General features: G+C 45.7%; 1 long non-coding RNA gene across 1 annotated transcript; it reads right to left on the bottom strand.

Annotated features, from left to right (window-relative positions):
• Nucleotides 1-33080: 33080 nt before the first annotated feature.
• Nucleotides 33081-45451, bottom strand: LOC137300879 (uncharacterized). Its single transcript, XR_010958174.1, has 4 exons — nucleotides 45421-45451; nucleotides 40646-40714; nucleotides 36045-36127; nucleotides 33081-33704 (listed from the first exon to the last, which is right to left on the bottom strand). It is a non-coding gene; the product is annotated as an uncharacterized lncRNA (long non-coding RNA).
• Nucleotides 45452-72089: the final 26638 nt, after the last annotated feature.

Below are 72089 nucleotides of genomic sequence, written 5' to 3'. Positions count from 1 at the left end.
CCAGCTGTGTCTTTGCGGCTCATGCTTCACGGGGAAGGCAGTTATGGAACGTTGCCATCTTCTGCAGCAGGACATCCCGTATGGCTGGAGCAATTCGGCTCATGGTGCTGAAAGTCACAAACTTTTATGTCATTGGCTCCTTTCAGGTTGCCACAAGGTCATGTGCTGGATCAGCCAATATGCAGTGCACCATGGCATTCAGTAGTGGATTGAGGCATTGCTTGCCAGAGCCAACCACTTCATAACATCTCCTTAGGATGAGGAAGATCAACAGGAGGGGGCTTCTCCATTCAGGGTGCTTGAAGTGCCTGACCTCATTGCCGCACAATGAACATTTAGGGATTCTATTCCATTCCAGGTTGTACGTGACCATCGGAACTGTATCATGCAGATAGATGCCAGGTATCCTGGAAGCTGCCACGGTGCGTTTATTGCACACAAGTCTACACTCCAACCCTTATTTCAAGGTCGTTTGGCCCTCGGTGGATGGATCCTGGGAGACCATGGATGCCCACTGGAGTCATGGCTGGTGACAACAGTGCGGAATCACAGAACTGCAGCAGTTGGATAGTCCCAATCCATCTGCTGCTGAAATCCTTATCCATGTATTTGTTACTTCTAGACTCGACTGTTCCAAAGTTCTCCTGGCCGTCCTCCCATCTTGCACTCTCTGTAAACTTGATACATGCCTCTATCAGGAGCCAAGTAGAACACAGGACTGGACTGCTCAAAAATGTCACTGATAGAGTAATGGTTATGTTACTGGTCTGCTAATCCAGAGAATGTTAGTTGACATCCCACCATGGCAGTTTGAGAATTTGAATTCTGTTTAAAAATCTGGAAATAAAAAATGCTGTCGGATTGTTGGAAAAACCCAACTGGTTCACTAAGGTCCTTTAGGGAAGGAAACCTGCTGTCCTCACCCAGCCTGACCTATATCACACCAATGTGGTTGATTTTAACTGTCCTGTGAAGTGGCCCAGCAAGACACTTAGGGATGGGCAATAAATACCAACTATTTGACCCTGAGCTGAGCTTTCGACCCCATATCCTCTCCGTCACCAAGGCCGCCTACTTCCACCTCTGTAATATCGCCCGTCTCAGCCCCTGCCTTAATCCATCTGCTGCTGAAATCCTCAGTCATGTATTTGTGATTTCTAGACTCGACTGTTCCAAAACTCTCCTGGCCGGCCTCCCACCTTGTACTCTTCATAAACTTGAGCTCATCCAAAAGTTTGCTGCCCGTATCCTAACTCGCACCAAGTTCCACCCGTCCATCACCCTTGTGCTCGCTGACCTTTATTGCTTTGATTTTAAAATTCTCATCATTGTTTTCAAATCCCTCCATGGCCTTGCCCCTCCCTATCTCTGTAAAATCTTCTAGCCCTACAACCCTCCGAGATTGCTGCGCTTCTGCAATTCTGGCCTCTTGCACATCCCTGATTTTCATCACTGCACCCTTGAAGGCCGTGGCTTCAGCTGCCTAGGCCCTAAGCTCTGGAATTCCCTTCCTAAACTTCTCCTTCTCTCTACCTTTCTCGCCTCCTTTAAGATGTTCCTTAAAACCTACCTCTTTGACCAAACATTTGGTCATCTATCTTAATATCTCCTTATGTGGCTCGGTGTCAAATTTTGTTTGAAAATCACTCCTGTGAAGTGCCTTGAGATGTTTTACTATGTTAAAGGTGCTATATAAATGCACATTGTTGTTATTTTTGTAGAGGGAGAGGAAAAGTGAGATGGTAGCCTACAGGGTTTCCCCAAGGATTTCCTGGGATGGGGGTAGCTCCTTAGCTTCTTCCCGTAACTACAGGCACCTCTTGAGCTTCTCTGGTGGTTGCCTGGACCGGAGTTCCTTCTGGCTGTGCGTGAACCCTCTGAGTGGGGCAGCTGGGTGGCATGGGCAATGAGTCATCCTGAAAGGTGCCCCCCACATCCTCCTGCCATGCCCATGCTGCCAGGCTCTCCCTCAGCAGCAGAGCCACTGTGAGGTCATGGAAGTCCTGCCTCAACGTTCTGTCCAAACAATGTCCCAGCTCGGAAAATCAGATAAGAACCAGTTCATGGAGATCGGAGCCCAGGGCCTCTATACCATCAGTTATGGTGCGTCAGAGTGAGCCAACAGCTGTGTTTAGGACCTGTGTTGGTGCGGGTCTCCCCTGCAGATGTTCCAGAGTTTCAACGCACTCACCTGTGGGATGCTTGTGGGTGAATTTAGAGTGTGAATTAAAAGTAACTGGTGACAGTATTATCTTCAGGCTGAGGAGACACAGAGTACTTGACTGAATTTTTCAAGGAGGTTACAAGGAGGATCGATGAGGGTAGTGCAATTGATGTAGTCTACATGGATTTCAGCAAGGCTTTTGACAAGGTCCCACACGGCAGATTGGTCAAAAAAGTAAACGCCCATGGGATCCAAGGGAATGTGGCAAATTGGATCCAAAATTGGCTCAGTGGCAGGAAGTAAAGGGTAATGGTCAATCGGAGGATACTGAGAGGCGTGGAGGAAGTGAGGGACCTTGGAGTGCATGTCCACAGATCCCTGAAGGTAGCAGGACAGGTAGATAAGGTGGTTAAGAAGGCATATGGAATGCTTTCTTTTATTAGCCGAGGCATAGGATATAAAAGCAAGGATGTTATGCTGGAACTATGTAAAACATTAGTTAGGCCACAGCTTGAGTACTGTGTACAGTTCTGGTCACCACATTACAGGAAGGGTGTAATTGCACTAGAGAGGGTGCAGGGGAGATTTACGAGGATGTTGCCAGGACTGGAGAATTTTAGCTATGATGACAGATTGGATAGGCTGGGGTTGTTTTCCTTGGAACAGCGGAGGCTGAGGGGTGATTTGATTGAGGTGTACAAAATTATGAGGGGCCTAGATAGAGTGGATAGGAAGGACCTATTTCCCTTAGCGGAGGGGTCAATAACCAGGGGGCATAAATTTAAAGTAATTGGTGGAAGGATTAGAGCAGAAATTAGGAAAACATTTTTCACCCAGAGGGTAGTGGGGGCCTGGAACTCACTGCCTGAGAGGGTGGTAGAGGCAGAAACCCTCAACTCATTTAAAAAATATCTGGATGTGCACCTGAAGAGCCGTGACCTGCAGGGCTACGGACCAAATGCGGCAAAGTGGGATTAGGCTGGGTGGCTCATTTCTCAGCCGGTGCGGACATGAATGGCCTCCTTCTGTGCGGTAAATGTTCTAATTCTTTGATTCTATGACTACATTAAATAGCTTCCCTATTAAAATAGTGGATTGTAATGACCTGGAATTCATTGCCTGAAAGGGCGGTGAAAGCAGATTCAATAATAACTTACAAAAGGGAATTGGATAAATACTTAAAATGGAAAAAGGGCTATTGGGAAAGAGCAGGAGAGTGGGACTAATTGAATAGCTCTTTCAGAGAGCCGGCACAGGCAAGATAGGCCGAATGGCCTCCTTCTGTGCTGTACGATTCTATGATTCAATGGTTCCATTAAATGCAACATAACGATTCAAACCCAGCATCAAAATATGTTCTCAGTACTTTTCCATCAATACGTGGAATTGTTATTCAATTTAGGGACAAGTGCCAACACTCGGGATTGTTAATTAATGCTGAATACAAATAGCTGGAGCTTTTGATTGTTATTGATTTTCGTTTAGATTGAAGCAATAAAGGACAATTACAGGCAAAACACTAGAAGCCAATTATCTAGTCAGAGTAAGGTATGTGCTGGGAGCTGGTACTGTTTTATAACCAGGGATTATAACGTTTTGTCAGAGGACCTTGAATTAGCAATGTGGATGCTCAGAGGGTATATTCAGGGATCCCACGTTCCCAGTGAGGAGCTGTGCAGACGGGACAATGGGCTGAGGAATTGGTGTCACTGTGTGGTCACCCAGTCTCTGTCACATGCTCCATTCGAACACCGCTCTCACTGGGAGTGTGGAACTATTAAATTTATATTAAAAGCTAGAACGGGTAAAGGTGGCCATCACTTCCTTACTCTCCAACTATAAGCTGTTTTAGTTATATTTTTTTGATTGTGCTCGCCCTGATTGGATCTCCATTCCATGCTTTTGGTGTTTTCCCTCAACAGAAGAACCACTCGTTTTGGATTTAACTAGTTACAGCCTATACAAGCAGAATAATAAGTGAACTAACCACAGATAAATGTCCATAATCAATTGAAATAACAACATCGTAAACAGAACTTTGAGAAAGTTGAGTTTTCTGTAGAATCATCGAAGGTTTCAGTACTATCAAACTTGCAAAAATGGAAGGAAAACAAATAAAAGGTTTTGGAGGAAAAGAGAGAGGAAAAGATAAACAACAGCTTATATTTATGTCATGCCTTGCACATAGAAAAATATTTCAAAGGGCTACACATAGGTGTAATCAAAAATTAGAAACTGATATTTGGAGGGGTGAACAAAAGATTGGTGAAAGTGGTGGGTTTTAAAGAGGAACTTAAAGAAGAAGAGGGAGGCAGAAAGACGAGTAATTTAGGGAGGGAATTCCAGAGCATAGGGCCTAGATGGTTGAATGTACATTCAGCAATGGTGAAGAGAAGGGGTGGGGGATGCGCAAGAGGCCAGAGTCAGAGGAACAGAAAGTTCAGGGAGGTTGTAAAAAGGAAATAAAGACTTGCATTTATATAGTGTCTTTCACAACCTCAGGATGTCCCAAAGCGCTTTACTGCCAATGAAGTACTTTTTGAAATGTAGTCACTGTTGTAATGTAGGAAACTTTGTAATGTAATTGTAGGGCTGAAAATTTCAAATTGGATGCGTTGGAGGACTGGGAGCCAATGTAGGTCAATGAGGGCAGGAGCAATGGGTGAACAGGTATTGGTGTGGGATAAGCTATGGATGTGCTGAAGTTTATGGAGGATGGAAGGCTGAGCAGGAGAGCATTGGAATAGTCAAGTCTGGAGTTTACAAAGGCATGGGATGGAGCAGCAGGTGAACAGAGGTAGGTGCGGAGGTGGGCGATGTTACAGAACTGGAGTTCGGTGATCTTTGTGATGAAGAGGATATGGAGTCAGAAGCTCAGCTTGGAGCCATTCCAATGTAAGTGCTCTGCCTTTAAGAGCTATGTTGTCACCCAGGGGTATTTCATCACTTGCCTGGTTTGATTTTGCAATGTTTGGGGACTGGGGGGTCTTTTGGAAGAACTGTAGAGAAGGAAAAGGGCTGATACAAATTGGCAGTACACAATGGTTTGTTAGAGGAGCACGTAATTGTGGCAACCTCAGCTATACTATCAGAGGAAAGGTGCAAGTGGAGATTAAGGAAGGAGGAACAGGCAAAAAGGAGAAGCATGCTGATACACCTTCTCAAAGCCGGGTCGGCAGTGATGTAAGCAAAGGCCTGAGACAGGTGTCCTGTCAATCAGAACAGTGCATGTTTGAGAGAGAGAAATCAACTCAGGAGGCATGAATATGAATGAATGAATGATTTTGTATTTATATAGCGCCTTTCACGATCTCAGGACATCTCAAAACACTTTACAGCCAATTAATATGTTAATAAAAATAAGATTGGGAGAGCGAGTCAGGAATGAAAACAAGATGCATGTTTGTATTTACAAAGGCAAATCAATGTGGGATGAGAGCAGAGACTGAGGGGTTCGGAGGTCCAAAAGGGAGGAATAGAAAGATACCAGAGGAGAAAAGGATGCACGAAAGAAAAATGAGCAGAAAAAGACATGTCAGAACAAAGGATTTATTATTCATTTTTAATTTAAATTCTAAATTATTCTGAATGATTCTGGGTGTTGTAATTTGATAGAATCCAAGCTGTGATCCCTGGTGATGATTTGATGTGTCAGTGTGATGAAATAATGGGATTTGATTAATCTGCATGTTCTGAATTCAGTTTTTAATAGGATCTAATTAGATCATTTTAAGTCACATTTAATTGTTTTAACATGAGACTGTTGTGCATCTTACTCCTGTAACATGAGGCTAAAGCTCAATTGGATTTAACTGGGATATTTGATTAAACTTACCATATAGGAAAGGTCCCACTGTACATAGCTACAGAGAATTGAGCATTGAAAGCAATTCCTGGAGAGGATCACTGGGAATGCTCAAGCCCTGGAGAGATCGAAAGATTGCTTATAGTTCTGGGATAAGCAGCTTTTCATAGCTGGAGAGAATAAATCAACCTATGACAGCTTAGCCTGAGTTGCCCTTTACAGTTCAAGGTCGCCCTCCTTGTTGCCATTAGCAACTAACATGCTTCCCTAGTCAAGACGCAATCTGATCGTCCCAATGGCTGCTTTGGTCAATACACCACCAGGCATTGTGCTGAGGCCGGCAGACCGAGAAGCTGGCTCTCTGGACCAGCCATGCCTAAACTGCCATGGGTCACATATGGTTCCTGGTGTCTTTGGGCCAGGAAAGCCTGATTGCCTGGGTTCAGGGGTCACGTGCAGCCTACGACAGTTAGGTCAGCCCTGCTCTTCAGAGCCAATTCACAAAAGCATGACGTGCCAATCAGAGTGTACAGGTCACATCCCTTCACTTTTCCCAACAAATTCCCAGAACATGCAGGAAGAAGAACTTGGTGCATTTTTCAGAGATAAGGTGCACTTGTCTGGACGTGTAATGTTGGTTCAACCAGGTGTGCACGGACATAAATACAGAAATTCTTGTTCTACTGTGGGCCTTGTTTTTGCAGCATGTTCTCTCTCTCTAATTGTGAGATGAGCGTACTAATGAAAGTAGTCAAAGGCCATTTTGAGTGCAGGGACTATTGAACCATTATCTCGTAGCACTGTGGCCAATGTACCATTCTATGGTGAGGATGATGCTGAGGATTATGTCTCCATTCCTGAAACACCAATGTGTGTGAAATTTATAAATATATAGTGTCATAATTCCCCGACCTTGCTGTTCTTGCTACATGATTACATTTCGAGATACACATTTCTAACTGGGATTTTGCATTGACTAAAGGAGCATTATCATCACTATCGCATTCTTGGAACTTTGCTCCCGGTGGAGTAGACATTAAGGCCGGGATTATACCCTTCGAAGTGGAGTTCTGAGGGCAGTACTTCTATCCCCAGAAATCCCTGGTCGGGATTCATCAAATATGCACAGTTGGTTCCCAGAGGGATTCCGAGCACTAAGAGGGAGCCGGCCATTGGCCCTGAGGGAATGCCGGCAGTGCTATAGTGAGACCACCGTTGGAGCGTCGGAAGAGACAAGGATGGAGAGCCGAACGTTCTTCACACTGATGGTGCTGCAACCTTGTAGGCCTCGGCAGAGACCTAGACATTTATAGGTGAGTCATTGGGGTCCAGGTTGGAGAGATTGGAGGCCATCACAAGGTCCTCTCCCTCCATTGGAGAAACTCAGGGCATAGATCGCCACTTCCTAGGGCCTACCATCACCTTCCACATAGCAGCCCTGGGAAGAGATGGTAAGTGGAGAGGGTGAGAGGGAAATCCTCTGGAGACCGGGGTCCTGCTCCTCAATCACTTGTAGCAGGCGGAAAGTAGTAGCGAACGGCAGTCCCGGCGGGATCAGGGGTAGGGGATTCCAGTAGGGGCAATGAGGCGATGGTAGGCCTCACTGGCCGCCTTTTGGGTGGGATCAAGGAGGAGAATCCTGGCCTCAGTTTTTAAAATCAGGGATTTCTTGTGGATATTCAAATGTACGACTTATGCAAGTGAATGTAACATCATTTAACTTTTACATTTACAATCCTCTGGGAATGTAACTATGGTGCATTTTCCCTTCTCATCCTCCTTGACCTCTCTCCTACCTTTGATACAGTTGACCACACTACCCTTCTCCAACGCCTCTCCTTCATTGCCCAGCTCAATGGGACTGCCATCACCTGGCTGCACTTCTGCCCATCTGATCATAGCCAGGCTATCTCAAGCAATGGCTTCTCTTCTCACCCCACACCGTTACCTCTGGAGTCCCCCAAGGATCAATCCTTGCCCCCCTTCCCATTCCTCATCTACATGCTGCCCCTCGGCGACACCATGGTAGACACAGGATCAACTTTCACCTGTACACTGCCGACACCGAGCTCTAATTCTCCATCATCTCTCTCAGCCCCTCCACTGCCCCTGTGTTGTCAGGCTGCTTGTCTAACATCCAGTCTTGAATGAATTGCAATTAAATATTGGGAAGACCAAAGCTTTCATCATTGTCTTTAGCCCCTGCCACGAATTCTATACCCTCTCCGCTGACTTCATGCCCCTTTCTGGCCGCTGTGTAATGCTGAACCGGACATTCGCCACCTCAGTGTCCTATTCAATCCTTAGCTAAGCTTCTGACCCTATATCCTCTCCGTTACCAAGACTTCCACCTCGGTAACATCACCCGTCTCCGCCCCACCTCACTCTGTCTGCTGCTGAAACCCTCATCCATGCCTTTGTCACCTCCACCAGACTGGACTATTCTAATGCTCTCCTGGCCGGCCTCCCATCCATCTCGCTCAGTAAATTTCAGCTCATCAAAACTCTGCTGCCTGTGTCCGAACTCACACCAAGTCCCACTCACCCATCACCTGAGTGTCGCTGACCTACATTAACCTCCTCTAGCTCTACAACTCCCCAAGCTCTGAGTTATCCCACTTCAGCCCCCCACCCTCACCCCACCATTGGCAGCCGTACCTTCATTTGCCTAAGACCTCACTCTCTGGGCTTCCCTCCCTAAACCTGTCGGTCTCCCCACCTCCCTCACCTCTCTTAATACCCTCCTTAAATCTACCTTTTGGACCAAGCTCTCTTAACATCTCCTTCTATGGCTCAGCATCCATTTTGTTCTGAGTACACTTCTGTGAAGCACCTTGGAACATTTCTCTACATTAAAAGTGTGATAAAGATGCAAGCTTTTGTTGCTGCTGCTTCTATAGTCTGGTAGGGAGAAGACGAGTGGCAAAGAGTTCACATTCCAGCTGCATATATTTATTCTGCATTTAATATTTTCTGTTAACCCAGATCAGACGTTTTAAGATTGCAAATCAGCTGAACTTTAATAAACTGGAAAACAATTTGGATCGCACCTTCCAACATGACAAAATGGGGCCTCACTGCTTCAGTCGGAGAGTCCAACACAGTCTTCATCAGTGCCCAAGAATTAATCTTTTGGATTTGGTAGATTGGACCTGGCTTATCACGCTGACAGCACCGGGCAGTCTGCACAGCCAGAACCGAATTCCAATCTTACCCCCAACAGATTTTGCCTCTGTTCTTTGAGCCAGATTTAATCCCAGGCCTCCTGAGCTTAAGGGCAGTGAGTGAGAGTAATGGTTTAGCCACTCCACCACTAAGCTATCATTACTCATACTAAGGAGCTGAAATCCCCATTAAACAGAAATATTGAGTATGGAGGTGAAATAATGGCTCTTGAAGATATTACATTTCCCATTAATTTATCATCAGCTGACCTCCAGCTGTATGTTCTAATTCAAAGTTGTTTGAGCTGAATATAATAACTTTAACTTACTGCTCCTCAGCACCCCAGAGGAGACTAGTCACCTGACTGTACAGTGAGATAAATTTCCTATGGATCCCAGTGACTGAAAGATTTCATTGGAACTATAATGCCTATTCACAGTGGAGTCATTAATGGCCTGTCTATCAAACAGTGGTGTGCAATTGAAGGCTGGCTGTGGCAACAGGTTTGCTCATATCAGATTGGTTTCATGGGGTGATGATTGGTGTCACAGCCAAACTCCAAGGGTTTTACATGTAATGGGCTTGTGTAGGTTTCAAATATATTTAGGACAGGCAAATTAAAATGACACAAATCTGCGATAGCTACTGCAATTAACACAAACCATTAAGCATTTGATAGTTCAAATGAATGCTGTTCTCTGTTCATATTTGATTGCAATATTTATTATTAAAACCAAAATAAAACAGTAACTGCTCCATAGGGCATTTGCTTCCTGATATGAATTGCCAAGTAAGCAGGTAGATGATGGTTTAAATGCTGTTGACAGATGGTAGTTGGCAATTGACATGGGTCCCAAATAACTTAATGCATCAAGTAACATAAAGAAAAACTGCAAGGCCTGAGTCTCTCATCTCCTGTGGACATTTACAGTCATAAAAGAATTGCTGATCTTTCTAGGCCTAGACTTAAGCAGTTTCTGATGCTTCCATTTTCAGTGCACATTAGGTGATTTACAAAATTAACAAGATTTTAAAAACATTTTTTCTTGGGTGTGGGCGACGCTGGCAAGGCCGACATTTATTGCCCATCCCTCGCTTCCCGGGAAAGGTGGTGGTGAGCCTTCTCCTTGAATTCCATCCGATTTTCTTTCTCTCACCAAGAGAAATTGTTGGACTATAACCTGGTGTTGTAAGATTCCTTACAAGATCTGTAGCGATTGTTTATGACTGGGTGGTTTGCTAGGCCACTTCAAAGAACATTAAGAGTCAACCATGTAGAGTGGGACTGGAGTCACATGAAGGCCAGGCAAGGCACAGAGGGCAGGCTCCCCTCCCTGAAGGACATTAGTGAGCCCGTTTGGTTTTTACAACAATTTCATGGTCAATTTTTCTGGTGCCAGCCTATATTGGGCTGGATTTTGCTCTGAAAATAACGGTGAGGCTAACAGGACTCACTCTTATTTCAGTGCATCTGGTACAGCAAATTCCAGCGACCGCACAGGTGCAATCCAACGCGGACACCCATGGTTGTTGTACTAGATGCCCTGGTCCTCCATAAGCTTTGTGAGAACTGCAAATCGCAGGCTGGCTCCCCGTTGAAATGATCGCAACACCTTGAAGTTCCTCTACTGACCTGATAGAACAAATTAATCTCACCAAAAAAGGTACGTCAAGTTTTTTAAGTCCAAGCAAACTATTAACGGCGTGGTAAGTCTTAATGACAACCAAACAACCTCTCGGGCACTGAAAATTAACTTTTACAAGTATGGAGTCTCATCCCTTCAGATTTTAATTGATGTTGCTCATTTAAAATAAAACAATTTTAAATGTTTTTACATTTTCTTTCTGTGCCTTTTATCTCTGTCTTTTAATTCAATATTTCTGCCCCTTTCTTTATTTCTCTTTCTGTAACTGATTTTACATTGAATTCACTATTCCAACGCACACTTCCTGGTTCTGTGTCTGCATGGCTTATTAACATGCTTCAATCTGATTGGTTAAGGGGATAAATAGGAACATAAGAACAGGAGTAGGCCATTTCGCCTCTCGAGCCTGTTCCGCCATTAAATGAGGTCGTGGCTAATCTGTGACCTAACTCCACACATGGCCCATAGCCCCATATCCCTTAATACCTTTGATTAACAAAAATCTATCAATCTCAGATTTAAAATTAACAATTGAGCTAGCATCAACTGCCTTTCACAGAAGAGAGTTCCAAATTCTCCCACCCTTTGCGTATAGATGTGTTTCCTAACTTCACTCCTGAAAGTCCTGACTCTAATTTTTAGGCTATGTCCCCTAGTCCTAGACTCCCCAACCAGCGGAAATAGTTTCTTTCTATCTATCCTATCAGGTCCCCTTAATATCTTCAAAACTTCGATGAAATCACCCCTTAACCTTCTAAATTCTAGGGAATACAACCCTAGTTTGTGTAATCTTGCCTCGTAATTTAACCCTTGGAGTCCAGGTATCATTCTAGTAAATCTACGCTGCACTTCCTCCATGGCCAATATATCCTTCCTAAGGTGCGGTGCCCAGAACTGAACACAGTACTCCAGGTGTGGTCTAACCAGGGCTTTGTATAGCTGTAGCATAACATCTACCCCTTTGTATTCTAGTCCTCCAGATATAAAGGCCAGCATTCCATTAGCCTTTTTGATTATTTTCTGTACCTGCCCATGACATTTTAATGATCTATGTACAAGGACCCCTAAGTCTCTTTGGACCTCCACAGTTTCAAGTTTTTCACCATTTAGAAAGTACTCTGATCCATCCTTTTTAGGTCCAAAGTGGATGACCTCACACTTGCCTACATTGAAATCCATTTGCCACAGTTTTGCCCATTCATTTAATCTATTAATATCTCTATGTAATTTTATGCTTCCCTCTACACTTCTTTGTGTCATCGGCAAACTTGCACATGTGGCTCTCTATCCCGTCATCTGAGTCTTTAATAAATAACTGAATAGTTGAGGCCCTAATACAGATCCCTGTGGGACTCCACTAGTCATATCCTGCCAGTTTGAATACCTGCCCATTATCCCTACTCTCTGTCTCCTGCCTCTCAGCCAGTTTCCTAACCAGGTCAATAATTTGCCCTCAATTCCATGAGGTTTAACTTTAGCTAACAGCTGCTTGCTCCATTCACACAGGCCCCAGATGCCCTGGATTGAGGGCCTGATGAGAGGAAGTTGTAGTAAAAAGTCCATGAACAGTCTATGGGCAAGTCCAAGTCTAATGAGCAGCAGGTCCCGTTCATTCGTCGCTCAGAGCAAAATCTGGCCAAAAGTTTTTTTGATTTTTCCGAAATCAGTATGCCTGAGAAGATCGTAAAATAAATTTCTAGTTAATGCAGAAAAGTGTCTTATGACCTATCTTATTGCAGATTTTTACCAATATTATGACTTGAAGTCATGTGAGGAATCAAAAAAATCAAGAAAAAGTCAAAAAGACATCATAAGACAAGGAGGAGCATTGAGAGTAAGTCAGTTAGTTCAGTTCAGTGATTAAGTGCTTTTAGTGGTTATTGTTTTCAATGGTTAGTGTCTTTAGTGGTTGGTTAGTGTTTTTAGTGGCTAGTGTGTTAGTGTTAACTCAAAGTAAATTGTCTTAAAGCTAAGCAAACAGTTTAAATAACTGTTAGCTAACATGGCATGACAGCTGGGGCCCATTGCATGCACATCCTGTGCCATGTGGGACTCCAGAACACTTTGTGTGTCCTGGAAAACCACATGTACAGAAAGTGCTGCCAACTGCTCGAGCTCGAGTTCAGAGTTTCTGTGCTTGAATCACAGAATCATAGAATCATAAAATGGTTACAGCACAGAAGGAGAACATTCAGCCTGTCGAGCCCATGCCGGCTCTCTGCAAGAGCAATCCAGCTAGTCCCACTCCCCCGCCCTTTCCCTGTAGCCCTGCGAATTTTTTTCTTTCGAGCACTTATCCAATTCCTTTTGAAAGTCACGATTGAATCTGCCTCCACCATCCTTTCAGGCAGTGCTTTCCAGATCACAACAACTCGCTGCATAAAAAAGTTTTCCCTCATGTCATCTTTGCCAATCACCTTAAATCTATGTCCTCTGGTTCGCGACCCTTCCGCCAATGGGAACAGTTTCTCTCTATCTACTCTATCTGGACACTTCATGATTTTGAATACCTCTATCAAATCTTCTCCCAACCTTTACTGCTCTAAGGAGAACAACCCCAGCTTCTCCAATCTATCCACGTAACTGAAGTCCCTCATCCCTGGAACCATTCTAGTAAATCTTTTCAGCACCCTCTTTAAGGCCTTCACATCCTTCCTAGATTTTGGACACAATACTCCAGTTGTGGCCCAACCAGTGTTTTGTAAAGGTTCATTATAACTTCCTTACTTTTATACTCTATGCCTCTATTTATTAAGCCCAGGATCCCGTATGCTTTTTTAAACGCTTTCTCAACCTGCCCTGCCACCTTCAAAGATTTGTGCACGTATACCCCCAGATCTCACTGTTCCTGCACCCCCGTTAGAATTGTACCATTTAGTTTTTATTGCCTCGCCTCGTTCTTCCTACCAAAATGTATCACTTTGCACTTCTCTGTGTTAAATTTCATTTGCCACGTGTCCGCCCATTCCACTAGCCTGTCTATGTCCTCTTAAAGTCTACCACTATCCTCCTCACTGTTCACTATACTTCCAAGTTTTGTGTCAAGTGCAAATTTTGAAATTGTGCCCTGTACACCAAAGTCCATATCATTAATATATATCAAAATTAGCAGTGGTCCTAGTACCGACCCCTGGGGAACACCACTGTACACCTTCCTCCAGTCCGAAAAACAACCATTCACCACTACTCTGTTTCCTGTCACATAGCCAATTTCATATCTATGCTGCCATGGGCTTCAACTTTGCAGACAAGCCTATTTAGTGGCATTTTATCAAAAGCCTTTTGGAAGTCCATAAACACCACATCAACCGCATTGCCCTCATTAACCCTCTCTGTTACCTCATCAAAAAACTCTATCAAGTTCGCTAAACACGATTTGCCTTCAACAAATCCATGCTGACTTTCCTTAATTAATTCACACTTGTCCAAGTGACTGTTAATTTTGTTTCGGATTATTGTTTCTAAAAGTTTCCCCACCACTGAGGTTAAACTGACTGGCCTGTAGTTGCTGGGTTTATCCTTACCCCATTTTTTGAACAAGGGTGTAACATTTGCAATTCTCCAGTCCTCTGGCACCACCCCCGTTTCTAAGGATGATTGGAAGATTATGGCCAGTACCTCCACAATTTCCACCCTTCCTTCAGCAGCCTTGGATGCATCCCATCTGGATCTGGCGACTTATCTACTTTAAGTACAGCCAGCCTTTCTAGTGCCTTCTCTTTTTTAAATTTTTAGCCCATCCAGTATCTCAACTACCTCCTCTTTTACTGAGACTCTGGCAGCATCTTCTTCCTTGGTAAAGACAGATTCAAAGTACTCATTTAGTACCTCAGCCATCCCCTCTCCCTCCATGAGTAGATCTCCTTTATGGTCCATAATCGGCCCCACCCTCCTCTTACTAACCGTTCACTATTTATATGCCTATAGAAGACCAGTGTTTTGTAAAAGGATTCCCTTTTATGTTAGTTGCCAGTTTATTCTCGTACCCTCTCTTTTCCCCTCTTATTTCCTTTTTCAGTTACCCTCTGAACTTTCTATATTCAGCCTGGTTCTCACTTGTATTATCAACTTGACATCTGTCATACGCCCCCTTTTTCTGCTTCATCTTACTCTCTATCTCTTTCACCATCCAGGGAGCTCTGGCTTTAGTTACCCTACCTTTCCCCCTCGTGGGAATGTGCCCAGACTGTACCCAAACCATCTCCTCTTTAAAGCCCATCCATTGTTCGATTACAGTTTGCCTGCCAATCTTTGATTCCAATTTACCCGGTCAGATCCGTTCTCAAACGAAATTGCTCCGTGTCCTTTTCCATAACTAATCTAAACCTTATGATACTATGATCACTGTTCTCTAAATGTTCCCCCACTGACACTTGCTCCACTTGGCCCACCTCATTTCCCAGAACCAGATCCAGCAATCCCTCCTTCCTCACTGGGCCAGAAACGTATTGGTCAAGAAAGTTCTCCTGAACACACTTCAAAAATTCTTCTCCCTCTTTGCCCCTTACACTGTTACTATCCCAGTCTGTATTAGGATAATTGAAGTCCTCCATTATCACTACTATATGGATCTTCCACCTCTCTGTCATTTCCCTGCAAATTTGCTTCTCTATATCCTTCCCACTAGTTGGTGGCCTATAGAATACACCCAGTAGTGTAATGGCACCTCTATTGTTTCTTAACTCTAACTAAATAAATTCTGTCCTTGACCCCTCCAGGACATCATCTCTCTCCAGCACTGCAATATTCTCTTTAATCAATACTGCCACCTCACCCCACCCCCACCAACTCCTTTCTTTCCTTCCCTATCTTTCCTGAACATTTTGTATCCAGGAATATTTAGTACCCAATCCTGCCCTTTTTTGAGCCAGGTCTCCGTTATCACCATGACATCATATTCCCATGTGGCTATTTGCACCTGCAGCTCACCAACCTTGTTTACCAGGCTTCATGTGTTTACACACATGCACCGCAAACCAGTCTTAGACATTCTTGTATTCTCTCTTAGTCTGATCCAACTTAATACTGTATTATTTCTTATTCTAGTGTTATCTGTCTCCTGTTTCTCCTTTCCTATGCTACATCTTGGTGCCCATCCCCCTGCCAAATTAGTTTAAACCCTCCCCCATGTACTCGTGAACCTCCCTGCGAGGACATTGGTCCCAGCTCCATTGAGGTGCAACTCCTTCAGTCTATACAGGTCCCACCTCCCCCAGAACTGGTCCCAATGCCCCAGAAATCTAAAGCCCTCCCTCCTGCACCATCTCTCCAGCCACGCATTCATCTGCTCTATCCTCCTGTTTCTATACTCACTAGCACGTGGCACTGGGAGTAATCTGGTAATTACTACCTTTGAGGTCCTGCTTATAAATCTGTTTCCTAGCTCCCTAATATCTGCCTGCAGGACCTCATCCCTCTTTCTACCTGTGTCGTTGGTACCGATATGGACCACGACCTCTGGCTGTTCACCCTCCCCCCTTCAGAACATTCTGCAGCCGCTAAGTGACAACCTGGTCCCTGGCACCAGGGAGGCAACTTCCATCCTGGACTCACATCTGTGGCTCCAGAAATGCCTGTCTGTTCCCCTAACTATCGAATCCCCTATCACTATTGCTTTCCCGATCATCCTCCTCCCACTCTGTACAGCTGAGCTGCCCTTGGTGCTGTGGACTTGACTCTGGCTGTATTCCCCAGTGGAACCATTACCAGTATTGGAATACCGGTTAGAGAGTGAGATGCCCTCAGGAGACTCCTGCACTATCTGCCTGGTCCTCCTTGTCTGTCTGGCGGTCACCCAGTCCCTCTCTGCCTGCACTCTCTTAAGCTGTGGTGTGACCACCTCCTGAAACGTGCTACCCACGTAGCTCTCAGCCTCGCGGATGCACTGCAGTGACGTCAGCTGCTGCTCAAACTCCGAAACCCGGAGCTCGAGCTCCTCCAGCTGATGACACTTCCTGCACCTATGGTCGTCCAGGACGCGGGAAGCATCTTGGAGTTCCTACATGGCACAGGATGTGCATTTGATGGGACTGAGCTGCCCTGCCTTGTCTCGATTTATTAGATTATTAACTAAACATAACAGGAATAAACTGAAGACTTAAAAAAAAACACTCACCAACTACTCACCAATCAGCTCCTTGCCTTCTGCTGCTCCGCCCCCAAACTCCAGCCAATCACTTACCTGTTGTCCTGTAATGTCACTCCTTGGTTTCTTCGATCCCACTGAATATCTCTCTGGTTCTCCATTAGGTTGTCTCCCGCCGCCTCCGCTGCTCCAGGTGAAGGACGGCTGGCATCAATACAGTGCATACAGGAAGCTGAGAGTTTTGTGGATAGCACGTTTCAGGAGGTGGTCACCCCGCATCTACAGAGAGTTCAGGAGGAGAGGGAATGGGTGACCACCAGACAGACGAGGAGGAACAGGCAGGCAGTGCAGGGGTCCCCTGGGAGTGTGGCACTCACTAACCAATGTTCAGTGTTGAATATCAGAGAGGGTATTAACACCTCGGGGCAGTGCATTCAGGAGCACGGCACCGTGGGAGACTCGGCCACACAGGGGGGCACAATAAATGCAGTAGTTATAGGGGATTTGAAAGTTGGAGGATAGACAGGCGTTTTTGAAACTGCAGACAGGGGTCCCACATGGTGTGTTGCCTCCCTGGTGCCAGGGTAAAGGACATCATTGAGAGCATGCAGAACATTTTGAGGGAGGAAGGGGAACAGATCGAATTCATGGTCCATGTGGGAACCAATGAGATAAGAAGGAAAAGGGCTGAGGTCCTGCAGTCAGAGTTTCAGGAGCTAGGGAAGATGTTTAAAAAGGTCATAATCTCTGGATTACTCCCAGTGCCACATGCTAGTGAGTATAGGAATAGTCGGATAAGACAGGTTAATGCATGGCTGCAGCAATGGCGCAGGAGGGAGGGCTTCAGATTCCTGGGGCATTGGGACCAGTTCTGGGGCAGGAGGGATCTGTTCAAGATGGACGGGTTGCACCTCAACAGAGCTGGGACCAATGTCCTCACAGGGAAGTTAGCCAGTGCTGTGGAGGAGGGTTTAAATTAATTTGGCAGGGAGATGGGCACCAGGATGAAACATTAGAGAGGAGAAACAATGCGCACAGAGGATTAGGAGGGACAGAGTAAACAAGATAGAACTAGAGTAAACAATAGTTCAGAAATAGGAAAGATCAGACAGGGGATAAATGCAAGGAAATCTAAGATGCGATTGAAGTGCATGTGCATAAATGCATGTAGTGTGGTAAATAAGGTTGGTGAGCTGCAGGCTGAAGTTGCCACATGGGGCTATGATATAGTGGCAATAACAGAGAGTTGGCTCAAAGAAGGGGAGGATTGGGTACTTAATATTCCTGGTTACAAGGTATTCAGGGAAGATAGGGAAGGAAAGAAATGAGTGGGTGGCAGTATAGATCAAATAAACTATTACTACACTGGAAAGGGATGATGTAGTTGAGGTGTCAATGACAGAATCTATTTGGTTAGAACAATAGAGGAGCTATTACACTACTGGTGTATACTATAGGCCACCAAATAGTGGGAAAGAGATAGAGGAGCAAATTTGCAGGCAAATTACAGAGAGATGCAAAAACTATAGAGTAGTGATAATGGGGGACTTCAATTATCCCAATATAGATTGGAATATATTTCAGTGGGGGAGCATTTGGGGAACAGTGATCATAATATCATTAGGTTTAGAATAGTTATGGAAAAGGACAAGGAACAATGAAAGGTAAAAATACTTGACTGGAGGAGGGCTAATTTCAGTGAGTTAAAAAGGGACCCTGCCCTGGTGGATTGGAATCAAAAATTGGTAGGCAAAACAGGAATTGATCAATGGGAGGCCTTCAAGGATGTGATGGGTTGGGTACAGAGTAAACACATTCTCAAGAGGGGAAAAGGAAGGGCATCCAAAGCTAGAACTCCCTGGATGTCTAAAGATATCGAGATTAAAATGAAACAGAAAAAAGAGGCTTATGTAAGGTTCATAATACAATAGAGAACCGGGTTGAATACGAAAAGTATAGAGGAGATAAAAAAGTAAATAAGAGGGGCAAAGAGAGAGTATGAGAATAGACTAGCGGCCAACATTAAAGGGAACCCAGAGGTCTTTTATAAACATATACATAGTAAAAGGGTAGTCAAAGGAAGGGTGAGATTGATTAAGGACAAAAGAGGAGATCTTCTTGTGGAGGCAGAGGACATGACTGAGTTACTAAATGAATACTTCACATCTGCCTTCACTAGAGAAAAGGATGCTGCCATGGAGCAGTAAAGGAAGAGGTACATAAGAACATACGAACATACGAATTAAGAGCAGGAGTAGGCCATTCGGCCGCTCGAGCCTGCTCTGCCATTTGATAAGATCATGGCTGATCTGATTGTGACCTGAGCCCTACTTTCCCATCTACCTACTATGACCTTTGACTCCCTTGTTAATCAGGAATCTATCTAACTCAGCCTTAAAAATATTCAATGACCCTGCCTCCACCGCTCTCTGGGGAAGGGAGTTCCACAGACTCACGACCCTCTGAGAGAAAAATTTTCTTCTCATCTCCGTCCTAAATGGGAGACCCCTTATTTTTAAACTGTGTTCCCTAGTTCTAGTCTCTCCCACAAGGGGAAACATCCTCTCAGCATCTACCCCTTACAGTCCCCTCAAGATCTCATAGGTTTCAATAAGATCACCTCTCATTCTTCTAAACTCCAGTATATACAGGCTCAACTTTTCCAAACTTTTCTCATAAGATAACCCCCTCATCCCAGGAATCAGTCGTGTGAACCTTCTCTAAACCGCCTCTAAAGCAATTATATCCTTTCTTAAATAAGGAGACTAAAACTGCACACAGTATTCTAGATGTGGTCTCACCAATACCCTGTACAACTGTAGCAAAACATCTCTACTTTTATATTCCATTCCCCTTGCAATAAATGACAACATTCCATTTGCCTTCCTAATCACTTGCTGTCCCTGCATACTAACTTTTTGTAATTCATGTACCAGGACACCCAGATCCCTCTGCACCTCAGATTTCTGCAATCTCTCTCCATTTAAACAATATACTGCTTTTCTATTCCTCCTGTCAAAGTGGACAAGTTCACATTTTCCCACATTATACTCCATCTGCCAAATTTTTGCCCACTCATTTAACCTATCTATATCCCTTTGCAGACTCCTTATGTCCTCTTCACAACTTACTTTCCTACCTACATTTGTGTCATCAGCAAATTTAGCAACAATACATTCGGTCCCTTCATCCAAGTCATTGATATCGATTGTAAATAGTTGAGGCCCCAGCACTGATCCCTGTGGCACTCCACTCGTTACATCTTGCCAACCTGAAAATGACCCATTTATGCCGACTCTCTGTTTCCTGTTAGCTAACCAATCCTTTATCCATGCTAATATATTACCTCCTACACCATGAGCTCTTATTTTGTGTAGTAGCCTTTGATGTGGCACCTTGTCAAAAGCCTTCTGGAAATCCAAGTACACCACATCCACAGGATCCCCTTTATCCACATTGCTTGTTACTTCCTCAAAGAACTCTAATAAATTAGTCAAACACGATTTCCCTTTCACAAAACCACGTTGACTCTGCCTGATTGCATTGAGATTTTCTAAGTGCCCTGCGATAACCTCTTTAATAATAGATTCTAGCATTTTCCCTATGGAAGATGTTAAGCTAACTGGCCTGTAGTTTCCTGCTTTCTGTCTCCCTCCTTTCTTGACTAGAGGAGTTACATTTGCTATTTTCCAATCTGATGGCACCCTTCCAGAATCTAGGGAATTTTGGAAAATTAGTACCAATGCATCTACTATCTCTGCAGCCATTTCTTTTAAGACCCTAGGATGAAGTCCATCAGGACCTGTGGACTTGTCAGCTTTTAGTTCTAATAAATTTTTCAGAACCCTTTCCCTGGTGATTGTAAATGTTTTAAGTTCCTCCCTCCCTTTCACCTCTTGATTCACAATTATTTCTGGCATGTTATTTGTATCCTCTACAGTGAAGACGGACACAAAATATCTGTTCAATTCATCAACCATTTCCTTATTCTCCATTATTAATTCCCCAAACTCACTCTCTAGAGGACCAACGCTCACTTTACTTACTCTTTTCCTTTTTAAATACCTGGAGAAACTCTTACCATACTCTTATCATCTGGCTAACTTTCTCTCGTACTCTAATTTCTCCCTCCTTATCATTCTTTTAGCCTGTTTTTTATATTCTGACCAATTTTCTGACCTGCCACTAATCTTCGCGGAATTGTATGCTTTTTCTTTCAATTTGATACTATCTTTAACTTCCTTTGTTAGCCATAGATCGTAATAGCGATATTGGATAGGATAAAAATAGATAAATCGGAGGTACGTAAAAGATTAGCAGCACTCAAACAAGAAAAGTCACCCGGTCCAGATGAGATGCATCCTCGGTTACTGAGGGAAGTAAGGGTGGAAATTACGGAGGCTCTGGGCACAATCTTCCAATCCTCCTTAGATGTGGGGATGGTGCCAGAGGACTGGAGGATTGTAAATATTACACCCCTGTTAAAAAAGGGGAAAGTGATAAACCTGTCAATTATAGGCCAGTCAGCCTAACACCGGTGGTGGGGAAACTTTTAGCGACAAGAATAAATTGGCACTTGGATAAGTATGGGCTAATAAATGTAAGTCAGCATGGACTTGCTAAAGGAAAATCGTGTTTGACTAATTTGATTGAGTTCTTTGATGAAGTAACGGGGAGGGTTGATGAGGGTAGTGCGGTTGATGTTGTGTATATGGACTTGCAAAAAGCATTTGATAAAGTACCACATAATAGAATTGTTAGCTAAATTAAAGCCCATGGGATGAAAGGGACAGTGGCAGCGTGGATACAAAGGGACATGATTAAGGGACATGAAATAAAGTGTGATGATAAACGGTTGTTTTTCACATTGGAGGGAAGTATACAGTGGTGTTCCCCAGGGGTCAGTATTAGGACCACTGCTCTTTTTGATATATATTAATGAGCTGGACTTGGGTATACAGGGTATAATTTCAAAGTTTGCAGATGACACGAAATTAAGAAATGTAGTAAACAATGTGCAGGATAGTAACAGACTTCAGGGGGGCATGGACAGACTGGTGAAATGGGCAGACATGTGGCAGATGAAATTTAACGCAGAGGAGTGTGAAGTGTTACATTTTGGTAGGAAGAATGAGGAGGCAATATAAACTAAATGGTACAATTTTAAAGGGGGTGCAGGAACAGAGAGACCTGGGGGTTTATGAACACAAATCTTTGAATGTGGCAGGATAAGTTGAGAAGGCTGTTAAACAAGCATATGGGATCCTGGGCTTTATTAATAGAGCAAAAGAGTACAAAAGCAAGGAAATTATGCTAAACCTTTATAAAAAACTGGTTAGGCCTCAGCTGGAGTATTGTGTTCAATTCTGGGCACCTCACTTTAGGGAGGATGACAAGGCTTTAGAGGGGGTACCAGGGATGAGGGACTTCAGTTATGTGGAGAGACTGGAGGATCTGGGATTGTTCTCCTTAGAGCAAAGAAGGTTAAGAGGAGATTTGATAGAGGTGGTCAAAATAATGAAGGGTTTTGATAGAGTAAATAAGGAGAAACTGTTTCCAATGGCAGAAGAGTCGGTAACCAGAGGACACAGATTTAAGGTAATCGGCAAAAGAGCCAGAGTTGACATGAGTAAACATTTTTCTAATGCAGCGAGTTGTGATGATCTGGAATGCACTGTCTGAAAGGGCGGTGGAAACAGATTCAATCGTAACTTTCAAAATGGAATTGGATAAATACTTGAAGGGAAAAAAATGAAAGGGGTATAGGGAAAGAGCAGGGAATGGAACTGGTTGGATAACTCTTTCAAAGAGCCGGCACAGGCATGATGGGCCGATTGGCCTCCTTCTGTGCTTTACCTACTATGATACTATGATACTTGCATAGCCACCATTATTTGGTATTTAGCCTCCACAAATGGTCATAAGTAAGAATTCGTGTGAATCAAGTTAGAAGAATGATCTGTTCTGAAAATAGATTGTGCCAACATTCAGGTTTTACTTTTCAAGTCCAACTTGTATTATTTTAATATGAAATCTTCTGACAGATTTTGAGAGTGATTTGAACATGGTTAAGGACCACTGGGGCTGTCTGCAGACTCTGGAGAGCTGTAGTGCAGCAAAGTAATTGGATTTCCAATAACAATGACAACTTGCATTTAAATAGCGCCTTTAATGGTGTAAAACATCCCAAGGTCCCAGGAGCGTAATCAGACAAAAATTGACACCAAGCCAAAGAAGGAGATATTAGGACAGGTGATCAAAAGCTGGGTCAAAGAAATAGGTTTTAAGGAACGTCTTAAAGGAGGAGAGAGAGGTAGAGAGTTTTAGGGAGGGATTTACAGTGTTTAGGACCTAGATGACTGAAGGCATGGCCCCCATTGGTGGAACAAAGGAAATCAGGAACGACAAAAGGCCAGAGTTGGAGGAATGCAGAGATCTTGGAGCGTTGTACGGCTGGAGAAGGTTCCAGAGTTAGGGAGGGGCGAGACTATGGAGAGATTTTAACACGAGGATGAGAATTTTAAAATGGAGGCATCCAGTAACCAAAGTAGGTCGGCGAGTACAGGAGTGATGGGAGAACGGGACTTCTTGTGAGTTAGGATATGGACCACAGAGCTTTTTTGGATGAGCTCAATTTAACTTACGGAGTGGAAGGTGAGAGGCCAGCCAGAAAAGCATTGGAATAGTCGAGTTTGGAGGTATCAATACCTTAGGTGAGCATTTCAGCAGCAAATGAGCTGAAGCAGTGGTGGAGAAGGGTGATATTATGGAGGTGGTAGTTTGCGGTCTTGGTGATAGAGAGGATAAGTGGTTGGAAGCTCAGCTCAGGGTCAAATTTCCCAGCATCACAAAATGTGCCGTCACTCAAACACTCACGTAAGAAGCAACTCGATGTTTTTACTAAAATGTCCAAAAATTCTGCTGAGATATTTATTTTCTTCTATAAAATGGGGGAGTAATTTGCCCAGACTATCCTTCCGCTTTAAATATTCTAGGGTGGGATTTGCACTGGAGTTCCCCAGACCACCTGGTGTAACTTTTGTGTAAGATCAGCAAAAACCTTAGAGAAATGGCGTGTATGTCCCATCTTCCACCAAAAGGAGTAGATGGGGACAAGCCTTATGGAAATTCCAGGCATTATTATCAGGAGCTAAGTTATAAAACTGGAATTGTGTGTACAATACAAACTGCTACATTTTTCTCTTTGTATTGAACTGTAATGAGGTCACTTCTACAAAGGAGCAATATAATCCTACAGAGCAGGAGAAATACTTATATTTTGCCTCTTAGCCTGTAACCTGTGCATGGGCTGTTGAATGCTTGGCAAATGACCAGAGGAGGTAAAAACATTTGCATTTTCATTTCAACTTTCAAAGCATTGTGACACTGTACAACATTGTTGTCTTAATGTTTGTGATTATTCTCTGAAAGCTGTTTGTTGGAATAGGCAGTGCTGAAATATTCATTAAAGTGTCATCTATAAAGAATTAAAGGCCGGGAATTTCCTTGGAGCTGTTCCAATTCCACTGGAGTGGGGAAGGAGGGAGAATCCATTTACATGTGGAAATGGGGTTCCAGCTTGGCATCCATGAAGTTTTATGGCAGGTGCAACTCCCAGGAAATTCCTGGCCCCAAAACTTTATTTGCTTTAAAAAGATGTATAGATGCAGATTCTCTTCGTCTCCTTATCTTCCAGTTGATTTTTTCATACAGAAATTAGCCACCAGTCAAACCCTTTTGTGTTTCTGGTGGAATTTTTACCTTTTAGGTAAATCATTCGCATTTCATTGAACCACGATTATTATATGTGCTGTAACTGGCCGACAGAACCTTTCATCATAAAGTGATGAGTTAGCTCCTTCAGAGTGTGAAAGGGTCATTACTACAAGAGAGTCATGATGTCCGGTTTTCTCTCAATAGTATTAACAGAATCATATTGCACTAAATTACCTGTTTCACATGATTTTGTTTGAGAACTATTTTTCCATTTTTTGTTATAAGATAAAAATATGGCTCCTAATAGTTAATGGATAAAATTAACCTACTGAGTTGGAATTAGCATAAGCAGAGGGACAGAGTACAAATCATAGAGTTTATGTTGTTGCTGAATAAGAAAGAAAGAAAGAACTTGTATTTATACAGCACCTTTCACGGCCTCAGGACATCCCATTGTGCTCCACAGCCAATGAAGTGCTTTTGAAGTGTACTCACTGTTATAATGTAAGAAATGCAGCAGCCTAAAGGTCCCACTAACAGCAATGAAATAAATGACCAGATAATCTTTTTTAGATATTGGTTTAAGGATAAGTATTGGCCAGGACGCCAGGAGAACTCCCTGCTCTTCTTCAAATATTGCTGTGAGATCCTTTACATCCACATAAGAGGGCAAATGGTTTGCTGTCTTATCCCAAAGACACTGTAATGCTCCCTCAGTATTGTAGTGAAGTTTCAGCCTATTTTGTGCTCAAGTCCCTGGAGTGGGGCTTAAACCCACAACCTTCTAACTCAGGTGAGAGTGTTATTCATTGAGCCAAGACTGATACGATCAAAGAGATCAAACATTGTCTACAGTTGCAATCACAGAATCATGGGATACCCACAAGAGAGTAGAGAAACAATCGACAGATAACTCTGGGCATCAGGAATTTAATTTTTGAGTTAAAATTTAAGAAAGCTGGTCTTGCTTTCTTTGGAAAAGGGAAGAATATGAGGGAATCTAATGAAGTTTTCAACATTATAAAGGAATTGACAAAATTGACACTGTGGTGAGAGGTCAGATAGCAGCAAGTTAAAATATGAGCTAGGAGTGGGAAGATGTCATGCAGGATTGTATCACTTTATCAGGGACAGCCACTGGCTTGGGATTTCTAATCAGATTTAAGAGACAATGAAATAAATTTTCATCTTCATTGAATGGGCTGTAATTTGGTAGAATGGATCACCCACCCATTGTAGAACTTGCCCGGTGTAGAACACTCCCATTGTAGAACCCGCCCAATGTAGAACACTCCCGGTGTAGAACACTCCTGGTGTAGAACACTCCCGGTGTAGAACACTCCCATTGTAGAACACTCCCATTGTAGAACCCGCCCATTGTAGAACACTCCCGGTGTAGAACACTCCCGGTGTAGAACACTCCCATTGTAGAACACTCCCAATGTAGAACAGTCCCATTGCAGAACACTCCCATTGTAGAACACTCCCATTGTAGAACACTCCCGGTGTAGAACACTCCCATTGTAGAACACTCCCATTGTAGAACACTCCCGGTGTAGAACACTCCCATTGTAGAACACTCCCGGTGTAGAACACTCCCATTGTAGAACACTCACATTGTAGAACCCGCCCGGTGTAGAACACTCCCGGTGTAGAACACTCCCATTGTAGAACCCGCCCGGTATAGAACACTCCCGGTGTAGAACACTCCCATTGTAGAACACTCCCATTGTAGAACACTCCCATTGTAGAACCCGCCCGGTGTAGAACCCGCCCGGTGTAGAACACTCCCATTGTAGAACACTCCCATTGTAGAACACTCCCATTGTAGAACACTCCCATTGTAGAACCCGCCCGGTGTAGAACCCGCCCGGTGTAGAACACTCCCATTGTAGAACACTCCCGGTGTAGAACACTCCCATTGTAGAACACTCCCATTGTAGAACCCGCCCGGTGTAGAACACTCCCATTGTAGAACACTCCCGGTGTAGAACACTCCCATTGTAGAACCCGCCCGGTGTAGAACACTCCCATTGTAGAACACTCCCGGTGTAGAACACTCCCATTGTCGAACACTCCCATTGTAGAACACTCCCGGTGTAGAACAGTCCCATTGTAGAACACTCCCGGTGTAGAACACTCCCATTGTAGAACACTCCCGGTGTAGAACACTCCCATTGTAGAACACTCCCATTGTAGAACCCGCCCGGTGTAGAACACTCCCATTGTAGAACCCGCCCGGTGTAGAACCCGCCCGGTGTAGAACACTCCCGGTGTAGAACACTCCCATTGTAGAACACTCCCATTGTAGAACCCGCCCGGTGTAGAACCCGCCCGGTGTAGAACACTCCCATTGTAGAACACTCCCATTGTAGAACCCGCCCGGTGTAGAACCCGCCCGGTGTAGAACACTCCCATTGTAGAACACTCCCATTGTAGAACACTCCCATTGTAGAACCCGCCCGGTGTAGAACCCGCCCGGTGTAGAACACTCCCATTGTAGAACACTCCCATTGTAGAACACTCCCATTGTAGAACCTGCCCGGTGTAGAACACTCCCAATGTAGAGCCCGCCCGTTTTAAAACTTGCCGATTGTAGAACCTGCCCATTATAGCACACTCCCATTGTAGAACCTGCCCATTGCAGAACTTGCCGATTGTAGAACCCATCCATTGTGGAACCCGCCCGGTGTAGAACACTCCCATTGTAGAATCCACCCGTGGAATTTCAAAGCCATAAAGGAGGCAGCTGAGAGGAATCATATAGAGGTATGTAAGATAATAAATGGCATGAAGTTGGAACCCTACTTCAAACTAAATTTCAAAGGAACACAAAATCAATCCAGTAAAAGTGAAATTTAGTTCTTATTCACTCAAAAATGATCAATATATGGGATGGACTTTGGGTGCAGTAGTGAGGGTGATAACTCTGGAATCACTTAAAAAGTTGTAGGGTTTCTCTGGATGGATGAGTGAGAATGGGTCAAATGGTCTCCCTGATCTCTCTTTATCTTGTGACCTTGGTAACCTATTCAGCTTGCAATTGGACCTCAATGAAATCAGGGGATAGATGCTCCTGTTCACTGTTGAGGCATTAAGAGTTTGGCTGGAAGGAAACCCTTATCACAAAATCAGGCACAGGTGGTTCGTGATTTTCTGTTCATTTAGATAAATGGATGGAAAACTATAAGCAGCTTGTGGCTGATTTAATGATTAAGACCAAGCTCTGATGCCCTGGCAATAAAGAGGAAGATCTATCCCAGGCCTTGGGAATTAACATTGCACTTGGTTACCCAACTTACAGGGTCAGACAACATGGCCTGCAATGATTCACTTAGCCCAGCCTAAACTATGGGCATTCATGAAGGACATTTCCAAACAAATCATCAAGGATTTCTCAATAGGAGCAGCTTGTAGATAATGGGCTGGAGGCCCTTCAAAAGAATTCCGCCTGATCTCAGAGTAAATGTAGTCGTATTTTTAAGTTTACTTCTAATTCAATGACCAGAACGATTCCAAACCAGCTCAGGGGGCCACGTTAGTGCAGAATTAATCTTCTGTGGAATGGAGCATTCATCATCCAACTGAACTCAGCACAGGTGCAGGCCCTCCTCTGAGTACTCAAACACTGCCCAGGCGGAGATGCCTCCAAGCTAGCATTTGCTTATCATGCGTTTACAAAGATTTTACTTAAGAAAAAATACTCCACAAACCCAAGATGCCTGTTCTGATCGATTTGTTGACTGAAGCATTTATTCTTTACTTATCAAAATGGGAGTTTATGGATACTTTTCTGCTTCATTTTAAAATAAACAGCAATCCTGCTATAACACAGTAGTTAGTTTGTAATACTACTGAGGGATTTATCCTGTGCAATTAGCTATGAAATATCACAGTGAGAAACAGATCGTTTTCTTTAATCCAGGGTTGGTGTTAACCCCCGTTGGAGTATAGTTTCATAAACACTGGTGACCATTCTTCATATGTGAGATAAGACAGTGAGCCTAATATTAGCCCTCCCTAACCGAAGTGTACAGAGGTCAATTGCAGTGCTGGTCCAAGCAATTAACTCCTCAGGGATTAAGCCTGATCTGTATTACTCACCAAGCCATCAATATATAAAATCTATATACTTAAAGGTTTTGCACCTAGCGCCTTGCACAAGACCTTAGTCAGGCCTCAGTTAGAATACTGTGTCCAGTTGTGGTCCCCTCACTTGGTGCGTGATATTGAGGCTTTGGAAAGGGAGCAGAAGAGAGCCACTAGATTAATTTCCAGTTTGAGGCATCTTAGTGACTTCGGGGTGATTTCATCAAGGTTTATAAGATGATGAAGGGAACAAATTGCGTTTGTGTAGACAAGTTTGTTTCGACTAAATAGGTTAGGGAGGACCAGGGGTCACAATCTCAAGTTGTTTAAGGCCAGATCTGGGTTAGATGTCAGGAGATGGTTCTTTTCCCAGAGAATAGTGGGCAACTGGAACAGGCTGCCAACTCGCGCGGTGGGCACCGATTCGTTAAATTCCTTCAAGCAAGACCTGGACCAGTTTCTGGCTGGCGATCACCTGGTACAAAATGCAGGTGCTGGGTAACATCAACCAAGGCCAGAGTGATCTCCTGGACTGGTTTTGATCGCCTAAGGGGGACGGAGAGGAATTTTCCAGATTTTTTCCTCGAATTGGCCAGGGTTTTTATCTGGATTTTTGCCTCTCCCTGGAGATTACATGGTTCCAGGTGGGGTGGGGTGTGTATATATTGTGATGCACAAAGCATCACAATAGTGTGGGAGAGGCTGGATGGACCAGAGGGTCTTTTTCTGTCTGTCACTGTTTGTATGTTTGTACGACCATCACACATCAAAGATTCACATCTGCCAAGCATGTACATCATCACCCCTTCCCATTGCCGCAAATATATTGATAAAAAAGCAACAAATGACAGTGCTGATTGTCTGAAACATTATTGGACGGGGCGGCAAATGACCAATGGACATGCAGGGATGAAACCTGCAAATGAAGAATCAACAAATATCTACCAATCAATAACTAGCAAGTAGGAGAAGTGAACCAATGAAATAACACAAATATTTTTGAGGGGAATATTCAGGAATATAGGAAAGTACAAGACCGAGAAAAGTTCTGAAGTCGATCAGCCGCCCCAAAAACTAACATACCCCACTCTCCCACTCCCTCACCTGTCCAATTCCTCTTAAATTTTTCCATATTTTCTTCTTCCACTGCCTTCCCGGGAAGCATTTTCTACATCTTCATCAACGTCTGCAGAAAGTAATTTGTTCTAAACTCACTGCAACCTTTACCTGTTCCTAGCTCGAGCCCGTGTAACCCGTTTTAGAGGTTGAGCAATCTGAAACATATTATTGGGATTCAATTTATTGACTCCTTTAGGATCCTGAATACTTGAATAATATTTCCCCGTGAGCCTTGTCTTCTCCAGAGTAAATAGCCCCTGGCACTTCATAGCTCGGCTGCGCTAAGCTGGCTATCAGTTTGGTTGCCCCTTTTCTACACTGTCTCCAATGACTGGATATCCTTGCTGTGACCAGAATTACACATATTAATCCATCTCAGGAGCTGGCCCCCTATTCTATGCCTCTCTACCTTGTGGACAAATCACATGTGTGGTACAGAATTAAAAGCCTTGCTGAAGTATAAATATCTCACATCACAGGATTTCACTTGTCAACACGGTCCGTAATTTCCTCTAAGATCTCCAGCTAATTTGTTAGGCCTCAGCCTGAGCTGATTCCTTCCCACCCCTATCTAGGGGTTTCATTAATCCCTCTTTCAGGAAGTCTTCTAATACTTAGTGTGCCCTCCCTGACCTGTAGTTAGACCTCTCCTGGCCCTGTCTCTCTTTCTAAAGAATGGTTTTTATCCTCAGGCACTACTCCCATTTCTAAGAAATCTCTACAGGTAATGACCAGTTTTGTTGGCTATGTCTTTAAGTGGACTTGAATGAACTCCGTCTAGGCCTGGTGCCTCGTCTTCCTTTAACTTCCTCAGCTGAGCAGTAACAGTCTCATTTCTATTTCTTTCAATACTTCCTCTGAACTCAACCCCCAACTCTGAGATTTAACTTCAGTGCTGGGGAGATCCTCCATGAACACAAAAAAGACAAATTCATTTAATATATTTACCATCCCTTGCCCACTTAGGGTCTTTCAAGGCCTGGCTGCTTCCCTTTCTCATTTGTTTCCTGTTAATGTATTTATAGAACTGCTTGACATTTCTTTCAATCTTTTCTGCTATCCTCTCCTCATTTTCTGTTTTAGTTCTCCTGACCAGTTTGTTAACCTCCGTCACCTTGTTTTTATATTTATTGTGGTGCAATTGTGCGACTCATAGCTTTATACTTTAGACACAATCTTTTTTGCGCCTATCAGGGACTCGGGTATAGAGGAACCAAGCGGCAAATTTGTGGCCTGGATGATTTCCCATTAATTGAGTCATTGGAACCATCATCATCTCTAACTCCTTCACTTCCAGTTATTTATCTGTCTATGTCTTTCTTCCTTCATTTCCATCTATCTGCATCTCTTTCCTCCTTCATTTTTGGCTGCCACTCTCTCTATCTCCTCTATCAGTTTTATCTGCTGCTCTCTGTCTCCTCCTTTGCTTCTGTCTGTCCTCCATTTTAGTTTCTCTTTCCAATCCTCTCTCTCCCTGCTTGCCTAATTCCTTTCTCTATTAGTTATTTGCCTTCCCTTTTCTTACTCTCTCTTGCTTGTCCCTGCAATCACTCATGGGGAAAGGCAGCCTCACAGGTGGGAACGCAAGCTAGCAGACAAGTTGGAGGCTGCAGCATCATCATAGGCTTGGCGGAATGGGGTGCTGCCCTATGTTAGGAGGTCAACTGAGAGGCTCACAGCTGTGAGCTTTCCATGGACTGTTGAGAGTGGCAATACAGTCATGTGTCAGCTGTGGCTCAGTGGTAGCTCTCTTACCTCTGAATTAGAAGGTCATGGGTTCAAGTCCCACTCCAGAGACAAACTCATAATCTGGGCTGATGCTCCCACTGCAATACTGAGGGCGTGTTACACTGTCAGAGGTGCTGTCATTTGGATGAGATGTTAAACTGAGGTCCTGTCTGCCCTCTCAGGTGGATGTAGAAGATCCCATGGCACTATTTCAAAGAAGAGCAGGGGAGCTTGCCCCAGTGGTCCTGGCCAATATTCACCCCTCAACCAACATCACTAAAACAGATTATCTGGTCATTGTCACATTGCTGTTTGTGAGATCTGGCTGTACACAAATTTGTTGCTGCGTTTCCTACATTACAATAGTGACTATGCTTCAAAAGTACTTCATTGGCTGTAAAGCACTTTGGGCCATCCTTTGGTCATGAGAGGCGCTATATAAATGCAAGTCTTTTTTCTCAACCACCCCTGATCAATACGATGCCTCCAACAATCTCACCCAGACAGCTGTGCTCTTGTGGAGCCTCGAGTTGGTCTTTCCTCCATTTCAGTAGCTGAGATATTTAATCTGGGACTGCATTCCCATTCTGTCAGGAGATCTCGGCCTCCACCCACAATCTTCATTGCCATTGAGCCAACGAGGCCCATGATTAGAGTCGCCAACTCTGGTTGGACGTTTTCCTGGAGGTTTCATCACATGACCTCATGCTCTAACCGCCTCGCCTAGTCAAACAGCAATTTTCCCATCTCCAATATTTATATAACCAACAAACAAAGGTGTTCAAAGAAGATGAAAAAAAAATATTTTTTTAATGTTCCTATTACTTTTCTCCCGGGTTGTTCACAGCAGTGTTCAGGGGATTAATCTTTAATTCCTGGAGACTCCAGGACAATCCTGGAGCATCGGTAACCTTACCCTTGATGTTTTTTTACACTGTCCCTGTATACGGGCTACATCATGCCCCCAGTACTGGTTTTAGTGGCATCCTCGAGCTCAGCTAATACTACATTTTGCCTCTGCATTGTTATTCCTCACCCACACTCACTCATTACCCAAAAAGTGTCTTTACCCCCCCCCCCCACTCCAGATTCCCAGCTCCCAGTCACTGCCTGGCCCTGCTCTCTTATCACCTTCCAGCCACCAGCAGGTCCAGGACTTCCCTCTTCTTGCGGCCAGTCGGCAAATGGTATGTTGGCCTTCATTGCAAGATGGTTTGAGTACAGGAGCAGGGATGTCTCACTGCAGTTATACAGGGCCTTGGTGAAACCACACCTGGAGTATTGTGCGCAGTTTTGGGCTCCTTACCTAAGAAAGGATATACTTGCCATAGAGGGAGTGCAGCGAAGGTTCACCAGGCTGATTCCTGGGATGGCAGGACTGTAGTATGAGGAGAGATTGGGTCCACTCGGCCTCTATTCACTCGAGTTTAGAAGAATGAGAGGGGATCTCATTGAAACATATAAAATTCTGACAGGGCTAGACTGGATGCAGGGAGGATGTTTCCCCTGGCTGGGGGGTCCAGAACAAGGGGTCACAGTCTCAGGATACGGGGTAGGACATTTAGGACCGAGATGAGGAGTAATTTCTTCACTCAGAGGGTGGTGAACCTGTGGAATTCTCTACCACAGAAGGCTGTGGAGGCCAAGTCACTGAATATATTTAAGAAGGAGCTAGATAGATTTCTAGACACAAAAGGCATCAAGGGGTATGGGGAGAGAGCGGGAATATGGTATTGAGATAGAGGATCAGCCATGATCATATTGAATGGCGGAGCAGGCTCGAAAGGCCGAATGGCCTACACCTGCTCCTATTTTCTATGTTTCTATGTCAGAGGTCTGTCCCTTGCCCTCCCCCTGCCCATGTGGGAGTGTAAGATGATGAATGAAAAGGTGCTGTCTCTTCCCCCAGTGCTGGCGGTCTCTGGCCACCCATCCCATTGCTTCCACGTACTCCCCCAATGTTGTCACACTGTAAGAGGTGCTGAGATTAAAGCGTTAATTTTTTTCTACACTTGCATATACTTTGGTCTCGCGATTGTTGGCCACTTGTGCCTGGAGGAGCTTGGACCTGTCAATATTGAAAGAGCAGAGGTAGATTTATGTTGCATGGTCCTTGCGTTGATATGTTACTAATGAGGCCTTGAGAGGGTGTTCGCATCATCACATTCCTTCCTGGTGATTTACACACTAGGGAAAAAGAGGGAGGAACAAAAATAATTGGAAATTAGGTTTTTGTAAAACTAATTAAAATCAAGCAATTATACTCTCTAAAACATTTCTGGTTAGTTGAATGAAATATTTCAAGAGATCCCACAGACCTGAGTCAGTCATTTTGATTGAACAGGTCACCTGGAGTCAGATTCTCTGCGTTAGTTTAAGTTACGTGCAGTCGGACTTCAGTCACTCACTCACGAGGATTTCAAAGGAGTTTAGCGGGTTTTAGAAGGGAATTAGGAGGCTTATGAAAAGTTTTGAAAAGTTTAAGAATGGGAAGTTTGAAGGTTTTAGAGAGGTCAAGTTATTTTAGATCAAAGCAGGAGTAGAAAATGTAAACATTGTTCCACAAATTGATTCAATAGCCTAAGGTCCAAAGCACAGAGAGAAGGTGTAGTATAAAAGACAAAATACAGCATGTGCCAGGTTAGCCAGAGCTGGGAAACAAAGAACTGGAAGCCAACAAAAAGAAAGACTTGCATTTATATATTGCCTTTCACAACTGCAGGGCGTCCCAAAGCGCTTTACAGCCAATTAATTACTTTTTGAAGTGTGGTCAGTGTTGTAATGAAGGAGGGTGATATGCTGAATATAAAGGACACTTTCCCTGATGTCTCCTTCAGGTAGAAGGCCCTTTCCAACAGTGTACAAGGCCTGAGCAATTGAGCAAGTAGCACTCAGTGCACTCAGTCCTGAACCCTCGATTCTGCGGCAAGCAAAGTTTCAGAAGGTTTTGAGGCAGTGCTACATATAATGCACTAAAGCAGTGCTTCTGATATCTGGACTGATCAAAGAGGGGAGAACCCACACAGCCCGAAGGAAAGGCCTGCAACATTGGCTGGACAGGGGGTAGGAGGGATGGAGGAAGAAGGGGAGGAGGAAGAAAGAGAAGATGAAGAAAGAGAGGATGAAGAAGCGGAGAATGAAGAAGGGGAGGAGGAATGTTCAAGACTGACACATGGCCGGGCCCACTGTCATGTCAAGGACTTTCAGTTAAAACCATCCCAGTATCCTCTCTATACTGCACCCTCCCCAGATTGACATGCTCAATCAAATCCCCTCTGTCTTCACCACCATTGCAACATGTTTACCCCCATAAGTTATGTTTTACAAAAATAGTCCTGTATTTATTGTTCCAAAGACAGACCCTGCCAAGTTACTCCCCTTACAAGGGCTGCGCATTGGGTATTACTCCGGCAGTGCAGCCCGGTTTAGGTGTTTGCAACCTTTGACCTCCTCTGTATTCTTACTGAACCCTATCAGCAATTAAATATGTTTCCATTTTAACCTTCACAAGTCCACTGATCAAACCAACAATGCAGCTGCACACTCTTCAAACTGTTGAGGAAACTAAAGCATGTGAGAGGGGACTCGGGTGGTCCAGCTCCAGGAGGCTCGAGGCCTTCAAGGACGATTTGGGTCAGGTCTGGAAACTGGGGCTGCAAAAATCTCCCACACACCTGGAGAGCTTTTCAGACCGCTCACCCGGCATTTATTCAGCCTGCCCGAGTGCCTCCTGGCTCATCAGCCCCAAACCCTTCCCACCCACTCACTCATTCCCTCCTCGAGTGTATCTCACTCACTCACTCATCCCCCCTCGAGTGTATCTCACGCACTCACTCATTCCCCCCTCGGGTGCATCTCAGCCACTCACTCATCCCCCCCCGAGTGTATCTCACCCACTCACTCATCCCCCCTCGAGTGTATCTCTCACTCACTCACTCATTCCCCCCTCGAGTGTATCTCACCCACTCACTCATTCCCCCCCTCCCCCTGAGTGTTCCCCATCTCACTTCCCTGTCCCGAGTATATTTTACCTCGCCTGTCCTGAGTATATTTTACCTCGCCTGTCCCGAGTATATTTTACCTCGCCTGTCCCGAGTATATTTTATCTCGCCTGTCCCGAGTATATTTTACATTGCCTGCTCACTCTTCCACCTCGAATACCAACTCTCACTCAGTTCTCCCAGACCTCACCGGGGACCGGCTCCCAGTGCAGCCTGGAATAACAACCTTCGCTTATTTGTTGGTATTAAAGGGCAGCAGAGATGAAATGCGGCAATGAAGTGGAGTCCACATCTTTAATGGACCCACTCACATCGCTTTCGTGGCAAATAAAACCAGGAGACCTCAGGGGAAACAATGTCCTGATTTAGCTCTTTCACAGGGTGAGAATTCAACACACACAAAACCAATTGATGTAATGAGTTTTGTTTATTCCTGAATATCCCGGGTGTATCATTCCCATATTGATGCTGGCAGACTTCAAAATTGAATTTGTAGCGACAAATTAACATGACTGCAGCCAACTACCTCGATCAGGCCTTCAACATCACATTGGGTGCCCTTCAAATCTTTTCTCGACAGAAACTATTTGGGATGCAGCTCCTTTTCATCTGGTTGTAAAGTAGAAAAAAAGTAATTAACAAAAAGCGTTGCTGATTCCTAAATCTCGGCAGTGTCACTGGCTTATTGGAAGTGCTGAAGAGCAAGAATCAACAATGGAATTTGGGCTCCCACATCTGAATCTCAGGAGCACGCACTGACAGGAGCCCATATATGGAGGCCCGACATCTTGTGCTAAGTTTTTCTTTTAAATGATATGATGGGTTTCCCCCGTTGCTCACTCCTGTGCTCACTGACCTACCTTTGGCTCACCTTAATTTTAAAATTCTCATCCTTGTTTTCAAATCCCTCCATGGCCTCACCCCTCCCTATCTCTGGAACCTCCTCCAGCCCTACAACCCTCCAAGATCTCTGCGCTCCTCCAATTCTGGCCTCTTGCACATCCCCGATTTTAATCGCTCCACCATTGGCGGCCGTGCCTTCAGCTGCCTAGGCCCTACGCTCTGGAATTCCCTCCCTAAACCTCTCTGTCTCTCTACCCCTCTCTCCTCTAAGACACTCCTTAAAATCTACCTCTTTGACCAATTGTAAACAATTTTACAACACCAAGTTATAGTCCAACAATTTTATTTTTAATCCCACAAGCTTTCAGAGGCTTCCTCCTTCCTCAGGTGAACGGTATGGAAATAACATTTTCGAATCCTTCGCATTTTAAAATCACAGAACAATGCCTGGTGATTACTGCCCGTTGCCAAGGCAATCACAGTGAGCAGACAGAAAGGTGTCACCTAAAAAGGCCACCGAATGTACAAACCCCTAAAAACAAAAGGAGAGAGAGAGAGAAGGAAGACAGTCAATGACCCGTTATATTAAAAACAGATAACATTTGTTCGCTGGTGGGGTTACGTATAGTGTGACATGAACCCAAGATCCCGGTTGAGGCCGTCCTCATGGGTGCGGAACTTGGCTATCAATTTCTGCTCGACGATTTTGCGTTGTCGTGTGTCTCGAAGGCCGCCTTGGAGTATGCTTACCCGAAGGTCGGTGGCTGAATGTCCTTGACTGCTGAAGTGTTCCCCGACAGGGAGAGAACCCTCCTGTTTGGCGATTGTTGCGTGGTGTCCGTTCATCCGTTGTCGCAGCGTCTGCATGGTCTCGCCAATATACCATGCTCTGGGGCAACCTTTCCTGCAACGTATGAGGTAGACAACGTTGGCCGAGTCACAGGAGTATGAACCGTGCACCTGGTGGGTGGTGTCCTCTCGTGTGATGGTGGTATCTGTGTCGATGATCTGGCATGTCTTGCAGAGGTTACCGTGGCAGGGTTGTGTGGTGTCGTGGACGCTGTTCTCCTGAAGGCTGGGTAATTTGCTGCGAACGATGGTTTGTTTGAGGTTGGGTGGCTGTTTAAAGGCGAGTAGTGGAGGTGTGGGGATGGCCATAGCGAGGTGTTCGTCATCATTGGTGACATGTTGAAGGCTGCGGAGAACATGGCGTAGTTTCTCCGCTCCGGGGAAGTACTGGACGACGAAGGGTACTCTGTTGGTTGCGTCCCGTGTTAGTCTTCTGAGGAGGTCTACGCGATTTTTCGCTGTGGCCCGTCGGAACTGTCGATCGATGAGTCGAGCATCGTATCCCGTTCTTACTAGGGCGTCTTTCAGCGTCTGTAGGTGTCCATCGCGTTCCTCCTCATCTGAGCAGACCCTGTGTATTCGCAGGGCCTGTCCATAGGGGATGGCCTCTTTGACGTGGTTAGGGTGGAAGCTGGAAAAGTGGAGCATCGTGAGGTTGTCCGTGGGCTTGCGGTAGAGTGAGGTGCTGAGGTGCCCGTCTTTGATGGAGATTCGTGTGTCCAAGAAAGAAACTGATTCTGAGGAGTAGTCCATGGTGAGTTTGATGGTGGGATGGAACTTGTTGATGTTATCGTGTAGTCTCTTTAGTGATTCCTCACCGTGGGTCCATAGAAAGAAAATGTCGTCGATGTATCTGGTGTATAGTGTTGGTTGGAGGTCCTGTGCAGTGAAGAAGTCCTGCTCGAACTTGTGCATGAAAATGTTGGTGTATTGGGGTGCGAATTTGGTCCCCATGGCTGTTCCGTGTGTTTGGGTAAAGAACTGGTTATTGAAGGTGAAGACATTGTGATCCAGGATAAAGCGGATGAGTTGTAGGATGGCATCTGGAGATTGGCTGTTGTTGGTGCTGAGTATTGATGCTGTCGCAGCGATGCCGTCATCGTGGGGGATACTGGTGTAGAGTGCCGAGACGTCCATCGTGGTGACCAAGCTTTTGATCACCTGTCCTAATATCTCCTTAAGTGGCTCGGTGTCAAATTTTATTTGATAATCACTCCTGTGAAGCACTTTGGGGCGTTTTGCTACGTTAAAGGCCCTATATAAATGCAAGTGGTTGTTTTTGTTGACTAAATGCAATACAGATCAGAGGGTTCAGAGGGTTCATTCCCAGTTTGTGCTGACTTAGCCAATCTCAGCTGGGGCCTAGAGTAGGATTTCGTGCCTCTAGGGTAGGAACAAGCATCAGCCAAGATTCTCCCCCTTGATTGCCTGTTGAACCCTGTGGGGTAGAGATTTTTTGGCGCCCCGTTTTGGGCAGAAGGGGGGGCGATACGGCCTCAACTCACGCCCGAACCGGGAGGCCTGAGACTGGCCTGATATTGGGCCTCAGGCCTTATCTAAATAATCTGAGTGAGCTGCCAATGCCGGTTGGACCTCCACAGGCAGCTCACACTTGTCCAGGGATGAATTTCAGGTGGCTTGCCTCACTGGCAGCAGCCCTCAGGAAGGCCTCGAGAAATCCCGAGGAGGAGGGGAGAGACGGAGAGTGGGAGGAGGGCGATCGCAGCCGGTAGCTGCCCTTAGGAGCCGTGTGGGGCTGGGAGGAGCACTTGTCTTTGCCTGAGGCCGGTTTCTAGGAGCACCCACGAAAGCTGAGTGGAGGCCCAGAGCCTGCCCCACGCCTCAGGTCAGCAGTTTCCTGATGGGGTCTAGAGTCGGCGTTAGGCCCCTCATTTATAAACGCCCAAAAAAAGGACCTGACCCAATCTCAGGCTGGATGACTTCCAGGCGTCCTTGGGACGCAGGACTTCGCTCCCCGAAACTAGACCTCGTTATATCCATTTTATGGTGTATAACGGGCACAACGAGATCTAGTTTCTACCGTGTGCCTGTGTGTGAGAGCGAGTGTGAGTGAGTGCATGTGCATGTGAGTGTGAAAGTGAGTGTGTGAGTATGTGAGTGTGTCTGTGTGTGAGAGCGAGTGTGAGTGTGTGGTAAATTTTAACGCCACAAACGGGTTGCCTGGGGGCTGATGGGAAGGTAAAAATTGTAAAAACCAAAACCCACCTCCAACCCGCCCACTTCCGGTTTTAACGGAGGCGGGTCAAGGGGCGGGCGACCAATCCAGTCTCAGGAGGCGGGTCAAGGGGCGGGCGACCAATCCAGTCTCAGGAGGCGGGTCAAGGGGCGGGCGACCAATCCAGTCTCAGGAGGCGGGTCAAGGGGCGGGCGACCAATCCACTCTCAGGAGGCGGGTCAAGGGGCGGGCGACCAATCCAGTCTCAGGAGGCGGGTCAAGGGGCGGGCGACCAATCCACTCTCAGGAGGCGGGTCAAGGGGCGGGCGACCAATCCACTCTCAGGAGGCGGGTCAAGGGGCGGGCGACCAATCCAGTCTCAGAAGGCGGGTCAAGGGGCGGGCGACCAATCCACTCTCAGGAGGCGAGTCAAGGGGCGGGCGACCAATCCAGTCTCAGGAGGCGGGCCAAGGGGCGGGCGACCAATCCACTCTCAGGAGGCGAGTCAAGGGGCGGGCGACCAATCCAGTCTCAGGAGGCGGGTCAAGGGGCGGGCGACCAATCCAGTCTCAGGAGGCGGGTCAAGGGGCGGGCGACCAATCCAGTCTCAGGAGGCGGGTCAAGGGGCGGGCGACCAATCCACTCTCAGGAGGCGGGTCAAGGGGCGGGCGACCAATCCAGTCTCAGGAGGCGAGTCAAGGGGCGGGCGACCAATCCACTCTCAGGAGGCGGGTCAAGGGGCGGGCGACCAATCCAGTCTCAGGAGGCGGGTCAAGGGGCGGGCGACCAATCCAGTCTCAGGAGGCGGGTCGGTCAGTAAAATCTTTTCGGGAGACCGTGGACCTCCATTTTTACAGGTTTTTTATTTTTAATTCCTGCGGGCCGGATTCCCGGGCCTTCCGATTCACGTCATGTAAGAGGAAGCGGGAAGGCCCGTCTCAGCAGGTAAGTGCCTTTATTGCACTGCTTGTGGGCCCAGAGGAGCAGGATTATTTCCTCCAGGACCAACAAGCCTACCTGCCGCGATCCCACACACTCGATCGACTGACACCCCCCAGCCCCCACGATCTCTGACCGCCCCGATAACCCCCTGACCCCGATGACCCCTGATCCCCCAATGATCCTGACCCCGACTCCACTTGATGACCGACCCCTGACCCCGATGACGCCCCCCAGTGACTAACCACCCCCCCAATGAAACCCAACCCAGACTCCACCCCTCCCGATAAACGAACCCCACCCCCCCACCTAAGGCTTACCTGCTGGCATCTGCTCCTGTCGGATTGACCGGCAGCCTGTCCACCTGGCTGGCCTGTTGGGCGGGAAACCTACAGAAAAATAATGAAAGATGTCCTTACGTCAAAATCGTAAAGACGTCCGGGAAACCCGTACTTCCAGGCTATACGCCCCCCACCCTACCCCCGCTCTCTTCCCAGCTCCCTGTGTGTGTCAGTGTGCGAGTGTGTGCTTGTCTGTGTGTGTGTGAGAGTGTGTGTGTGAGTGGTGTGAATGTGTGTCTGTGTGTGTGTGTGTGTGCCTGTATGTGAGTGTCAGTGTATGAGTGTCAGTGTGTGAGTGTGTGTGTGTGCCTGTATGCGAGTGTCTGTGTGTGAGTGTGTGTGTGTGTGTGTGTCTGTATGCGAGTGTCAGTGTGTGTGTGTGTGTATGTGTGTGTGTCTGTATGTGAGTGTGAGTGTGAGTGTGTTTGTGTGAGTGAGTGCGTATAGGCCAATGAGGACAGAACCAGGTCTGTGATATGAAGCCCTCCCAAAGGTGAATAGCCCACCCTGTACTCACTCTCCAGGGTCACAGATAAAGAATGGTCCCTTGGGCATGGCACAGGAGGGCGGCTGATGCCCATTGAGACACGTGGAAAGGCACGGAGAAACACATGAAGCAGATTTTAGTCATTATACAAGGTGGTTTTTCAGTTCATATTCCAGATGTCAGCAGTCAGCCCTCTCCCAGTGATAACTCCCACCGTGGAGGCAGAAGGTTGTACGAACATACGAATTAAGAGCAGGAGTAGGCCATTCGGCCCCTCGAGCCTGCTCTGCCATTTGATAAGATCATGGCTGATCCGGTTGTGACCTCAACCCTACTTTCCCGTCTACCTACTATGACCTTTGACTCCCTTGTTAATCAGGAATCTATCTAACTCAGCCTTAAAAATATTCAATGACCCTGCCTCCACCGCTCTCTGGGGAAGGGAGTTCCACAGACTCACGACCCTCTGAGAAAAAAATTCTTCTCATCTCCGTCTTAAATGGGAGACCCCTTATTTTTAAACTCTGTTCCCTAGTTCTAGTCTCTCCCACAAGGGGAAACATCCTCTCAGCATCTACCTCTTCTAGTCCCCTCAAGATCTTATACGTTTCAATAAGATCACCTCTCATTCTTCTAAGCTCCAGTGTGTACAGGCCCAACTTGTCCAACCTTTCCTCATAAGATAACCCCCTCATCCCAGGAATCAGTCGAGTGAACTGCCTCTAAAGCAATTATGTCCTTTCTTAAATAAGGAGATCAAAACTGCACACAGTATTCTAGATGTGGTCTCACCAATGCCCTGTACAACTGTAGCAAAACATCTCTACTTTTATATTCCATTCCCCTTGCAATAAATGACAACATTCCATTTGCCTTCCTAATCACTTGCTGTCCCTGCATACTAATTTTTGTAATTCATGTACCAGGACACCCAGATCCCTCTGTACCTCAGAGTTCTGCAATCTCTCTCCATTTAAACAATATACTGCTTTTCTATTCCTCCTGCCAAAGTGGACAAGTTCACATTTTCCCACATTATACTCCATCTGCTAAATTTTTGCCCACTCATTTAACCTATCTATATCCCTTTGCAGACTCCTTATGTCCTCTTCACAACTTACTTTCCTACAAACCTTTGTGTTATCAGCAAATTCAGCAACAATACATTTGGTCCCTTCATCCAAGTCATTGATATAGATTGTAAATAGTTGAGGCCCAAGCACTGATCCCTGTGACACTCCACTCGTTACATCTTGCCAACCTGAAAATGACCCATTTATGCCGACTCTTTGTTTCCTGTTAGCTAACCAGGATGGGTTCAAGGGAGAGATTAAATGGAAATGCAATCAGAAAGATTGTTTAAAAAGATATCCCTGTAATTAAAATCCATTCTCACTTTTACTTACTTTTAAATTTTGAGGAAAAATTTCCCACTCAATTAGAAAGGCATAAAGATGGCTGGAGGAGGGGTAATGCTAACAATTTCCCAGAGTGTCATGTGTCTGCCTTGGCTCAGTGGTAGTACTCTCATCACAGTGGTATCACTGAGTCAGAAGGTTGTGGGTTCGAGACCTGCTCCAGAAACTAGAGCCCATTATCCAGGATGACTCTCCAGTGCAGTACTGAGGGAGTGCTGTACTGTCAGAGGGTCAGTACTGAGGGAGTGCTGTACTGTCGGAGGGTCAGTACTGAGGGAGTGCTGTACTGTCGGAGGGTCAGTACTGAGGGAGTGCTGTACTGTCGGAGGGTCAGTACTGAGGGAGTGCTGCAATGTCCGAGGGTCAGTACTGAGGGAGTGCTGCAATGTCCGAGGGTCAGTACTGAGGGAGTGCTGCAATGTCCGAGGGTCAGTACTGAGGGAGTGCTGCAATGTCCGAGGGTCAGTACTGAGGGAGTGCTGTACTGTCGGCGGGTCAGTACTGAGAGAGTGCTGTACTGAGGGAGTGCTGATCGGTCAATGCCCTGTGGGTGGCGGAGAGGGCCCAGGGGCTATGTGGCCGGGTCCTGCTCCGACTTCTTGTGTTCTTTAGATTTGTGGTTGGGATCAGATCAGCCATGATCTTATTGAATGGCGGAGCAGGCTCGAGGGGCCGATTGGCCTACTCCTGCTCCAATTTCTTATGTTCTTATGTTCTTATGTACTGTTGGAGGTTCAGTACTGCTCCAGAAACTAGAGCCCATTATCCAGGATGACTCTCCAGTGCAGTACTGAGGGAGTGCTGTACTGTCAGAGGGTCAGTACTGAGGGAGTGCTGTACTGTCCGAGGGTCAGTACTGAGGGAGTGTTGCACTGTCCGAGGGTCAGTACTGAGGGAGTGTTGCACTGCCCGAGGGTCAGTACTGAGGGAGTGCTGCACTGTCCGAGGGTCAGTACTGAGGGAGTGCTGTACTTTCGGAGGGTCAGTACTGAAGGAGTGCTGCACTATCCGAGGGTCAGTACTGAGGGAGTGCTGCACTGTACGAGGGTCAGTACTGAGGGAGTGCTGCACTGTACTAGGGTCAGAACTGAGGGAGTGCTGCACTGTCGGAGGGTCAGTACTGAGGGAGTGCTGCACTGTCCGAGGGTCAGTACTGAGGGAGTGCTGCACTGTCCGAGGGTCAGTACTGATGGAGTGCTGTACTGTCGGCGGGTCAGTACTGAGAGAGTGCTGTACTGAGGGAGTGCTGATCGGTCAATGCCCTGTGGGTGGCGGAGAGGGCCCAGGGGCTATGTGGCCGGGTCCTGCTCCGACTTCTTGTGTTCTTTAGATTTGTGGTTGGGATCAGATCAGCCATGATCTTATTGAATGGCGGAGCAGGCTCGAGGGGCCGATTGGCCTACTCCTGCTCCAATTTCTTATGTTCTTATGTTCTTATGTACTGTTGGAGGTTCAGTACTGCTCCAGAAACTAGAGCCCATTATCCAGGATGACTCTCCAGTGCAGTACTGAGGGAGTGCTGTACTGTCAGAGGGTCAGTACTGAGGGAGTGCTGTACTGTCGGAGGTTCAGTACTGAGGGAGTGCTGCACTGTCGGAGGGTCAGTACTGAGGGAGTGCTGTACTGTCAGAGGGTCAGTACTGAGGGAGTGCTGTACTGTCGGAGGGTCAGTACTGAGGGAGTGCTGTACTGTCAGAGGGTCAGTACTGAGAGAGTGCTGCACTGTCGGAGGGTCAGTACTGAGGGAGTGCTGTACTGTCCGAGGGTCAGTACTGAGAGAGTGCTGCACTGTCGGAGGGTCAATACTGAGGGAGTGCTAACTGTTGGAGGTGGCATCTTTCAGATGAGACATTAAACCGAGATCCCGTCTGCTGTCTCAGGTGGATTCAAAAGATCCCATGGCACTATTCGAAGAACAGCAGGAGACCGTATTGTGCACAAATTGGCTGTTGTGTTTCCCTATGTTACATCAGTGACAACACTTCAAAAGTACTTCATTTGTGTGAAGTGCTTTGGGATGTCCTGAGAACGTGAAAGGCGCTATATAAATGCAAGTTCTTTCTTAATATTGTTAGAGATGGGTTCAGATAACCCAGTGAGAGGAGTGAGATATGAGAGAGGGGTATGAGGAAAATGTGAAGGGATTGAATACCGGGGGCTCGATTTTAAAAGTAAAAAACAGGTGGGTTGGGGGTGAAAATTGCCATAATTTCAGACCCACCCCCAACCTGCCTCCAACCCGCCCATTTCTGGTTTTCAGGAGGGGGGGACAAAGGGAGGGGGGAGCAACCCGCTCCCTGGAGGCGGGTCAGGCCTTAAATCCTTTCAAGGAGGTTTCAGGCCTCCATTTTTTACAAATTCCCGATATCAGCCCCAGGAGACCTGGATTCCCAGGCCTTCTATTTTACACCACGTGAAAGGAGGCGAGAAGGCCCGAGATTAACAGGTAGGTGCCTAGAAAGGCACGGCTTGTAGGCCCGGAGGAGCAGGAGTGCTTCCCCCGGGCCCAATAAGCCGAGCTGGACCGCCCTCACCCCCCCCCCCCATCGCGGACCCCTTACCCCTGATAGCAGACCCCGGCCCCGACCCCAAACTTGATCCTCCGACCCCGACCCTCTGATCCCGATCGCCCGACCCCCCGACCCTCCCCCTCAATGACCACGGACCTCCGCGATGACCCCTGATCCCGCCCCCCCGTTACTGACCCCCGATCCCATCCTCATGACTCGTGACCCCCATGCCCAAATTTATGCCCACCCATGCCCCTTGCCCACCTGTGCCCCTTGCCCACCCATGCCCCCTGTGCCCTCCCCCCATCCATACAAGCAAAGACCTACCTGCAGACTTACCTGAAGACCTCCTCTCCCTGGCTGGTCTCCCGATCGACTGAGACCAGCCAGTCAATCAGGCCGGTCAGTCAGATGGAAAACCGGAAAAAAAATAATTGTAAGGACGTCTGGGAACCCCGTACTAATGGGTTTCCCGACCTCAAAATGACCCCCTGCCCCCTTCCCGGCTCCGTTTGAAAATTGAGACCTGTTTACTGTTGTAAATGGATATTTTTTACACAATGTAATGCATTATTTTATAATTGTTCAGCTAATATGCATTTAAAACTAACCTTGCAGCGGCCCAGTTGCATTCGCAGTATCTCATACACAATGAGACCATTCACAGTGTTTGCTTTTATCCCATCATTTGTTTCCACAACCTGTGAGTTTGATCCTCTACTGTCATTATCTATTAACTCGATCTGTAGCCGTCTGCTTCTCATTGTGTTTCGAAAGGAACACATTCTGACTTCACCCTGAAGCAGCTCCAGCTTGTTGCACATTAAAGTTCTGCCAGTTCGATTCTCGGAGTGCATGTGTGATCAGCGAGTGGCAGGAATCATTCCCTTGGTTCACAAAAAAACAAATGTCCATATTCACATCTGTTCAAGCTTTTGTGTTAAATAATTGAATCAGAGAATCATAGTATGATACATCATATAAGGAGGCCATTCGGCCCATTATGCCTGTACAGGCTTTTTGAAAGAGCTATCCAATTACTCCCATTCCCCTGCTCTTTCCCCATAGCCCTGAAATTTTCTCCCTTTAAGTATTTATCCAATTCCCTTTTGAAAGTTACTATTGAATCTGCTTCCACCGCCCTTTCAGGCAGCGCATTCCAGATCATAACAACTCACTGTGCAAAAAAATATTTCCTCATGTCCAAATTCTCCCCATCTTCCCTCTGGTTATTTTGTCAATTACCTTAAATCTGTGCCCTCTGGTTACTGACCCTCCTGCCAACAGTTTCTCCTTATTTACTCTAGCAAAACACGTCATGATTTTCAATACTTCTGTCAAATCTCCCCTTAACCTTCTCTGCTCTAAGGAGAACAACCCCAGCTTCTCCAATCTCTCCGCGTAACTGAAGTCCCTCATCCCTGGCACCATTCTAGTAAATCTCCTCTAAGGCCTTGACATCCTTCCTAAATTGTGGTGCCCAGGAATGAACACAATACTTCAGCTGAGGCCTAACCAATGTTTTATAAAATTTTAGCATAACTTCCTTGCTTTCATACACAACAACTCTATTAATAAAGCCCAGGATCCCGTATGTTTTTTTAACAGCTTTCTCAGCTTGTCCTGCCATCGATAAAGATTTGTGTAGATATATGCCCAGGTCTCTCTGTTCCTGCACTCCCTTTAAAATTGTACCATTTAGTTTATATTGCCTCTCCTCGTTCTTCCTACTAAAATGTATCACTTCTCACTTCACTGCGTTAAATTTCATCTGCCATGTGTCTGCTCATTTCACCAGTCCATCTATGTCCTCCTGAAGTCTGTTACTATCCTTCACATTGTTTACTACATTTCCGAGTTTTGTGAATTCTGCAAACTTTGAAATTATACCCTCTATACCCAAATCCAGGTCGTTAATGTCTATCAAAAAGAGCAGTGGTCCTGATACTGACCCCTGGGGAACATCACTGTAAACTTCCCTCCAATCTGAAAAACAACCATTCACCACTTCTCTCTGCTTTCTGTTCCCTAGCCAATTTTGTATCCACGCTGCCACTGTCCCTTGAAACCCATGGGCTTTAATTTTGCTAACAATTCAATTTGTTTGTAGTTTATCAAATGCCTTTTGAAAGTCCATATACACAACATCAACTGCACTACCCTCATCAGCCCTCTCTCTTACTTCATCAAAGACTAAACCAAGTTAGTCAAACATGATTTTCCTTTAACATATCCGTGCTGACTTTCATTTATTAACCCATACTTTTCCAAGTGCCAATTAACTTTGTCCCAGATTATTGTTTCTAAAAGTTTCCCCACGACAGACGTTAGGCTGACTGGCCTGTAATTGCCAGGTTTATCCCCCTCCCCTTTCTTGTACAGGGGTGTAACATTTGCATTCCTCCACTTCTCTGGCACCACTGCCATATCTAAGGAGGATTGGATGATTGAGACCAGACCCTCCACAATTTCCACCCTTACTTCCCTCAGAAACCGAGGGTGCGTCCCATCTGGACCGGGTGACTTTTCTACTTTGAGTACTGCAAACTTTTAAAGTATTGCTTCTTTATCTATTTTTGTCCTGTCCAATATCATTACTACCTCCTCCTTTACTGCTACAATGGCAGCATCCTCTTCTCTAGTGAAGATGGATGTGAAATATTCATTTAGTGCCTCTGCCTCCACAAGACGATATCTTTTTTGTCCCCAATTGGTCCCACCCTTCCTTTGACTACCCTTTCACTATTTATATTTATAAAAGGCTTTTGGGTTCCCTTTTATGTTAGCCTCTAATCTATTTCCTTACTCTCTCTTTGCCCCTCTTAATCCTTTCTTCAGATCTTCTCTGTACTTTCTGAATTAAGCTTGGTTCTCTACTGTGTTATGAACCTTACATTTGTCATAAACCTTTTTCTGTTTCATTTTATTCTCTGTGGGGGTCAAATTGGGCCGCGTAGAGCCTGTTTTGTAGGCGTTACGCGGATGCCTAAGCCCCGAAAATGGGGTCCGAGATGCACGCACACACTTCTGGCGTGACGTGCGCAGGACGCCATTTTGGTAAAGGCGTTTGCGCGCGCGCACCTAATGAAGGTCGACAGCATGTAGAGTAGGGAGACTATGACATAAATCAGTGTGCAACGCTGATTTAAAGGGACCACTGCTATTTTGCAACTCCACACTCCAGTCAGTCTTAACCTCGCTGAACATGTCTTAAATGGCATGGAGGCCCCACCAACCAATGCTATTTAAAGGGATCATGCAGGAGTTACAGGTTAGTTCCTGGATTATTTTTTCTGGCTGCTGACGCATTTGTACCTGTTTTTGGAGGTTTCCTATTCTTGATTAAAGTTTCAATACTCTACAGGGAGTGGGCTGGATAGCTGACAGGCAGCAGCAAGGGCACTGGTGGAGTGGCAGGGGTGGGACAGGAATGCTGTCATCCTGAGAGAGAACGGCAGGTTCATGTTCCATGGAGCCACTGCCACCTGCTGCCTCCTGTTATGCGCCACCTTCTCCTGCAAGAAAGCGGGATGTGTGTCAGTGAGTGTCAGCAAGATATTTGTGTGATGTGACTGTCATGGTTGAATAGCTTCCAGTGTGTGTGACCTGTGAGTAGTGGGTGTGTGGCTTGCAACAGTGGTAATGTGTGAGGGTTTTTTTTTATTCGTTCATGGGATGTGGGCGTTGCTGGCGAGGCCGGCATTTATTGCCCATCCCTAATTGCCCTTGAGAAGGTGGTGGTGAGCCGCCTTCTTGAACCGCTGCAGTCCGTGTGGTGACGGTTCTCCCACAGTGCTGTTAGGAAGGGAGTTCCAGGATTTTGACCCAGCGACGATGAAGGAACGGCGATATATTTCCAAGTCGGGATGGTGTGTGACTTGGAGGGGAACGTGCAGGTGGTGTTGTTCCCATGTGCCTGCTGCCCTTGTCCTTCTAGGTGGTAGAGGTCGCGGGTTTGGGAGGTGCTGTCGAAGAAACCTTGGTGAGTTGCTGCAGTGCATCCTGTGGATGGTACACACTGCAGCCACTGTGCGTCGGTGGTGAAGGGAGTGAATGTTTAGGGTGGTGGATGGGGTGCCAATCAAGCGGGCTGCTTTGTCCTGGATCGTGTCGAGCTTCTTGAGTGTTGTTGGAGCTGCACTCATCCAGGCAAGTGGAGAGTATTCCATCACACTGAGAGGAAGCATCTGATTGAAAGAGTTGCGTACTAATTGAAAGAGTTTGTTGGTAGTTGGGTGATGGGGAGGTGTAGTGTGTGGAGCAGTGGATGCAGCTAGTGGTGCAATTGGTAAGAGATGCCACTTGACAGTTGACCTCACTCACCTTGATCACTCGTGTCAAATCATTGAACTTCTTCCTGGTCTGCATCCATGTTCGTGGTACTGTGCGCCTGGCATTGACCTCGTCCGCTACTTCCTCCCACTGCCTTGGGAGCATATATCTGCAGGGCCTCTTGCCCCCCTGCGGATATAGGATACCCCTCCTGTTGTCCACCTCTTGCACCAAGGTCTCTAGTGCATCATCAGAGAACCTTGGTGCAAGCTCTCTCGCAGGCCTGGTACAAATTCAGATCAGCAGATTGGTGAGGTCTGGGGAGCAGATTGGAGAATGTGGGATGTAGTTTTGAGAAACCTTTATTCAATATTTTAAAATAAAACAACGGTTTTTAAACATAAAGATAAGACCTATGTTTTACATGTGCAATTTCTAATCTCTGTTCAGACCCAAGTTAAAAATTCCAGAGTTCCCATCATCACCATGTTTCATTATATTCCAGCACAGATTTGCTTCCCAATGGCCTTCCAGCACATCCTACGGCGACAGTGCACCTCCCCTTTAAGAAGTGCAGGCTGCCTTTAAGTCGTGCTAGCCACTCCCGATATCGGGCCCCCTGCTGATGCGTGCAACCAATCAACAGCGCAAGTAGCGCTGGCTGCTCACAGCAATTACTGAAATCCTCAGGCAGCACGAATGTTACGCACTGCCTGCATCGTAATGACTGGGCACGGGCCAAGCACCGCGATCCTAGCGCCCATTTTCGGGGGTTATCCAATATAACCCCCTACATCTTTAGTCATCCAGGGAGCTCCAGCTTTGGATGCCCTTCCTTTCCCCATCGTGGGAATGTGTCTACTCTGTACCCGAATCATCTCCTCCTTGAAGGCCTCTCATTGTTCAATTATGTTTTGTCCGTCAATTTTTGATTCCAATCCACCAGGACAAGATTCCTTTTGAACTCATTGAAATTTTCTCTCCTCCATTTAAGTAGTTTTACATTTGATTGTTCCTTGCCCTTTTCCATAACTAGTCTAAACCTAATAATATTATGATCACTGTTCCCCAAATGCTTCCCTACTGAAACATGCTCGACTTGCCCCACTTCATTCCCCAGAACTAGATCCAGCACTGCTTCCTTCCTCATTGGGCTAGAAACACATTGATCAGGAATTCCTTCCCCTCTTTACCCTTTACACTGTTACTGTCCCAGTCTATATTAGGATAATTGAAGTCCCCATTTATCACTACTCTATAGTTTTTGCATCTTTCTGTAATTTGCCTACAAATTTTCTCCTTTATCACCTTCGCACTATTTGGTGGCCTATAGTATACACCCAGTAGCGTAATAGCTCCTCTATTGACCCTTAATTCCATCCAATTAGATTCTGTCTTTGACCCCTCAACTACATCATCCCTTTCCAGTGCTATAATAGTTTATTTGATCAACACTGCCACCCCCGCCTCCTTTCTGTCCTTCCCTATCTTTCCTGAATATCTTGTAGCCAGGAATATTAAATACCCAATCCTCCCCTTCTTTGAGCCAGCTCTCTGTTATTGCCGCTGTATCATAGTCCCATGTGGCGACTTGTGCCTGCAGCTCACCAAGTTTATTTACCACATTACATGCACTTACACACATGCACTCCAAACTGACAAACTTATCTTAGATTGCCTCGCATTTGCCCCCTGCCTGATCCCTATTTCTGATCTATTCTTTACTCTAGTGCTATATGTCTCTCCCGTTCCTCTGTGCATCTTTTTTCTACTCTAATATTTCAACCTGGTGCCCACTCCCCTGCTCTCTCCCATAGTGCTGCAAATTTTTTCCCTTCAAGTATTTATCCAATTCCCTTTTGAAAGTTATTATTGAATCTGCTACCACCGCCCTTTCAGGCAGTGAATTCCAGATCATCACAACTCGCTGCGTAAAAACAATTCTCCTCATGTCGTCTCTGGTTCTTTTGCAAATTACCTTAAATCTATGTCCTCTGGTTACCAATACTATTACCACTGGAAACAGTTTCTCCTTATTTACTCTATCAAAACCCTTCATGATTTTGAAGAACTCTATCAAATCTTCCCTTAACCTTCTCTGTTCTAAAGAGAACAACCCCAGCTTCTCCAGTCTATTCACATAACTGAAGTCCCTCATCCCTGGCACCATTCTAGTAAATCTCCTCTGCACCTTCTGCAAGGCCTTGACATCCTTCCTAAAGATTGGTGCCCAGAATTGGACACAATACTCCAGCTGGGATCGAACCATTGATTTATAAAGGCTTAGCATAACTTCCTTGCTTTTGTACTCTATGGGCTCGATATTACCAGGGCGGCGGGTTCGCGGCGGGGGGGCTATTGGGTGCATGGGTAACGCGCCCGGTGAAAACAGTCTGCTCCGCGCGTGATCGCAGGCTGATTGGATCCACTTATCTGTTCTTCCGGGTTCCCCGCTGCTGAGCTGCGCATCGGGCGGACTGCACATGCACAGTAATGTCTGTCAGCTGGAGGAGCTCTATTTAAAGGGGCAGTCCTCCACTGACTGATGCTGCAACAAATAGGAAAAATTACAGCATGGAGTAGCCCAGGGGGAAGGCTGCTCCCAGTTTAATGATGCCTCACTCCAGCTCTTATTGGATGGGGTGAGGAGGAGGGGGAGGACAGAGATCTTCCCCCCGGCGGGCAGGAGGAAGCGGCCTGCCTCTGCCACCAAGAAGGCCTGGCTCGAGGTGGCAGATGATGTCACCTGCACCACCAACATATCACCCACCTGCTTACAGTGCAGGAGGCGCTGCAATGACCTAAGTAGGTCAGCCAAAGTGAGTACACTTACACGCCCCTACACTCCGTCTGCCACATCACCGCCCCCACCCCACATCTCCTTCTGCACAGCCAACACTACTCTGTCACATCACCCCTCACACCCACTCAAACCTCATCCTCATCTTACCTGCACTTACTCACCTCGCCAGTACTCATCCCGCCACTACCACTCAACCCAATCCTCATACAATCTCACGGCTCTATCTCATACTCACCCTCTCATGCATCTCTTTCACGGTCAGCCTCACTCAACCTGCCACTACCTGTGCTGCAGCCACAGGGCATGCATCACATATGTGCAGTAGGCAGCGTAAGGCAAACGTGTCGTGAGCATGAAGGGGATGCACAAGGGTGTTTGAGGGTTTGTCATGGTTTTTACTTGTATTTAATTTCTGATCAACTCACATCACATATTATATTGTCACCACTACTGCCATGTCTTTGCGAATCTTGTCTGTTTTGTGCAATAATGCCCTTTCCTGAGGATCACAATGAAGACCCACACCTGATGCCACCCATTGTGTCACTGCAGAGTGGGTGTAGGTGTATTTGCAGGGCTCTTTTGTGCAGATGACTGAGAGACGTCGGCGATGTCCCCGGTGGCACCCTGGAAGGATGCGGAGGAGAAGTTGTTGAGGGCAGTGGTGACTTTGACAGCGACAGGTAAGAAGATGGTGCTCGGGCCAGCTGGGAGCAGCTCGGCATGAAGGAGGCTGCAGATGTCCACGACTGCATGTCGAGTGACTCTGAGCCTCCGTGTGCACTGCTGCTCAGAGAGGTCCAGGAAGCTGAGCCTCGGTCTGTAGACCCTGTGGCGAGGGTAGTGCCCTCTGCGACGCATCTCTCTCTGCGGTAGCCCTCCCTCCTGCTGTGCAGGTGGATGTGTCACAGCACTGTGTGGTGGAGCTCCACGTGTCAGAGGTGGACGGCGTGGCCGGCGAGGCTGGTGATGCTGTTCGCCCTCCGAGGAGGTCATGACTGCAGCTATGGCGGCCCCCATCCGGAAGATGTACATCTGAGGGGGTCTGCAAGGTAGGTAAATGTGTCTGGACACCGGGGTAAGTGTGCAAGTTGGTGAATTTTATTGTTAGGAGGAGGGTGGTGGAGGCCAAACTTTGTCTAAAGTGACAGAGTGGCCTCCTGCAATGAGTGAGGGTCTCCCCCCACCACAGCTGTCAAATGGACCTTTGCACCTGCCACAGGCTGATGGCTGCAACACGTCCATTTGAACTGGGAGTGTTTCCCCCAGTACGGGAAACAGTCCCAGCCAGTTGCAAAATCCCATCCCTGCTCAAATAACAGGTCAATCAGGTCTGTAAACAACCTGAAGTACCTGTTCAATTAATTGCCGGCGGGAATCCCACATGAGGGGTCTGCGCGCGCATATCAGCGCGTCAGTGGGGAACCCGGAAATGGGGCGGGTTGGAGCCGGGCTCCAGCCCCGCCCCAGGAATTCCCGATTTTCACAGCCCCCCCGCCACGAATGCACCCGATTACGGGTGCGAAAATCGAGCCCTATGCCTCTGTTTATAAATGTAAGGAATCTTACAACACCAGGTTATAGTCTCCACATCAGGTTATAGTCCAACAGTTTTATTTGAAAATTAGAAGCTTTCGGAGGCTTTCTCCTTCGTCAGGTGAAGTGTGGGATCCCATGATGGAATCCCACACTTCACCTGACGAAGGAGAAAGCCTCCGAAAGCTTGTGATTGTCAAATAAAACTGCTGGACTATAACCTGGTGTTGTAAGATTCCTTACATTTGTCAACCCCAGTCCATCAGCGGCATCTCCACATCTGTTTATAAAACCCAGAATCCCATATGCTTTTTTAACAACCTTCTGAACTTGTCATGTCACCTTCAAAGATTTGTGTACATACACCCCCAGGTCACTCTGTTCTTGCACCCCCTTTAAAGTTGTATCATTTAGGTTATATTGCCTTTCCTCATTCTTCCTATCAAAATGCATCACTTCTCTGTGTTAAATTTCATCTGCCGTGTACCTGCCCATTTCACCAGCCTGTCTCTCTCCTCCTGAAGTCTGTTACGATCCTCCTCACTGTTTTCTACATTTCCAAGCTTCGTGTCATCTACAAACTTGCCACTGGAAACAGTTTCTCCTTATTTACTCTATCAAAACCCTTAATGATTTTGAACAACACTACCAAGTCCAGGTCATTAATATATATCAAAAAAAGCAGTGGTCTTAATACCGATCCCTGGGGGACACCACTGTATACTTCCCTCCAGTCTGAAAAACAACCGTTCACCACTACTCTCTGCTTTCTGTCCCTTAACCAATTTTGTATCCACGCTGCCACTGTCCCTTTAATCCCATGGGATTCAATTGGAACCATGATTGCCTGAAATTCGTTATTGTGTCGCAAATTGGTGTTTGACAGTGAGTCACTATAGGTTTACGGGAGAATGCTCACCCGCCTGTTAACCCCCAATCTTGCTGACTGATATTAATGTGTATTCAATCATGTATATAAATTACACAAGCTCCTCACTGCACAGTGTACTGGCAAGTGAAGCATTAAGTAGCTGAGCAGCATTTAAACGGATTAAGAGAGCAGGTCAGGGGTCAGGGGTCTGGGATCTTTGCAAAACGAAGGCTTTACAAGTGGGAACTACTTCCTTCAATGATGCAGCTCTGGTGACGCTGATACAGGAAGTGCAGGAAAGGAGGTCTGTCATTTACAGGGTGCCCTCCTCAAAACGGCTGGTGAGGCTAGCAGCAGACACCAGATAACACTTGTAGATGGGGTTGCCAACCCTCCTGGACTGTCCTGGAGTCTCCAGGAATTATAGAGTAATCGCCAGGACACTGCTACAAGCAACCCAGGAGAGAAATCATAGGGGCATTTAAAAAACTATGTTTTTTCATTTCTTTGCAGACTTTTGTTTATTAGTTATAAAAATATTGGAGATGGGGGAAAAAGGCTGTTTGACCAACAATGCAGAATCACCCAATCAGGTAACAAAGAGCCCGGTCGCTTTCCGATTGGCCGTGGGACGGCAGTGCACCATGTGGATGGACGTGTCGAGCAACCAATGGTGTAAGTGTGGGGCGGGGCAGTTGGAGGCCGGAGGTCATGTGATGAAACCTCCTGGATTGCCTCCAACCAGAGTTGGCAACCCAACTTGAAGGACACAGGTCAGAACTAATATAATTGTAAACAATTTTACAACACCAAGTTATAGTCCAGCAATTTTATTTTAAATTCACAAGCTTTCGGAGGCTTCCTCCTTCGTCAGGTGAACGATGTGAAAATCGTTCACATCGATGAGAACTAATATGACAGTCCTTAAGAACACTGCCAAGGTAAGTCGACAGAACATGTTTCCCTCCAATAATGACAACACTTCAAAAAAAATTGGCTGCGAATCGCTCTGGGACATGAAAGGCGCAAAATAAATGCAAGTTATTTCTTTCCTTGCAACTGCCAACAAGAGAATCATAACCAAGATTTCAATGTGCGTGTTGTCATATCGTTGGTGAGTTTCTGTGAAGGATTCATCAAAATACGTCAAACTGCTAGCAAAGAATGCTGAAATCTCAGTAAACAATTCATTACCAACCCCAGATTTGAAAGAAAAACATTTGATTCTTCAACAGACGACTAACCCTTAAAATGCCGACGTGTCCAGAGAATTTCTCGTTTCGTTTAAGTAAAGAGGCTTTGTCTGTTTTCAGAGTGGGTATCTGACACTGGAGGTAATTGTGATATAATAGTAAGAAAACTATACAAAATTCAGAAATAGGGTTACTTAACCTTAACCCGAAACCACTCAACTACTAAAATAAACACGAAAAACACTAAAAACACTGTTTTAACAAAACTTCAACATAAGCACTTCAATTCTATTCTCCATATTTCCATTTCTCCCACATTCTTCTTCATCTTCATCCTCTATTTGTCCTTTATTTGTATAATCCACCTAGTCTATCTTTAATAATCTTTATTCCTAAATAACGTAAGTTTAAAACCTTTTACTTGTCCTATTTCAGAAGTGGAAGCATGATTAGAAAAACGAGGTCTTCATTAGTTGAAAACTAGCTTTAAAGACTGTCTAGTATGTTTTCTTTTAATTATTATAATATTGAGAAAGTAAAGGGTCAAAACCCATAATCCACGGATTCATAGTAAAAGAAAAGATGAGATAAATCAAAAAGTAGTGATTGGGTGATGGCCAACCTGATTTTAAATGCCTGAAGCACAGTCTGGAGAGAGACCCTGTGATGAGTTCTAACTTCAACACAATAAGGATGTAGCGGATGGAGGAACAGCATGTAGTTTGTTGAATTTGCTGCTTTCGAAAGATCAAAGTTGAGAGGAGCACTAACCACAGAGCCATTGATAAAACAGAGAAAGACAAGAAAGGTTGTGATGGAGAGAGGTTAGAGGCCAAAACTTAAATAAATTTAACTTTACCTGTTCGGGTTTCCCATCTCTTCCGATTCATGTCAGGTGAAAGCAGGCGGGAAAGGCCGGATCCATGAGGTGAAGGCCTTTATTGCGCTGCTTGTGGGCCCAGAGGAGCAGGAGTGCTTCATCCAGGCCCAACAAGAACCCTGTGATCATCCAACCCCCACCCCCCACCTTTCCGACAGGCAGCCAGCCTATCAATCTGGCCCCCTGGCATGTGGGAAATCCAGAAGCACACATACTTACCTTCAGTTGAGTTGCGATTGCAGGTTGCGACGCTCTCAATTTGCTTCCGGGTTCCCCACGCGAATATCTACGGTCACGCTGGGTTCCCGGCTCCGAGATAAAATCATGCCTAACATGTCTCTCAAAAGCTATTCTTTAAAATGATTGCAATTTATTCACAGAGGAAAGCACCAAAGTGCCTTTTTTATCTCTTTATTTTACTGAAATAAATTGACCATACAAGACCATAGATTGGGAATTTTATTTATTCATCCAGTGTTACATATTACACATGATGATGGCACTTATTTGGCATGATAGATGACTACATATAATGTGGTGCATGAAGAGGCCCAGCAAGGTCACCATTAATGATTAAATGATTCCCGAAGACTCTCTCACTGTTAAAGGACAAAAGAGCAAAGTTGGTGCTAATAACCTGAGAATGTTCTGGAACAGGTCCTCCAGCCATTGTTTCAGATGTTGGACCAGAGATTGCCTGAAATGCCTGTTAAATGTTTCAGTCATATTCCTGCCCATGTGAATGAAGAAAATATTATTTTCTGTTGGAAACATGAAATAATTTTTGCACCCATTGCATTTGAAACCTAGGTTTTCTGTCGTTAATAAAACTGATAATAACTCATTTTAATGTTTTAATTGGAATTTTTTTGGGAGCATCAGGGCATATGTTAGATCTTTCTCCTTCATATCATAAAAAAGAAAAGAACTCACATCCTCAGGACATCACAAAACGCTTCACTGCCAATTAAGTACTTGTGAAGTGTAGTCACTGTTGTGATGTAGGGAAATGTGGCAGCCAATTTGCGCACAGCAAGGTCCCACAAACAGTAATGAGAAAAATAACCAGATATTTTTTAGTGGTGTTGGTTGAGGAATAATTGTTACCCAGGACACGAGGGAGAACTCCCCTGCTTTTCTTTTAAAAGTGCCATGGGATCATTTACTTCAACCTCAGTTTGACGTCTCATCCGAAAGCCCATAACACCATAAGACCATAAGAGATAGGAGCAGGAGTAGGCCATTCGGCCCCTTCAAGCCTGCTCTGCCATTTAATGAGATCATGGCTGATCTGATTTTTACCTCAACTACATTTCCTGCCTTTTCCCCATATCCTTTGACTCCCTTGCTGATGAAAAATTTGTCTAACTCAGCCTTGAATGTATTCAATGACTCAGCCGCCACAGCTTTTTGGGGTAAAGAATTCCAAAGATTCACGACCCTCTGGGAGAAGAAATTCCTCCTCATTTCCATCTTAAATGGGCAACCCCTTATTCTGAGACTATGCCCCCTAGTTTTAGATTCCCCCATGAGGGGTAACATCCTCTCAGCATCTCTCCTATCGAGTCCCCTCAGAATCTTATATATTTCAGTAAGATCTCCTCTCATTCTTCTAAACTCCAATTAGTAAAGGCCCAACCTGTTCAATCTTTCCTCATAAGATAACCCTTCCATACCCGGAATCAACCTGGTGAACCTTCTCTGAACTGCCTTCAATGCAAGTATATCCTTCCTTAAATAAGGGCACCAGAACTGTACGCAGTACTCCAGGTGTGGTCTCACCAGCATCCTGTATAGTTGTAGCATGACTTCCCAGCTTTTATACTCCATCCCCCTAGAAATGAAGGCCAATATTCCATTTGCCTTCTGGATCGCAACCCTTCAAATAATGAAGCAGTCCGAGCCCGCATGCAGCAATACCTGGACAACATCCAGGCTTGGGCTCATAAGTGGCAAGTAACATTTGCGCCAGACAAGTGCCAGGCAATGACCATCTCCAACAAGAGAGAGTCTAACCACCTCCCCTTGACATTCAACGGCATTACAATCGCCGAATCCCCCACCATCAACATCCTGGGGGGTCACCATTGACCAGAAACTTAACTGGATTAGCCATATAAATACCGTGGCTACAAGAGCAGTTCAGAGGCTGGGTATTCTGCGGTGAGTGACTCACCTCCTGACTCCCCAAAGCCTTTCCACCATCCACAAGGCACAAGTCAGGAGTGTGATGGAATACTCTCCACTTGCCTGGATGAGTGCAGCTCCAACAACACTCAAGAAGCTCGACACCATCCAGGACAAAGCAGCCCGCTTGATTGGCATCCCATCCACCACTCTAAACATTCACTCCCTTCACCACCGGCGCACTGTGGCTGCAGTGTGTACCATTCACAGGGTGCACTGCAGCAACTCACCAAGGCTTCTTCGACAGCACCTCCCAAACCCGCGACCTCCACCACCTAGACGGACAAGAGCAGCAGGCACATGGGAACAACACCACCTGCACGTTCCCCTCCAAGTCACACACCATACTGACTTGGAAATATATCGCCGTTCCTTCATCGTCGCTGGGTCAAAATCCTGGAACTCTCTTCCTAACAGCACTGTGGGAGAACCGTCACCACACGGACTGCAGTGGTTCAAGAAGGCGGCTCACCACCACCTTCTCAAGGGTAATTAGGGATGGGCAATAAATTCTGGCCTCGCCAGTGACGCCCACATCACATGAACGAATAAAAAAAAATTACCTGCTGCACCTGCATGTTGAATTTGTGTTTCATGTACGAGGACACCCAGATCCCTCTGTACCACAGCATTTTGTAGTATTTCTCCATACAAATAATATTTTGCTTTTTTATTTTTCCTCCCAGAGTGGATGACTTCACATTTTTCCATATTATATTCAATCTACCAATTTTTTGCCCATTCACTTAACCTGTCAATGTCCCACAGCAGACACTTTGTGTCCTCATCGCAACTTGCTTTTCCACCTATCTTTGTATCATTGCAAATTTGGCCACAATACATGCTGTTCCAAGTCATTGATATATATTGTAAATAGTTGAGGCCCCAGCACTGATCCCTGCGGCACCCCACTAGTTACAGATTGCCATTTTGAAAATGACCCTTTTATCCCGACTCTTTGTTTTCTGTTAGTTAGCCAATCCTCTATCCATGCCAGTATATTACCCTCAACACCATGAGCTCTTATCTTGTGCAGTAATATTTTATATGGCACCTTATTAAATAAGAACATAAGAACATAAGAAATAGGAGCAGGAGTAGGCCAATCGGCCCCTCGAGCCTTCTCTGCCATTCAATAATATCATGGCTGATCTGATCCTAACCTCAAATCTAAAGAACACAAGAAGTAGGAGCAGGACCCGGCCACTCAGCCCCTGGGCCCACTCCGCCACCCACAGGGCCTTGACCAATCCGAACTCAGCTTCATGTCCAATTTCCTGCCTACTCTTCTAGGAAACTGTCTATTTCTGTTTTAAATTTATTTAATGATGTAGCTTCCACAGATTCCTGGGGCAGCAAATTCTAGTTTCACCCATCCTTGGGAACATCCTTACCGCATCCACCCGATCAAGCCCCTTCACAATCTTATATGTTTCAATAAGATCGCCTCTCATTCTTCTGAACTCCAATGAGTAGAGTCCCAATCTACTCAACCTCTCCTCATATGTCCACCCCCTCATCCCCGGGATTAGCTGAGTGAACCTACTTTGTACTGCCTCGAGAGCAAGTATGTCTTTTCTTAAGTATGGACAACAAAACTGTATGCAGTATTCCAGGTGCGGTCTCACCAATATCTTACATAACTGCAGCAATACCTCCCTGTTTTTATATTCTATCCCCCTAGCAATAAAAGCCAACATTCCGTTGGCCTTCTTGATCACCTGCTGCACCTGCATACTAACTTTTTGATTTTCTTGCACTAGGACCCCCAGATCCCTTTGTACTGCAGTACTTTCCAATTTCTCGCCATTAAGATAATAACTTGCTCTCTGATTTTTCCTGCCAAAGTGCATAACCTCACATTTTCCAATATTGTATTGCATCTGCCAAATCTCCGCCCACTCACCCAGCCTGTCTATATCCCCTTGTAGGTTTTTTATGTCCTCCTCACTCTCTACTTTCCCTCCCATCTTTGTATCATCTGCAAACTTTGATATGTTACACTCGGTCCCCTCCTCCAAATCGTTAATATAGATTGTAAAGAGTTGGGGACCCAGCACTGACACCTGCGGAACACCACTGGCTACTGGTTGCCAATCCGAGAATGAACCATTTATCCCAACTCTCTGCTTCCTGTTAGATAACCAATCCTCCACCCATGCCAGAATATTACCCCCAATCAAGTGATTCTTTATCTTGAGCAGTAATCTTTTATGTGGCACCTTGTCGAATGCCTTCTGGAAGTCTAAATACACTACGTCCACTGGTTGCCCTTTATCCACCCTGTACGTTATGTCCTCAAAGAACTCAAGCAAATTTGTCAGACACGACTTCCCCTTCATAAAGCCATGCTGACTTTGTCCTATCAAATTATGTTTATCCAAATGTTCTGTTACTGTCTCCTTAATAATAGACTCCAAAATTTTACCCACCACAGATGTTAGGCTAACTGGTCTATAATTTCCAGCCTTCTGCCCACTACCCTTTTTAAATAAGGGTGTTACATTAGCAGTTTTCCAATCTGCCGGGACCTTTGCTGAGTCCAGAGAATTTTGGAAAATTATTACCAAAGCATCCAGAATCCCTACTGCCACTTCCCTCAAGACCCTAGGATGTCAGCCATCATGTCCAGGGGATTTATCCGCCTTGAGTCCCATTATTTTACTGAATGCCTTTTGGAAATCCAAATATACTGCATCCATTGGCTCCCCTTTATCCACCCTGCCGGTTACTTCCTCATAGAACTCTAATAAATTTGTCAGACATGATTTCCCCTTCATAAAACCATGTTGACTCTCCTTGATTGTATTATGAGTCTCCAAATGTCCTGCTACTACTTCCTTAATAATGGATTCTAGCATTTTCCCAGTGACAGATGTTAGGCTAACTGGTCTATAGTTACCTGCTTTCTGTCTCACTCCCTTCTTGAATAGGGATGTTACATTTGCGGTTTTCCAATCCGCTGGGACCTTTCCAGAATCTAGTGAATTCTGGAAAATTACTATCTCTGTAGCCACTTCCTTTAAGACCCTCGGATACAAGCCATCAGGTCCAGGGGACTTGTTAGCCTTTGGACCCATTAGTTTGCCTCGTACTTTTTCTCCAGTGATAGTGATTGTTTTTAGTTCCTCCTTCCCCTTTGCCCCTTGATAATCTACTATTATTGGTATGTTATTAGTGTCTTCTACTGTGAAGACAGATACAAAATATCTGTTCAATTCCTCTGCCATTTCCTTGTTTTCCGTTATTATTTCCCCAGTCTCATCCTCTAAGGGACCAATGTTTACTTTAGCTACCCTCTTCCTTTTTATATACTTGTAGAAGCTTTTACTGTCAGTTTTTATACTTCTTGCTAGTTTACTCTCATCATTTATTTTCTCCCTCTTTATTATTCTTTTAGTCATCCTTTGCTGGTTTTTAAAGTTTTCCCAATCTTCGGGCTTACCAGTAATCTTTGCCATGTTGTATGCTTTTTCTTTTAACCTGATACCATCCTTTACTTCCTTAGTTAGTCATGGTTGGTTCACACTTTTTGAGGAGTCTTTCCTCCTCACAGGGATATATTTTTGTTGCCATTCATAAAATATCTTTTTAAATGTTTGCCACTGCTTATCCACCATCATACCATCTAATCTGTTTACCCAGTCCACTTTAGCCAATTCCGCCCTCATTCCTTTATAATTGCCCTTATTTAAGTTTAATACAATAGTTTCAGACCCAAGATCCTCTCTCTCAAACTGGATGTGAAATTCTATCATGTTATGATCACTGCTTCCGAAGGGATCCTTTACTTTGAGATCATTAATTGATCCTGTTTCGTTACCCATTACCAGATCCAAAATGGCCTGTTCCCTGGTTGGTTCCCTCACGTATTGGTCTAAGAAACAGTCCCCAATACACTCTATGAACTCCTCCTCAGGGTTATTTTTGCCAATTTGATCTGTCCAATCTATGTGAAAGTTAAAATCTCCTATGATTATTGCATTACCTTTTTTTCAAGCCCCCCTTATTTCCTGATTTATATTTTGCCCTGCAGTGTAGCTACTGTTAGGGGGCCTATATACTACTCCCACCAGTGATTTCTTCCCCTTGCTATTTCTTACCTCCACCCAAATTGATTCGACATCTTGATCTTCTGAGCCAAGATCATTTCTCACTATTATACCAATTTCATCCTTTATTAACAGAGCTACCCCACCACCTTTACCTTTTCTTATGTCCTTCCGAAATGTTAAATAACCCTGAATATTTAGCTCCCAACCTTGGTCACCTTGCAACCACGTCTCTGTAATGGCCACGAGATCATACCAATTTGTTTCTATTTGTGCCGTCAATTCATCTATCTTATTACGAATGCTGCGTGCATTCAGATAAAGAACCTTTAATTTTGTCTTTTTACCATTCTTTCCTACCCCGGCCCCATTTGCTAGTGCACTCTTATGTTTGTACGCTCTGTCCCTTCCTGACACACTCTGTTTATCATTACCTCCATCACTTTCCTGTACTACTTCCTTGTCTTTTCTCTTTATCAATCTAAACTTCGTCCCATCTGAGCCCTCTCCCCCATTTAGTTTAAAGCCTTCTCTACTGCCGTAGTTATTCGGTTTGCCAGAACACTGGTCCCAGCATGGTTCAGGTGAAGCCCGTCCCAACGGAACAGCTCCCTCTTTCCCCAGTACTGGTGCCAGTGCCCCATGAATCAAAACCCACTTCTCCCACACCAATCTTTGAGCCACGCATTCATCTCTCTGATCTGATTTACCCTGTGCCAATTTGCTCATGGCTCAGATAATAATCCGGAAATTATTACCTTTGCGGTTTTGCCTTTTAATTCAGTCCCTAGTTGCTCAAACTCCCTCAGCAGAACCTCTTTCTTAGTCCTACCTATGTCATTGGTACCTACATGGACCATGACAACTGGATCCTCCCCCTCCCACTTCAAGTTTCTCTCCAGCCCTGAGGAGATGTCTTGAACCCTGGCACCGGGTAGGCAACACAGCCTTCAGGACTCTCGCTCTTGACTGCAGAGAACAGTATCTGTCCCTCTAACTATACTGTCGCCTACTATCACCAAATTCCTTTTGACACCCCCCACTTGAATGGTCCCCTGAACCACGGTGCCGTGTCCAGTTTGCTCATCCTCCCTGCAGTCCCTGCACTCGTCCACAAGAGCTGCAAGAACCTCGTATCTATTGGACAAGTGCAGAGGCTGAGGCTCCTGCAGTGCTACCTCCTGGATCCTCGTACCTGCCTCACTCGCAGTCACACCCTCCTGTCCCTGACCACGTGCCAATTTTACAGTATTTAGTCTAAGGGGTGTGACTGCCTCCTGGATCAAAGTGTCCAGGTAACTTTCGCCCTCCCTGATGCCTCGCAATGTCTGCAGCTCGGACAGTGCAGCACGCCCTCAGTCCTGCACTGGGAGTGTCGGCCTGGATTATGTGTTCAAGTCCCTGGAATGTGGCTTGAATCCAATAACTTCTGATTAAGAGGTGAGAACGCTACCACTGAGCCGCATCAGTGTTTAGATTGTGAGTATAATACATTCGGAGTTGTTTGAAATTAGATATGAATATTTTAAAAAGAAAATACTAAATAAAATGAACGGAAGAAAATCTCTCTTGAACCTATAGTCAAGATGTTAAAAGTTGCCTTGACGTCTAATTGGGGGCCTTTAAGGAACCATAAATGAATCAGGGTGCAAATTAGGACTGATGCCAATCGGGTTGCACTATCCAGTAATTTTCTAAAATGCAAGCCAAAAGGTTTTTTTAAATAATATGCTATTTTTCCACATATTTCTACCTTATGATGTGAAATCATCAGTTCTCTTTCCCTCCTCAACAGTCACTCAGTCACCCCTGGTACATTACCAGTGTCACATTACCAGTAATTCAATACTGAGGCCTTAAGAGTGAGTGTCAGCAATCAATCCCTGACCTCACCTCATCCAACACTCAGTGCATTCGTAGCAATAAGGAGCGAGAACCCGAACTGGTTATACTTTCCTGACCCTGCAGACAATTGGAACGCAAAAAACAGATGGGAATCTTGGCTTTATAAATAGAGGCATAGGGCATGATTTTAGCATGGAGGCGGGAAGTCGGTGGGTGGGGAAATAATCGCGCGGGAAACCCGGAAGTAATTTAAGCGCATTGGATTGTGCGATTGCAACTGAATTGAAGTTGCTTAGTTTTATCCCAGGTTTCACAACAACATAAGAAATAGGCGCAGGATTAGGCCATCCGGCCCCTCGAGCCTGGTCCGCCATTCAACAAGATCATGGCACATCTTCTACTTGACACCATTTTCCTGCACCATCCCCATGTCTCTTGATGCCTTTATTATCTAGAAATGTATCATAGAATCATAGAATCATAGAAGTTTACAACATGGAAACAGGCCCTTCGGCCCAACATGTCCATGTCGCCCAGTTTATAGCACGACGCTAGTCCCAATTGCCTGCACTTGGCCCATATCCCTCTATACCCATCTTACCCATGTAACTGTCCAAATGTTTTTAAAAGACAAAATTGTACCCGCCTCTACTACTGCCTCTGGCAGCTCGTTCCAGACACTCACCACACTTTGAGTGAAAAAATTGCCCCTCTGGACCCTTTTGTATCTCTCCCCTCTCACCTTAAATCGATGCCCCTTCGTTATAGACTCCCCCAACCTTTGGGAAAAGAGTTTGACTATCTACCTTATCTATGCCCCTCATTATTTTATAGACTTCGATAAGATCACTCCTAAACCTCCTACTCTCCAGGGAAAAAAAGTCTCAGTCTATCCAACCTCTCCCTATAAGTCAAACCATCAAGTCCCGGTAGCATCCTAGTAAATCTTTTCTGCACTCTTTCTAGTTTAATAATATCCTTTCTATAATAGGGTGACCAGAACTGTACACAGTATTCCAAATGTCTTGTACAACTTCAACAAGACATCCCAACTCCTGTATTCAATGTTCTGACCAATGAAACCAAGCATGTTGAATGCCTTCTTCACCACCCTATCCACCTGTGACTCCACTTTCAAGGAGCTATGAACCTGTACTCCTAGATCTCTTTGTTCTATAACTCTCCCCAACGCCCTACCATTAACAGAGTAGGTCCTGGCCCGATTCGATCCACCAAAATGCATCACCTCACATTTATCTAAATTAAACTCCATCTGCCATTCATCGGCCCACTGGCCAATTTATCAAGATCCTGTTGCAATCCTAGATAACCTTCTTCACTGTCCACAATGCCACCAATCTTGGTGTCATCTGCAAACTTACTAACCATGCCTCCTAAATTCTCATCCAAATCATTAATATAAATAACAAATAACAGCGGACCCAGCACCGATCCCTGAGGCACACCGCTGGTCATAGGCCTCCAGTTTGAAAACCAACCCTCTACAACCACCCTCTGTCTTCTGTCGTCAATCCAATTTTGTATTGAATTGGCTACCTCACCTTGGATCCCGTGAGATTTAACCTTATGTAACAACCTACCATGCGGTACCTTGTCAAAGGCTTTGCTAAAGTCCATGTAGACCATGTCTACTGCACAGCCCTCATCTATCTTCTTGGTTACCCCTTCAAAAAACTCAATCAAATTCGTGAGACATGATTTTCCACTCACAAAACCATGCTGACTGTTCCTAATCAGTCCCTGCCTCTCCAAATGCCTGTAGATGATGTAGAATCATAGAATCATAGAATCAGAGAAGTTACAACATGGAAACAGGCCCTTCGGCCCAACATGTCCATGTCGCCCAGTTTATACCACTAAGCTAGTCCCAATTGCCTGCACTTGGCCCATATCCCTCTATACCCATCTTACCCATGTAACTGTCCAAATGCTTTTTAAAAGACAAAATTGTACCCGCCTCTACTCCTGCCTCTGGCAGCTCGTTCCAGACACTCACCACCCTTTGAGTGAAAAAATTGCCCCTCTGGACCCTTTTGTATCTCTCCCCTCTCACCTTACATCTATGCCCCCTCGTTATAGACTCCCCTACCTTTGGGAAAAGATTTTGACTATCTACCTTTTCTATGCCCCTCATTATTTTATAGACTTCTATAAGATCACCCCATAACCTCCTGCTCTCCAGGGAAAAAAGTCTCAGTCTGTCTAACCTCTCCCTATAAGTCAAACCATCAAGTCCCGGTAGCATCCTAGTGAATCTTTTCTGCACTCTTTCTAGTTCAATAATATCCTTTCTATAATAGGGTGACCAGAACTGTACACAGTACTCCAAGTGTGGCCTCACCAATGCCCTGTACAACTTCAACAATACATCCCAACTCCTGCATTCAATGTTCTGACCAATGAAACCAAGCATGCCGAATGCCTTCTTCACCACCCTATCCACCTGTGACTCCACTTTCAAGGAGCTATGAACCTGTACTCCTAGATCTCTTTGTTCTATAACTCTCCCCAACGCCCTACCATTAACGGAGTAGGTCCTGGCCCGATTCGATCTACCAAAATGCATCACCTCACATTTATCTAAATTAAACTCCATCTGCCATTCATCGGCCCACTGACCCAATTTATCAAGATCCCGTTGCAATCCTAGATAACCTTCTTCACTGTCCACAATGCCACCAATCTTGGTGTCATCTGCAAACTTACTAACCATGCCTCCTAAATTCTCATCCAAATCATTAATATAAATAACAAATAACAGCGGACCCAGCACCGATCCCTGAGGCACACCGCTGGACACAGGCATCCAGTTTGAAAAACAACCCTCTACAACCACCCTCGGTCTTCTGTCGTCAAGCCAATTTTGTATCCAATTGGCTACCTCACCTTGGATCCCATGAGATTTAACCTTATGCAACAACCTACCATGCGGTACCTTGTCAAAGGCTTTGCTGAAGTCCATGTAGACCACGTCCACTGCACAGCCCTCATCTATCTTCTTGGTTACCCCTTCAAAAAACTCAATCAAATTCGTGAGACATGATTTCCTCTCACAAAACCATGCTGACTGTTCCTAATTGGACCCTGCCTCTCCAAATGCCTGTAGATCCTGTCCCTCAGAATACCCTCTAACAACTTGCCCACTACAGATGTCAGGCTCACCGGTCTGTAGTTCCCAGGCTTTTCCCTGCTGCCCTTCTTAAACAAAGGCACAACATTTGCTACCCTCCAATCTTCAGGCACCTCACCTGTAGCGGTGGATGATTCAAATATCTCTGCTAGGGGACCCGCAATTTCCTCCCTAACCTCCCATAACGTCCTGGGATACATTTCATCAGGTCCCGGAGATTTATCTACCTTGATGCGCGTTAAGACTTCCAGCACCTCCCTCTCTGTAATATGTACACTCCTCAAGACATCACTATTTATTTCCCCAAGTTCCCTAACATCCATGCCTTTCTCAACCGTAAATACCGATGTGAAATATTCATTCAGGATCTCACCCATCTCTTGTGGTTCCGCACATAGATGACCTTGTTGATCCTTAAGAGGCCCTACTCTCTCCCTAGTTACTGTTTTGCCCTTTATGTATTTGTAGAAGCTCTTTGGATTCTCCTTTGCCTTATCTGCCAAAGCAATCTTATGTCCCCTTTTTGCCCTCCTGATTTCTCTCTTAACTCTACTCCGGCAATCTCTATACTCTTGAAGGGATCCACTTGATCCCAGCTGCCTACGCATGTCATATGCCTCCTTCTTCTTTTTGACTAGGGTCTCAATCTCCCGAGTCATCCAAGGTTCCCTACTTCTACCAGCCTTGCCCTTCACTTTATAAGGAATGTGCTTACCCTGAACCCTGGTTAACACACTTTTGAAAGCCTCCCACTTACCAGACGTCCCTTTGCCTGCCAACAGACTCTCCCAATCAACTTCTGAAAGTTCCAGTCTAATACCATCAAAATTGGCCTTTCCCCAATTTAGAATTTTAACTTTTGGGCCAGACCTATCATTCTCCATAGCTATCTTAAAACTAATGGAATTATGATCACTGGTCCCAAAGTGATCCCTCACTAACACTTCTGTCACCTGCCCTTCCTTATTTACCAAGAGGAGGTCAAGTTTTGCCCCCTCTCTAGTCGGGCCATCCACATACTGAATGAGAAATTCCTCCTGAATACACTCAACAAATTTCTCTCCATACAAGCCCCTAATGCTATGGCTGTCCCAGTCAATGTTGGGAAAGTTAAAGTCCCCTACTATTACCACCCTATTTTTCTTGCAGCTGTCTGTAATCTCCTTACATATTTGCTCCTCAATTTCCCGTTGACTATTTGGGGGTCTGTTGTACAATCCTATCAAAGTGATCTCTCCCTTCTTATTTTTCAGTTCTACCCATATAGACTCAGTGGGCGAACCCTCAGATATATCCCCTCTCACTACTGCCGTGATGTTCTCTCTAATCAAGAACGCAACTCCCCCTCCTCTCTTACCTCCTGCTCTATCTTTCCTATAGCATCTGTACCCTGGAACATTGAGCTGCCAGTCCTGCCCCTCCCTTAGCCATGTTTCAGTAATAGCTATAACATCCCAGTCCCATATACCCATCCATGCCCTGAGTTCATCTGCCTTGCCCATCAGACTTCTTGCATTGAAATAAATGCAGTTTAATCTAGACTTCCCTTGGTCTTTGCCCTGCTTTCTCAGACCATCTGTCCGGTCATGTTCTGTACACTCTCCCTTCCTGCCTTTTGTTTCTGTCACCACTTTATTTCCCACTGACTTCCTGCATCGGTTCCCATCCCCCTGCCATATTAGTTTAAACCCTCCCCAACAGCACTGACAAACACTCCCCCTAGGACATTGGTTCCAGTCCCGCCCAGATGCTGACCGTCCAATTTGTACTGGTCCCACCTCCCCCAGAACCGGTTCCAATGGCCCAGGAATTTGAATCCCTCCCTCTTGTACCATCTCTCAAGCCACGTATTCATCCTAGCTATCCTGTCATTCCCACTCTGACTAGCCTGTGGCACTGGTAGCAATCCTGAGATTATTACCTTTGAGGTACTACTTTTTAGTTTAACTCCTAACTCCCTAAATTCAGCTTGTAGGACCTCATTCCGTTTTTTACCTATATTGTTGGTACCTATATGCACCACGACAACTGGCTGTTCACCCTCCCCCTCCAGAATGTCCTGCAGCCGCTCCGAGACATCCCTGATCCTTGCACCAGGGAGGCAACATACCATCCTGGAGTCTCGGTTGCATCCGCAGAAACGCCTGTCTATTCCCCTTACAATCGAGTCCCCTATCACTATAGCTCTGCCACTCTTTTTCCTGCCCTCCTGTGCAGCAGAGCCAGCCACGGTGCCATGAACCTGGCCGCTGTCACCTTCCCCTGGTGAGCCATCTCCCCCAACGGCATCCAAAACGGTATACCTGTTTGAGAGGGGGATGGCCACAGGGGACCCCTGCACTACCTGCCTGCACCTCTTACTCTGCCTGGCGGTCACCCATTCACTTCCTGCCTGTACACCCTTTACCTGCGGTGTGACCAACTCACTAAACGTGCTATCCACGAGTTTCTCCGCATCGCGGATGCTCCACAGTGAATCCACCCGCAGCTCCAGCTCCGAGATACGATCGGTCAGTAGCTGCAGGTGGACACACTTCCTGCACACATGGTCGGCAGGGACACTGGTAGTGTCCATGACTTCCCACATCTTGCAGGAGGGGCAAATCACGGGTGCAAGGTCTGCTGCCATGACTTGCCTTAGCTTAGTTACCCCTTTTAAATTTCGTTGAAATTAGAAAATGTTAACTATACTCGGGACCTCGGTTCACGAAAAAAAACCACTACCTGCTTTAAAACCTGCAGACCTTAAGTTTAGTTAATTAGTTAATTATAAATGTGGTTATGTTACCTGGTTTTATTGTAACTTAGCCCACAGTTCTAAGAAAAAGAAATACTCACCACCAACCACCCACCTGCTTCACCTGTGACGTCACTCTTTGAGTTTTTGATCAGAACCCGGTTAGCCCGCTCTTGCTCTGCGCTGTTTTTATCCCAGCTCTCGCTCTCGCTGTTTCCCGCCACTCTGGTCCGCTCTCGCTCTGCGCTGTTTTTATCCCCGCTCCGCTCTTGCTGTTTCCCGCCGCTCTGGTGAGCTCTCGCTCTGCACTGTTTTTATCCACGCTCTCGCCCTGCGCTGTTTCCCGCATCTCTGGTCCGCTCTCGCTCTGTGCTGTTTTTATCCCCGCTCTCGCTCTGCGCTGTTTCCCGCCGCTCTGGTCCACTCTTGCTCTGCGCTGTTTTTTTCCCCGCTCTCGCTCTCGCTGTTTCCCGCCGCTCTGGTCCGCTCTCGCTCTGCGCTGTTTATATCCCCGCTCTCGCTCTGCGCTGTTTCCCGCCACTCTGGTCCACTCTCGCTCTGCGCTGTTTTTATCCCCGCTCTCGCTCTGCGCTGTTTCCCGCCGCTCTGGTCCACTCTTGCTCTGCGCTGTTTTTTTCCCCGCTCTCGCTCTCGCTGTTTCCCGCCGCTCTGGTCCGCTCTCGCTCTGCGCTGTTTATATCCCCGCTCTCGCTCTGCGCTGTTTCCCGCCACTCTGGTCCACTCTCGCTCTGCGCTGTTTTTATCCCCGCTCTCGCTCTGCGCTGTTTCCCGCCGCTCTCTGTTTTGAATGTATTCAATGACTGAGCCTCCACAGCCCTCTGGGGTAGAGAATTCCAAAGATTCACCACCCACTGAGTGAAGAAATTTCTCCTCATCTCAGTCCTAAATGGCCTACCCCGTATTCTGAGACTCTGACCCCTGGTTCTAGACTCCCCAGCCAGGGGTAACATCCTCCCTGCATCTACCCCGTCGAGCCCTGTAAGAATTTTGTATGTTTCAACGAGATCACCTCTCATTCTCCTAAACTCTAAAGAATACAGGCCTAGTCTACTCAATCTCTCCTCATACGACAATCCCGCCCTCCCAGGAATCAGTCTGGTGAACCTTCGTTGTTCTCCCTCTATGGCAAGAATATCCTTTCTTAGGTAAGGAAACAAAATTGTACACAATACTCCAGGTGCAGTCTCACCAAGGCCCTATATAATTGCAATAAGACATCTTTACTCCTTTACTCAAATCCTCTTGTAAAAAAAGGCCAACATACCATTTGCCTTCCTAATTGCTTGCTGCACCTGCATGTTAGCTTTCAGTGACTCATGTACAAGGACACCCAGGTCCCTTTGAACATCATTTCTCACCATTTAAAAAATACTCTGCATTTTCTGTTTTTCCTACCAAAGTGGATAACTTCACATTTTTCCACATTATATTCCATCTGCCATGTTCTTGCCCACTCACTT

The sequence above is a fragment of the Heptranchias perlo genome, chromosome 32 (genome assembly GCF_035084215.1).
Source record: "Heptranchias perlo isolate sHepPer1 chromosome 32, sHepPer1.hap1, whole genome shotgun sequence".
Classification (NCBI taxonomy): domain Eukaryota; kingdom Metazoa; phylum Chordata; class Chondrichthyes; order Hexanchiformes; family Hexanchidae; genus Heptranchias; species Heptranchias perlo.
This window is presented reverse-complemented; position numbering and strand designations above follow the sequence as displayed.